The sequence below is a fragment of the Miscanthus floridulus genome, chromosome 16, assembly GCF_019320115.1.
Source record: "Miscanthus floridulus cultivar M001 chromosome 16, ASM1932011v1, whole genome shotgun sequence".
Lineage (NCBI taxonomy): Eukaryota > Viridiplantae > Streptophyta > Magnoliopsida > Poales > Poaceae > Miscanthus > Miscanthus floridulus.
Window position 1 is genome coordinate 101899205 of NC_089595.1, and position 72089 is coordinate 101971293.

General features: G+C 47.1%; 2 protein-coding genes across 2 annotated transcripts; one reads left to right on the forward strand and one right to left on the reverse strand.

Annotated features, from left to right (window-relative positions):
* The first annotated feature begins 31261 nt into the window (after positions 1–31261).
* LOC136512991 (structural maintenance of chromosomes protein 4-like) lies at positions 31262–42661 on the forward strand. Its single transcript, XM_066506992.1, has 28 exons — positions 31262–31619; positions 32765–32854; positions 33553–33654; positions 33741–33917; positions 34121–34251; positions 34351–34429; positions 34509–34666; positions 34743–34818; positions 34996–35124; positions 35207–35351; positions 35581–35711; positions 36018–36170; positions 36292–36481; positions 37760–37899; positions 37984–38142; positions 38250–38555; positions 38656–38832; positions 39071–39154; positions 39235–39444; positions 39532–39621; positions 39711–39832; positions 39923–40078; positions 40155–40262; positions 40356–40416; positions 40647–40781; positions 41961–42048; positions 42125–42197; positions 42338–42661. The coding sequence occupies exons 1-28, from the start codon at positions 31479–31481 to the stop codon at positions 42456–42458; spliced, it is 3732 nt and encodes a 1243-aa protein (XP_066363089.1). The 5' UTR covers positions 31262–31478; the 3' UTR covers positions 42459–42661.
* A 2842-nt stretch (positions 42662–45503) lies between these two features.
* On the reverse strand, positions 45504–46733 carry LOC136514441 (ethylene-responsive transcription factor 12-like). The gene has a single exon (XM_066508396.1). The coding sequence runs from the start codon at positions 46352–46354 to the stop codon at positions 45704–45706; it is 651 nt and encodes a 216-aa protein (XP_066364493.1). The 5' UTR covers positions 46355–46733; the 3' UTR covers positions 45504–45703.
* Positions 46734–72089: the final 25356 nt, after the last annotated feature.

Here is a 72089-nt window from a genome sequence, read left to right on the forward strand (position 1 = left end):
TCTCGTCGTTCACCGGAAGGAGACCAGAGAGGTGGGAGAGCTAGTCGTGGGGCCCCTCTAGCCAATAGAACAAGCTAGAGATCATCGTGGTGGAGCTCCAGAAGCTATTGTAGCATGGCCTTGACGGGCTACGGGTGTTTGACACCTTCTTCCACCATCGGGTTGCCCCACTGGTGGAAAGGACATGACTGATGTGGCTATACTCTGACCCGACAAACCCCGATCGGGCTTCGCTGGTGGAGCTGGCGAAGGATGAAGTCTGGAGCCTACTCGACCGGGTGCTACAACTGAAGGCCTGGGAGACCGTCGAAGGAAAGCCTAGACCTCTCCATGTCGGGAAGCTGCCCAATCTGGTATGTCCTCCTCTCCTTATTCCATGTCCCTTTTGATCTCGCTCTCCTGTAGTTCATCACGGAGGTACTAGGATCGAAGCCCCCAAGATCTGGGTTGGCATCGGGGTGTGTCTAGATCGAACCCTCTAGGATGTGGGCAGACGGTTCATGAAGGTCATTGATGAAGACCCCATCCGGAGATGGAACCCGCCTAGCAGCCAATTTTGCAAGAAAATCGGTGGCATCGTTGTCCTTTTGGGGACATGGTGTAGCTCAATCCCCTAGAATTTGTCCTCGAGCTTGTGCACCTCCTAGAAGTATGCTGCCATGAGGCAGCTTTTGTAGGAGGACTCTTTCATGACTTGGTCGACGACTAACTCCGAGTCACCACGAACATAGAGTTGTGTAGCGCCGAGCTCGATGGTGATGCACAGTCCGTTGATGAGGGCCTCGTATTCTGCGGCGTTGTTTGAGGGCAGAAAATGGAGGCGGATGCGTAGAGGAGCCTGCTCCCATCCTAAGAGATTAGAACCACTCTAGCCCCTGAGCCGAGTGCCATTATGGAACCATTGAAGTACATCATCCAGTACTCGTGGGTGACATCCGGGGTCGGAAGCTGGACCTCCATCCATTCGATGAGAAAGTCCACGAGAGCCTGAGATTTAATAGTGGTATGGGGAATGTACCTAATGTTGTGGCCCATTAGTTCGAGTGCCCACTTGGAGATTCACCCCGTGGCATTGCGGTTGCGGATGATGTCTCTGAGCGAGTATGAAGTGACGACCGAGACTTCGTGGTCGGTGAAGTAGTGCAGGAGCTTTTGGGTCACCATCAGCACAGCGTATAGGAGTTTTTGCAACTAGGGGTATCGGACCTTAGGGTCGGTGAGTACCTCCCCAACAAAGTATATGGGTCGTTGGACCTTAAGGTGGTGTCCCGGCTCCTCCCTTTCAATGACTAGGGCGGCGCTCACCACGTGGTTGCTTGCTGCGATGTAAAGGAGGAGGGGTTCTCCCTATTTGAGAGCGATGAGGATTGGGGCCGACGTCAATGATGTTTTGAGGCTCTCCAAAGCCTATTGTGCTTCCTCAGTCCAAACAAAGGTGTCCGTCTTTTTGAGGAGCTTGTAGAGGGACATCCCCCGCTCGCTGAGCTGGGAGATGAATTGGGTCAGGACAACCAAATAGTCGGTGAGCCTCTATACGCCCTTGACGTTGCGTATAGGGCTCATGTTGGAGATGGCCGTGATTTTTTCAGGGTTGGCCTCGATGCCACATTTGAACACGATGTATCCAAGCAGCTTCTCCTTCGAAACCCCAAAAACATATTTTTTGGGATTCAGTTTGATGTTGAACATTCGGAGGTTCATGAATGTTGTGGCCAAGTTTGCAATCAGATTGCAAGCTTGAGCCGTTTTGACTACTATGTCATCAACATAGACGATGATTGTTGGTTTTGGCCGCTCAACTTGGTTAGGCTGATCAAGCGGGTCGATTTGATCAGCGAAGCATTGCTGCATGCACTGTTGGTAGGTGGCGCCAGCGTTCTTCAAATCAAAAGGCATGGTTACATAGTAGTACGAACCATACATGGTGATGAATGAAGTCGTGAGCTGGTCGGACTCTTTCATCGCGATCTGGTGATAGCCTGAGTTGGCATCCAAAAAGGAGAGGATTTCATATCCTAAGGTGGAGTCGACTATCTAGTCTATGCGTGGTAAAGGAAAATGGTCCTTCGGACATGCCTTGTTTAGGCCAGTATAATCAACACACATTCTCCATTTCCCAGTCTTCTTTTTAACAAGAACAGGATTGGCAAGTCAGTTGGAGTGGTATACCTCTTTGATGGAACTGGCTGCCAGGAGCTTGGTGATCTCCTCGCCTATGGCCCTGCGCCTCTCATCGTCAAAGCGACGCAGGTGTTGCTTGGCAGGCTTCAAGCTTGGGATGAGGCGTAGTGCGTGCTCGGTGACCTCCCGTGGTATGCCTGGCATGTCGAAAGGTTTCTATGCGAAGATATCGTGATTGGCGCATAGAAAGTCAGCGAGCTCGCGTTCCTATTTAGACTATAGCTGGGTCCCAATCTGCACCGTCTTGGTAGGGTCAGTGGGGTCGATCCCCACTGCCTTAGTTTCCTCAAGTGGGTAGAAGGCAGTCCACAAGGTTGGTTTGTTGCAGTCTGAGACTGCTGGGGTCAATAACTCCCAAGCCATGGGAGCTCGGATGAGTTGATGACGGCAGTGGCGAGATTGAAAAGCTCGCGGTCGCACGTGTAGGCATGCGAAAAGGTGCTACCCACAGTGATGACGTCGTTCGGTCTTGGCATCTTCAGCTTTAGGTAGGTTTAGTTGGGGACTGCCATTAACTTGGCGTAGCATGGCTGCCCCAAGATGGTGTGGTAAGACCTCAGGAAGTCCACCGCCTCGAAGGTAAGCACCTCTGAGCAGAAGTTGGTTCAGTCACCAAATGTGATAGGCTGGTTGATCTACCCGAGCGGGTACGCTTACATCCCCGGGACCACGCTGTGGAAGGGAGAGCTCACTTTGCGGAGCTCCGACTAGGGGATGCGCATGGCATCGAGGGTGTCGACATAGAGGATGTTGAGGCCACTGCCTCCATCCATTAGCACCTTGGTGAGGTGCTTCTTGTGGACGATGGGGTCGATGATGAGCGGGTAGCGACCTGGTCTGGCGATGTGAGAAGGGTGGTCCCTCTGATCAAAGGTGATCTGAGATTTCGACCAGCGAAGGAAGGTGGGGACGGCCATCTCGGCGACGCATGCCTCTTTGTAGCGCACTTTGTGTTGGCGCTTAGAGTAGATAGCATCGGATCCCCCAAAGATCATGATGCATTCCTTAGGGTCAAGGAAGCCGTCCCCATCCTTGTCCACCATGCCTCCTTTCTTGGCTGTTGCCTCCTTGCCCTTTCCTTCTTTTAGCCCACCGACCTATCGCATGAAGCGCTTGAGGAGCTCGCAGTCCTTGTAGAGGTGCTTGATGGGGTAGGCATGATTGGTGCATGGGCTATCCGTGAGCTTGTCGAAGTGGTCAGGCGGGCCCTACTAGGGCTGCTTGCCTACGCGATCAGCCGTGGTGACCAACGCGGAGTTGGCCAGTCGGTGTCGATCCTTCTTGTTTTTTTGCCCCTCTGTGTGGAAGGGCCCTCGTCTTGGTCCTTGTGCTTGGCCTTGCCCTTGCCCTTGTCTCGGCCTCCATTGAAGACTGCTCCGACCGCCTCCTCACCGGAGGCATGGTTCATGGCGACGTCGAGCAGGTCGTGGGTGGTCCGGGGCTTCAGACAGCCAAGCTTGTGAATCAAAGACTCACAGGTTGTCCCAGAGAGGAACACGCTGATGACGTCTGCATCGACGACGTCAGGAAGGGAGTTGCACCGCTTTGAGAACCTATGGATGTAATCTCGTAGGGACTCATTGGGCTCTTGGTGGCAGCTCTTGAGGTCCTAGGAGTTCCTAGGGCAGACATACATCCCCTGGAAATTTTCGATGAATATCCTCTTGAGGTCTGCCTAGTTGCGGATGATGTCGTGTGGGAGGAATTCAAGCCATACTTGAACATGTCCCCCCATGCAGATGGGGAGGTATTGAATGATGAAGTGATCATCATCCACTACTCTAGCTCAACAGGCGAGCTGGAAGTCCTTGAGCCATATACCGGGGTTCATCTCCCCGATATACTTGGCGATGTTGGTAGGCGGTCGGAAGCACTGTGGGAATGACGCTCTCTAGATGCATTGGCCAAAGGCCCATGGTCCCAGGCCATCCGGGCTAGGACTTCGGTCATCGGGTCGGTGACCACGCCTATGGTGCATCTCATCGGTTGCCTCAATGATCTGGCTGGAGCCCATGCTACCTGCTCTCACTACCACTCGATGGATGTCATCATCATACCAGGCCTCTTGGTTTGGCCTGAGGCGTTCGCGCACAGGCAGTCGGTGTGGAGCAGGCGATAGGTCAGGTCAGGACGCAGTTGTGGCCTCCTGTTCCATGCCCTGTGGCTGTAGCGACGAGCGAATGGAGCGATGCATCTGGTGCATCCCCGCCCCCTAGTGGGGAGAGAGGCCATGAGCTAGTGTCGCGATGTGGAGCTCTCTGCCTGTTGAACAGCGGTGGTCTCCACTAGCGCTCGGAGGTTCCGGTGGACCGCCTGCTCCTATGAGTCGACAGGCTCGAGAAGGCCATGCAGAAGCATCACCACCGCTATGATGTTCTGACCAGCCTGAGCTAACTGTGGGGGATCATTCCCCTGTCGATGATGTTGTGCTGAACCTAGCGGGTGTGACCCCGGGCGCCGCTCACCGGGTTACTCGCACGGGGCGCATCGTGGTGTGCCGAGTGCGTCGGCATAGGTGGCGGCTGGTTCTACTGTCTTTGTCGTAGCTCCTCGCTGTGCTCCTAGGCACATGCGAGGGCATCCGCGCAAGGGTCCGGAGGGGTGTGGGTCTGAAGAGACTCCACCACCACCGGTGGCTGTCCCAGAGCGGCCGCCATAGTGCACTCACGGGACAGAGGGTGGCTTGGTGCCATGACGTCACCGATGCTAGAGCCATTGCTCTCAACATCATCATCCATGAGGGCATGAAAAGAGGTGGGAGCCTAGCTCGCCATCCCTACAAATTTGGATGTGAGAGGGGATGATGCCAGCAACCTTCGGAGCCCCTGGGCGTACGCGTCTGCAGGGGATGCGAGGCCATAGGGGAACCGGTCTTATGGCGGTCATGGTAGGGACAACGGGGTCCCTCCGAAGAGTCAGCGGAATGTATGAAAAAGCAAGTAAATAACAGTATGTACGTTACTCATAGTGGGGTTTGAGCCCAGCGTGGGCTCGGAGCAAAGCGCAGGCGCCTTGTCGGAGAGGTCACCGGGTGGCCTGAAGCTGACGAAGGGCGCTCCTCCTCCGATGGGCACCGGGATGAGTGCCTCCTCATCGAGGCAAAGCACGCTAGTCGGTCGCCGACGAAGTCCAGGCTTCCGAAGAGGAAGGCCTGGGACGGCTCAAAGACAGGAGGAACCCACATCCCAACAGGTGGGAGTGCAGGATACTCCAGTGAGCCAAAGCGAGTCATATCGCTTGAGCCTGCCATGCCAAAGATGGCGGAAAGGTGGGCCATCGGATGACCAAAAGCGTTAATGTACGACGTTCTCCCCACGGACGGCGCCAACTATCGGTGCGAAAAGTGACCAACACGTAAATATTTGTAGTTTTGTTGTACATTGTGATCGAATGTGGCCTAGCACTCAATGACGCAGGGTTTATACCGGTTTAGGCAACATGCCCTACGTCCAGTTTGAGTCGGTCGGTGACTTTATTCCCGAGCCCAGGTGCTCGAAGTTTGCTATGGGGTTACAAATGACAGGGAGTAAGATGGGGGTTGCAAGAGGTCTGGTTGAACTCTGGACCGAAGGGTCGAGAGAGATGGGAGCTCCTACGTGCGCTAAATATTTGTGCATGTGCTCTGTTGGAATCATTCGAATCGTAGGTTGTTTGAATCGTTCGTGAATCTATCTCGGTGGTTGAATCGTTCATTAATCGATCGATCACTTTTGGAGAGAGCGCATCCCCTTTTATAGATGAAGGGGACGGCTTTACAAGAGAGAGTGTGAGAGAAAGAATGTGTGTGTGTGTGCCGCCTAGTCTTGTTGCCCATGCCGTCGGGTACAAGACGGTTTGTCGGTGCCCATAATAGTGTTGATGTTCAGATGCATGTGGTAGGTTCCATTGTCTTCTTTTGGTATGGCAGATGTCGGCGCCTACCATACTGTAGGATAAATGTCGGCGCCCACAATATTGTTTATGTTCTAACATGTCTAGAAGGTTGCGGTGCATCCTCCTGACATGGCCTGATAGTACTATCCCGTAGGTGTGCAAGGTATGGCCCTTGATATTGCGGTTGACTAGAGCGCCATGCCTTACTTGCTCTGTCTTTTTCCTAGGTCTTCACCGAGCGGGCGTCCCTGGTCGATTGTTTCCTAGTCGACTCCGTCCTCCCGGTAGAAGAAGAGCTGTAAGTAGAGGTTCGATGTACTCCTGGTCGAAGAAGTGAGTCGGAGTCGGAGGCGAGCGTCGTCCCTTCTCGGCTAGGCCTTCCGGTCGGAGAGACGGGCCAGAGTCGGAAGCGAGTGTGGTTCCTCCTTGGCCAGGCCTTTCGGTTGGTGAGACGGGCCGGAGTTGGAAGCGAGCGTGGTTTCTCCTTGGTTGGGCCTTTGGGTCGGAGAGGCGGGCCAGAGTCGGAAGCGAGCGTTGCCCTTCTTGGTCGGGCCTTTCGGTCGGAGAGGCGGGCTGGAGTCGGAGGTGAGCGCCGGTCCTCTTTTGACCAGGCCTTCCGGTCGTAGACTGAATCGCCCTTCTGGCCTATCATTAGGTTTTTGGGCCGGCCCAGGAGTTGTGCGTCGTTCGCAACGTCGTCTGCTGGCCGAGCTTTTGCTGGAAAGCAGGTCCATGAGGGACCCCGGATTTATGAACCCGACAGATAGATTTATGGGTACTTTATGTTGTTTTTATAATGGCAAAGGTGAGTGTTTTTTAGAAAACAAAATAGACCCATGTCTCTTATCATTAATGGTGATCAAATCCTACATAACTAATGAACAAATCTCTTTTATTTTTGTAATAATTTCTATGATTTATCTTTTTATAATACGTCATGTGAGAATTAACGAGTGGAGCCACAGTTAGTTGAAATTTTCAATTAGTAATAGTAAGATAAAATGCAGAAGCGTAGGTGTTAATATTAATATCAACTAATCGGTATTCTACAATAACATTAGGGGTGTTTGGGACTGCTCCACTCTACGTTTTTCAGTTCTGCTCCACATTTTTAGCCAAACGATTTTAGCTCCACACACTCTTTTCGAGGAAAAATGGTGGAGTTATGAGAGCACCTAAAAAGGTACTCCACAAACTTTAGGTTTTTATAAAGCTGCTCCACGATAGAGTTTGTGAAGCAGTTCTAAACACCCTCTAGCACCCTAACTTGTTGAAAGTGAAATGTTCCATGGTGTCCCCGAACAAATGCTTATTGACAAACTTTACATAACAATTTTACTTGAGATCATTATGCAGCGTCTATTCTGGTCCGGACAAGTCGTTCTTCAACATATAGCGCTACTGAATCGTTGTATGACCAGCCAATAATTGTTTACGACATTGACGAGCAATGGGTTGGTCTTTGGATAGGACGATGGAACTTAATCTACGCCCTATTCGTTTGGGCTTTTTTAGCTGATAAGCCATGACTAAAAATGTTGTTGGCTGATTTGATGTGAGAGAAAAATAATATTCGTTGGTTGAAAAAATACGGTTTATAAGTTAAACAAGCCTAAATGAATAGGGCACTAATCTAGAAGATAGCTGGGTATTAGGACCTGTTTAGTTCCTAAAAATTTTCACCCCAAAGTGTCACATCGAATCTTGCGGCACATGCATGGAGTACTAAATGTAGACGAAAAAAAAAATAATTGCACAGTTGGGTGAGAAATCGCAAGACGAAACTTTCGAATCTAATTAGTCTATAATTAGATACTAATTACCAAATATAAATGAAAGTGCTACAATAGCCAAATAGTAACAAACCTAAAAAATTTTGGGAACTAAACGCGCCCTTATCGGTGACTCACTCCTTGTTATCAGCTGGATGCACTTCTCTGCCGGCTCCTTTGCTTTGGTGGCATGTGGCTTACGCGCGTGCGGCTATATAGACGTTGCTAACTGTAGCTAGCTCGGAATACTTTTATTGTATACGAAGCAATCGCTATACATACTGTGTTGTCTTGTGTGTGGCTCCTGTAAAACATTTTGCCTCTAGCAGTACAACCTGCCTTTTTTTTGTCCCCATGTTTGACGTAAGATTCTGAAAAAAACATTCGTAGATTATGAATTTTCAAAAACTGTTTATATAAATAAAAAAGTAGGGCATGCTAAGGTACACTACACCCTTTACGTACTAGGTATCTCAGATAAATATGAGCTGTTGAATTTTCAGATATTATGAATTACTTAATAAATTAAAAAAATCTAGAAAAACAAAAATACTTCCTCGGCATTCCCCTAGTTACCGGAGGGGAAATCCTTTAATCACGGGAGAAACAAAAATACCGGCGGTCGAACGGACCTGTCCATCCTGATTCCCCTAATCGTGCGAGAAATAGAAGCGCTTATTCCTTTCTCTCTTCGTGCGCACAGCAACGCGGAAATCCCAACAACATGTGCACGGTCGGGCAAGCGAGCTGGCGTTGGGTGCACGCCAGTCGTCCTCGCGTGGTGCCGCAGACCGGCCATCCTCACTCCCTTCCAACTAGTTGCGCACCTCTTCTTCCAACCAACTACAATAAAACGGCCAACAAAACAACCACAGGTTGCATTGCATATGTCTAACCAAAAGCCACCTAGGCTTACCCCTCTTACCTAGGTAAGAAGCCTCCTAACCAAACACACTCAGTTTGGTTGCATGGGCTATCGTAGCCAGCCTTGGTTTTCTAAGCCTGGCCCGTCAAAGCCTGGCTAGTGCTATGCAACACGCACTTGTTTGGTTAGACGGATTATCTAAGCCTGCATTAGAGTATGTGTGTTCGGTTGTCCGACTTGGCTTGCATAGAAGCACCTTAACCTTGTGAAGGTCAATTTACCCCCTCTCACACATTCTACCGAACACCTGGTGGGCATCATCCTACCATTACGATGCACCACCAGAGCGGGTGCATGTGCACCACGGTCAGCAAGGCGGCCAACGCCACCGTGCACGCGACAGACACGAAGAAGACGACGATCACCTGTGGCTGCATCGAGAACGCCAGGGCACTCGCGGTGTCCATGGCCAGCAATGGTGTCCTCGGCAACGCGCACGCAGGGGCTGTGGAAGCTCGCACAGGGGTCGACAGAGGCTGGTGGCGTCCATGGTCGGTAGCGGCAAGCGCGGAGGGCGCCATAGCTCGCGTGGTGGCTGGCAGCGGCATGCGTGGAACCGGCGGTGCTCGCATGGTGGCCGGAGGTTGTGCGCGGAGACCGACGGAGACGCGAAGCTTGGTCGTAGATGGGGAAGACGGGGACGACGACGCTCGCATGGTGGCCAGCGACGGGAAAGACGGTTGTCGGTGTTTCAAATCACCGACTAGTAAATTTGTGATTTGCGCGTCTGGCCTAGATGGTGTGCTCGGAGGACACAAGGATTTATACTGGTTTGGGCAGAATGTCCCTACGTCCAGTCTACTGCTGCTCGTGTTACTGGCACTAGTTTGTAGTAGGGGTTACAAACGGGCGAGAGAGGAAGCAGGTCCCAAGGCTCTGGTAAAAGGGTCGAACGGAGTTGAGTCTCCTTGAGCTCGTTCAGCCGTTCCACGTGCCCTTCGTAGAGCATCCTGCTTCCCCTTTTATAGATGAAGGGAAAGGCGTAGGTTACATGAGAGAAAGAGAGAGGGGGGAAGAGAAAAGTGAGGAGGAAGAAGGCCTTCGGGGTCACGGCACCCTTCATCTTCTTTACGTCGGTCCCATCGGTCCTATAGATGATGACGAGGACGGCTCCACATCACAACCCTGTTCATCACTGACGCTATATGCGGGCGTCGTTAGCCGGTCGTGGCACTCCATTCCGTCCCAGTGGGTGGCATAGTTAGCAGATACCCCCGTCGGAAGTCGTACGGGGATTAGGTAGCATAGCGTCAGCACGCCCGACACTGTTGGCGATGTGAGTCCTCAGGTATGGCCTATCGTGGCCGCGGGTCATGTCAAGATGCGCATACTCCCTTTTTTGGTGTTAGAAGTTTGACCCTGGGTATGTACTCTTAGACCCGTAGTGGTTGAATGTGGCAGAACCACCCGAAATAGCGTACTTACGAAGGCGCTTGTCTTCCATCAGACACTAAGCACCCTGAAAGTAACTACAGCGAGCGGTGTCCGTCGGGCACACCCCAAGGGAGAACCCGAAAGATCCACATTTTTCCCAAGGATCCAATAATGAAAATGAGTTACAACACAAGTCTATCTCATACATTAGAGTTTCTTGAAAAGTACATTATTACAATACCAAATACAGAGTGCGGAATGATAAACAGTGGACTATTAAAAGATAACATCTAGCGATAAGATAACGAGGATTCCATCTGAGCCCACCAGATGGATCCTCCACACAAGGAACTCCTCAAGTGTCACCTGCAATAGGGGTAAATAAACCCTGAGTACACAATGTACTCGCAAGACTTATCCGATAGTGGGAATACTTTCCCGACTCCAAGGAATATGCTAGGCTTTATGGTTTGCTGGTTCTCTTTTAGCAAAAAGCAATACTAATAGTGAGTCCTTATTGATACATTATTATCATCAGCCGTATTAAGTTTTCATCTAGTCAATTTATATAAGCACCTGTTCTACTTTCAAGCAAGAGTTGAGCAATCGATACTGTTCCTTCTCTTTTTCCACTTCCAGTTCTTACTACGGTGCTAAACCGCAGACAAGCTGTACCGGATAACCCGGCGATTCGCGAATCAATGTGCCCAACTGGGTGCCCCGAAGACACACGCCCCGCTTGTACCCCAGGCACAAGCAGGACTAACCCACCACTCTCCTGTCCCGGGTGTCCAGGTCCCCGTCCAAACTTGGACTCCAAGCCCCCGCCTCTGAGTCCCGGACTCAGTGCAGTGCAAGGACCTCCACCACCTCCTCTTCCCATCAGTCGGTCCGGAAAGAGCCGGATCCACGACAAGCGAGCAGCAAGCCTTCCCTACGCCCATACCCAAGTATGTGCTCGGGACAATAATCTGTGACTTGCCTAGAGTCATATGCAACGACCGGTCCTTAATCGACACAGACAGGGAAAAAGTGTAACCGGGCTATGCCCTGTTGGCCGCAGGACACAACCCCTCACACCCACCAGTACCAAATCCACACCCCTATCCGGTCACCATTTTCCTTTCCATTATTTCATCATGATATCATAGTTTAATCACCTATTTGCGAGTAACGACAGGTTACTCACGCTACCGACATCCTGAGCATAGCAGCTACTCGACCTGTACTAGTAGGACTCATGGTGGATATATTTATGCATGTAGCTTCCATAAAATGCCTATAACGTAAATGCATATCATATAAATATATTCAGTGATCATTTAAAAATAGGGGTTATGCACCGGGGCTTGCCTTGGGCAGGCGCGGTGTCAGCAAAGTCAGTGACGGGTGGCTCCAGAATGTCCTCCTGTACGAGGATCTCCTCATACTCTTCGATGACTTCGTTGTACTCCTGCTCGCCGAAGGTCACGATCTCCAGTGGCTCGTCCTCTATATGCATGTAGTGATGATGATGCAATAATTAATATATAGGCAACCGCAACTCTTAAAATAAGAATACATCTACCAAGCTACTAAGCTAACTCTAATGACTAATACGCAAAGTTACCTATTATTCCCACTAAACAAGTATGAAACATTTCATGTATTATCTTAGCAACTAAAGGCATCCTTATTGTTAATATCAATTTACTATATAAATAATAAAACAAGGTGCACTAGCTACCATGCATCATAAAAAATCATTCTCTAAATAACCATAATAAGCATTTCAAAATAATAAAGTAACCCTAAAGGTATCACTGAACTATATGAACTAATTACACTAACAGATAGATCATGAATTTAGGAATCTAACAAAATTTATTTCACAATCAATAAATAAATTCAAATGAGCTCTAGAGATGAAGAAAATGATATTATTGGAGAAGAATAATCATGCTATTGGACTTGTTGACTTGCACATGACTGTGGTCTAGAAATACTAGATGAGACCACGGGTCAAGAAAATAAGAAGAAGAATGAAGGAATTCTTGTAGGCTAACTACCTCGGAATTGAATGAAGTGCCTCCTACGGTGATCGATGTGCGGAGGCAATGCAAGATGAGAGACACCAGGGAGCTTAGCAATTGCTTGCCCTACGTGGAGCGGAGCAGAACCATATATAGCACTGGTTGTGGGTGGTCATGACAAGCTAGGTAGTCTGGAAGCACGAAACGAGTTGGCAGGGTTGTCCTCTGGCTTCGTGCCGTGTGCGGTGGTGTGGTCTTTGGTCATGAGAGAATTAATTCAAGGATGAACTTTGAGTGGTCTTGGACTTACGAGCACGTCAGGACTGGAGTGGGCTTTGGGCTGAACATGCTTGGCGGTGGGGTGCTGGTTCATTTATGCAGGTCAAGGAATTAATTGAGGAGGAGACCACAGGTCAAGGAAACATTAGAGAATAAGAAGATCAATTGTAAACTAGCTACCTCAGATGATTATAGCTCGGGGAGAAATCGATAGACGCAGCTCTCTCGGGCAAGAACAGAAGAACTTGATTTGAGAGGAAGAAACAAGTGAGCAGCGGAGCGAGATAGCTCGGCGTATCCTTTTAAAGACAGGAGACGCAGGAATGGAGAAGCAAAGACGCGACAGCGATGCGTCGTAAGGTTAGTGGCTAAACTAGCTTGCTTAAAGGTAATAAAGCGCCGCGAGAACGACATGCTGCCGCGAATGAACAGTGTTTTTCTGCGAAGATACAGTGTTTCCACGTGTGAACAGTGGTTTCCATGTGTGAACAATGATTCCTGCGCTGCTACAGTACTGCAGTTGGAAAAATGTCCTGACGTGTGGAAAATCTTCACTGCTGCATTGCTGCGTGAGGAAATTCTTCACAGCTACAGTGCGCGTGAGGAAAGGGTGCGTGCACTGCGTTTGCAGAGCAGTGAGCGAGCGGCGTGCTCAGCGGCCGAACTTGTGATTGAGATTAATGCGTAGCGTGTGCGACACACTATGGCCGTGGCAGCGCGTCGTACACTGATAATTTTGTAAGGTGATTAGCAAGCGAAGTAAAGGCGGGATAATTAGAACAACGAGAGATGACAGTGGCGCGTCGCGAGATTGATGGAGATAAAAAATTTTGCCAAGTGGTATGCTAATAATTAGTGAATGACAATAATTTATCATTTGACTTTGTGGCTATAGAGCTCTCACGTGGAGAGAGATGACATGCTGGAAGGACAACTTGGACAAGGAATAAATTAGAGCTCAATTTGAGAATTAGTGCAATAAAATTTAATTTCTCATTTACCACATGCAATAATACATAAACATGATGCTCATGACATGGTTTAATATTTTGATTAAGGCGTAACACCGAGGGTGTTATAAATCTACCCCCCCTAAAACAAAATCTCGACCCGAGATTTCATGTGCCTAGTGTGAGAAGAAGGTAGGAAATACATTTCGATGCAGCAACTAACTATCAGAACCAGAGAGGAGATAGGGGTAATGCTTTTATAAGTAGCTCTCTTGCTCCCAGGTGGCTTCGTCCTCTGAATGGTTTTGCCATTGTACCTTGTAAAACTTTATCACCCTGTTCCTGGTCACTCTCTCCTTCTCATCCAAAATTTTTATAGGATGCTCCACATAAGACAGATCAGGTTGGAGCAGGAGTCCTTCTATTTCTACAGATTCTTTAGGAACTCGTAGGCATTTCTTCAGTTGCAAGACATGAAATACATTGTGAACTGCCAAGAGAATTTTAGGGAGTTAGAGATGATAAGCAACGGAACCACACTGCTGCAACACCTTGTATGGACCCACATACCGAGGGGCTAACTTGCCATGGACACCAAACCGATGTACCCCTCTCAAAGGAGATACCTTGAGATACACATAATCTCCAGCTGCAAATTCCAAAGGTCTTCTTCGTTTGTCTGCGTAAGCCTTCTGTCGACTCTAAGCTGACTTCAAGTGTTCACGAATTATATTTACTTTCTCTCGAGCCTCCTTTATGAAATCCGGCCTGAAGTACCCACGGTCTCCTACCTCAACCCAATTTAGTGGCATCCTACACTTCTGTCCATATAAAGCTTCAAATGGTGCCATACGGATACTCTCCTGATAGCTGTTATTATAAGAAAATTCGGCCAACTTCAAACACTGATCCCACTTCTCAGGAAAAGAGATGGTACAAGCCCGCAGCATATCCTCGAGCACCTGGTTCACCCTTTTAGTTTGACCATCAGTCTAGGGATGGTATGCCGAGCTTCTGAGAAGACGAGTACCCAAACACTCCTGGAGTTTCTCCCAGAAACGAGAGACAAAAACTGACCCTCTATCAGAGATGATGGTGAGAGGAACTCCATGTAGGGTCACAATCCGATCAAAGTATAACTCTGCATACTTCTTGGCATTGTATCTAGTGTCCACCGGAAGGAAGTGGGCAGACTTGGTGAGACGGTCCACAATGACCCAAATAGAATCAAAGCCCGAGGAGGTGCGGGGTAAACCCACAATGAAATCTAGGGAAATATCCTCCCATTTCCAAACAGGAATGGGCAAGGGCTACAGATATCCAGGAGTACGCATATGATCTGCCTTGACTCTACCATAAGTGTCACACTCTGCAACGAACTGGGTGATATCTTGCTTCATGTAAGACCACCAGTACAGTTGACGTAGATCATGGTACATCTTGTTGCTACCAGGGTGAATAGACAGCTTGGAATGATGGGCTTCTTTTAAAATCTTTCTTTTCAGCTCTTCATTGAATGGAACCACCAGCCTATCCTTGTATCTCACAACTCCCAGCTCATCAATGCTAAAATGAGGTCCACGTCCTTCAGCTAGCAACTTCTTGATGTGAGGAATCTCTTCGGGGTCTTCCTTTTGTTCCTGAATAATTTGCTCCGGCAGCTCTGAGGTCAAAGCAATCTGAGCTAGCACCTCTGTGTGGTGAAGTGACAAGGGTATATCCTCAACCTGATGCGACTTACGACTTAAGGCATCAGCTACCACATTGGCTTTTTCTGGATGATAGTGGACTTCCAAATTATAATCCTTGATCAACTCTAACCATCTCTTTTGCCTCATGTTTAACTCAGACTGAGTGAAAATATACTTAAGGCTCTTGTGGTCAGTGAAGATATGCACTTTGTTGCCCAACAAATAATGCCTCCAAATCTTCAGAGAGTGAACTACAGCAGCTAGCTCTAAATCATGGGTAGGGTAGTTCACCTCGTGCTTCTTCAGTTGGCGAGAAGCATAAGCTATCACACGCCCCTCTTGCATAAGCACACACCCCAATCCTGTCTTCGAGGCATCACAGTAAACATCAAAGGGCCTCTCAATATCAGGTTGAGCCAATACAGGAGCAGTGGTCAGAAAAGTCTTCAGGGACTAAAAAGCTTCTTCACAAGCTGGACCCCAAACAAACTTAGCTTCTTTCTAGAGCAGCTTAGTCATGGGCTGGGCTATCTTGGAGAAATCGGGGATGAAACGTCGATAGTATCTAGCTAGCCCAAGGAACTGATGGATCTGGTGCATAGACCTAGGAGACTTCCAATCTAACACATCTTGCACCTTGCTGGGATCTACAGAAACGCCCTCAGGTGTCAACACATGTCCCAAAAACTACACTCGATCTAGCCAAAACTCGCACTTGCTAAATTTAGCATACAGCTGGTGCTCTCTGAGTCGAGTCAGGACTATCCGGAGGTGACAGGTATGCTCTTCATCATTCTTGGAGTAGATCAAAATGTCATCAATGAACACTACCACAAACTTATCCAACTCCGGCATGAAGACTGAGTTCATCAGGTACATGAAGAAAGTCGGGGCATTGGTGAGACCGAAAGACATCACTAGGTACTCATACAACCCATACCTAGTAGAGAAAGCTATCCTTGGTATATCCTGTGGCTTGATCTTGATTTGATGGTAGCCTGATCGGAGATCTATCTTCGAGAACACCTTGGCACCAGCTAACTGATCAAACAAAGTATCTATGCGGGGCAAAGGATACTTGTTCCTAACTGTTACCGCATTGAGGGGGCGGTAATCCACACACATCCACAGAGTACCATCCTTCTTCTTCACGAAAATCGCTGGACAACCCCATGGTGAAAAACTTGGGTGGATGAAACCCTTGTCCATCAACTCCTCCAGTTGCTTCTTCATTTCTGCTAGTTCTCTCGGAGCCATGCGGTACGGACGCCTGGAGATAGGAGCAGTACCAGGCTCAAGCTCAATGGAGAATTCTACCTCACGGTCTGGTGGCAATCTAGGAAGATCTTCAGGGAAAACATCTAGAAAATCACATACTACTGGAATGGAGGTAAGATCAGGAACGGCTTCAGCATGGGCAGCAACAGGTAAGACCGGTTCTAAGGGTATGATGAGAGACATCCTATCCTTAGAAAACGGAAGCCGTAACTCTACACTTCTTCTCTTCATATCCAATACTACCCCATACACCCGCAACCAGTTCATTCCAAGAATAGCATCAATGCCTTGCCCAGGCATTATCATAAACTATAGACGGTAAGTATGGGTGGCGAATACCAAACTTACTGTATCCGTGCGGGTATTGATGAACATCTGAGAACCCGCAGTATGGATCTTATAGGCATACGGTATAGCCAATAGTGATAAGTTGTGCTGCTCTACAAACCCCATGCTCATAAAGGAATGCGATGCACCCGAATCAAACAACACCAAAGCTAGATGGGATTTGATGGTAAACATACTAGCCATAACTGTCTCTTGCTGCACAGCTTGCTGAGCATCCGTGAAGTGCACCTGACCAGATCTGCTAGGCACCTTCCTCTTGATGAAAGTCCTCTTAATCAGCTTGGAATTTGTAGACGGCTGAGATGGCTGAGATGTCTGCTGTTGAGGACACTCCCTAGCATAGTGGCCATCCTTGCCACACTTGAAACAAGCACCAGGCTTGTTCCTGAATCCCTGACGAGGTGGGACCTGCTGTCCCTGAGTCTGCTGGGGCTGCACCTGCTGCTGAGGTGCCTTGTACTGAGTAGCAGAAGTCTGTGATGTCTGCTGGGGTGACCGGTACAGAGGCCTGCCGGATGGTTGATAGGGCCCCTGCCTAACAATCTGCACCTTCTGAGTATGGGGATGGCTGGAGGATCCAGCTGCCACCCGCTTCCGCTTCCAATCCACCTAGGATGCCTGCTGGAAACTCTCAAGAGCAATGGCGGCGTTCATCAGAGCCCCAAAGGTCTAATAGTTCCCCAGGTACAGTTTCTCCTAAAGAGCAGGGGTGAGACCGCGAAAGAAGCGATCCCTCTTCTTGTCATCTGTGTCCACCTGACTACCAGCATACTGAGCCAAGTGGTTAAACTAGGTCACATACTCCATTATTGTCCTGCTCCCCTGACGCAGCTCCATGAACTCGGTCACCTTCTGGTGGATAACACCAGTAGGTATGAAGAACTCGCGGAAAGTGGTGGAGAACTCCTGCCACATCGCCGGGTGATCCGGCAGCTCCGCGGCCTAGAAAGTCTCCCACCAGGCACCTGCAGACCCCAAAAGCTGCTGGGACGCAAAGTGCATCTTCTACTCGTTGGCCACTCTGAGCAGCCGAAACTTCTGCTCCAGCGTGCGAAGCCAGTGCTCCGCCTCCAACGGATCGTCTGATGGTGTGAATGTGGGCGGGTGGGTCTTGAGGAAGTCCTGGTAAGAGGACTATCCCTCAGGACGATGAGCACCACCCCCATTCCCACCGTTGCCACGCTCAAAGGCCCGAGCACTGTCACCATGGCCCTCGTTGGCCGCTCCCGAACTGGTGCTCCCACGTCCGGACCTTAGATTCATCTATAAGAGAGACGAACCATCCATTAGAGCACCCTCTTGATCAGAATCAAGGGATTAAAGAAATGACAGCACATTTATTAAGGCATTCATTAAGTTAGTCCTACCAATTTACTACTTTCATTATACGTGAAGGGGATTCCTAGTTCAAGTAAGATGCTATTATATGATGCATGCTTCGACCTATACGTCCACTCAAGCCAGAATATAGCAGCGTTCGTAAAATTTTCGGCACATCGCACACTCACTTTCCGTATACTAAGCGATTTCGTACGTCATGTAAGTCAGTGTACCTGCAAAATCTTCACTGCTGCATTGCTGCATGAGGAAATTCTTCATAGCTACAGTGCGCGTGAGGAAAGGGTGCGTGCACTGCGTTTGTAGAGCAGTGAGCGAGCGGCGTGCTCAGCGGCCGAACTTGTGATTGAGATTAATGCGTAGCGTGTGCGACACACTATGGCCGTGGCAGCGCGTCGTACACTGATAATTTTGTAAGGTGATTAGCAAGCGAAGTAAAGGTGGGATAATTAGAACAACGAGAGATGACAGTGGCGCATCACGAGATTGATGGAGATAAAAAATCTTGCCAAGTGGTATGCTAATAATTAGTGAATGACAATAATTTATCATTTGACTTTATGGCTATGGAGCTCTCACATGGAGAGAGATGACGTGCTGGAAGGACAACTTGGACAAGGAATAAATTAGAGCTCAATTTGAGAATTAGTGCAATAAAATTTAATTTCTCATTTACCACATGCAATAATACATAAACATGATGCTCATGACATGGTTTAATATTTTGATTAAGGCGTAACACTGAGGGTGTTACATTGAAGGCGGTATGGACACCCATCAGGCGAGCACGAAATCCCCCTTCGAGGGGTCTGGTAAGGCGAAGTCTGTGCCCGAGGTGTCAGATGAGACGAAGCCCGCACCCTTAGGGTTATACGTGATGGAGCCTACGCCCTTGGGGTTAGACATGATGGAGCCCGCGCCCTCGGCGTCAGACATGACAAAGCTTGTGCCCGAGGGGTCTGGCGAGACGGAGTCCATGCCCTCGGGGTTAGGCTAGACAGAGCCCGTACCTATAGGATCTCTGGTACACCTAGAGGGGGTGAATAGGCCTGTAACAATTCAACTCAAACCGAAGTCAAATTCACCAGCGGCACTACCGCACCTGCAGGAGAGATTAGTTCATAGTTTAAAATCTACCCAACAAAATTTAGATCGGGTAAATTTCTTAGCTTCCTATAGGGTGGTAGATCACAAATCGATAGCTAAAAGTGGTGGGAATATCACACAAGTAGATCGGCCTCAATCCTAGAAATCACCTCAACAACAACAAGAACACAAGTGTAGCAACACAAGCATAGGATAACACAAGGATTTATCCCATGGTTTAGCTCGCCACCAAGGCTTGCCTAAGTCCACGTTGTTGTGGTATACCACTAAGGGTTAGGGATTTGCAACCCTACCTCGTTCTCAAGTCAAGAGAGTGAACTCTTAATATAAGGGGTGATTTTACTTGCTACAAGAGGTGGTTACAAACCTCCCGGGGCTAACACAAGTTGGCAAACTCATCGGGCGATGCTCTAGCTAGCTAAGAGCTAAGCTCCAAGAGTAACAAACACAGCCGCTGGCCAAAACGTGAACCAAGTACTCTTTAGAGTTTGGAATCAATGGAGATGCTCTCTTATCAAGTTTTGGACCCTTATCCCTTAAGGATCGATGGGAAAATCGATGGATTTGCTTGGGGACTTGAGGTCGATAATGGAGTGAGAGAGAGAGAGAGAGAGCTCCTGCTCTGTTTTGAGTGTGCTAAAGTGAGGAAGAAGGGAGCAGGTTGGATTTTTTTGGAAGGAAAGGGAAAGGTATATATACCCCCCAGGCCCCAACGGTCACTTAAAATCACAGATTGCCGTTGGCGAGGAAAGGGAAAGGTATATATACCCCTAGCCCTCAAAGGACACTGCACCAAAGAGCTCGGGGGAGATGAGGCCACGACCAAAGGGTTGGGTGAGCCGAAGCCTACGACCTTGGGGTCGGGCGAGCCAGAGCCCATGGCCTTAGGGTCGGGCGAGATGGAGCCCATGACTAAAGGGTCGGGCGAGACAGAGCCTACGACCAAAGGGTTGGGCGAGCCGAAGCTCGCACCCAAGGGGTCAGGCGAGTCGGAGCTCACGTCTAAGGGGTCGGGCAAGACGGAGCCTGTGACCAAAGGGTCAGGTGAGGCGGAGCCTGTGACCTTGGGGTCGGTCAAGACGGAGCCCGCGACCAAAGGGTCAAGCGAACCGAAGCCCACACCCAAGGGGTCGGGCGAACCAGAGCCCGCACCCAAGGGTCGGGTGAGTCGGAGCTTGCACCCCACAAGATAGTAAGGATAATAGTGAAGTGTAGACAGTCTTGGCTATGAATTTGAGGATGCATGTGGTTGTTTGAGCACTTGGTAGCATAGATTAGCTTAAGCATTGTGCCCCCTTTATAGTACAACTTTTCCTATACTCAAATTCAATATATAAAAGAATTTAAACCTCCTTTGAGTTTGAAGCCATCTATATTTGTAGTTGGGGGCTCCTCCGTTTTGTGTAGCATCCTCGAATATAAATTCCCTGCTTGTCATCTCGATAAATCTCATTAGTTCTCTAATTGCGAGATCATTATCACCAAAACCCACAATTAAGGCTTGATTGCACTTTCAGTACCTTCGAGGTCAGGCGAGACCAAAATACGCTCTTGACCATCCGGGCGAGTTAGCATTCATAGCCATCAGCTTCCTTCTTCTAGGTATCCCTAACACTGATACCTGACAGTAGCCCCCAAGCTTGCGGAGGAGTAGGATACTCCTTTGAAGGCTTTTCAGACGAAAGGATTCTAAGAGTCTTGATCTCCCTTTGAGGGCCGCGTGATATCTTGGTAGGGTCGCGATTCCTTTCCATCATGTTCGGACTCTTCAGGAGTATGCGGCTACAGGATTCGGGGGGTTGAAAAAGATCTCTCTTGATTCCGATCCCACCCTAGGATCCAATCGATCTGCCATTATCATGCGACCACGTATTCGGTCTCCTTGTGAGTCCAACTTTCCCTGAGCCCCCACATGTAGCAAGGGTCTGGTCGAGGGGTTAGCTCATCTTGTGGTTGTCCTCCCTCAAGCATTTTTTTGATAAAACAGAGGGGTTGAGCCATGCCATATCTTCCTTTATGGACGAATCATGGTGCTCGATGAACTATTAATGGGCTAGTTCGAGTGGGGCCCCGGCTTCCCATTCGTGGGGGTCCAACATGGGTTAGTTGGTGATCGACTCTAGATTCTTGGGGGTCAATCCATATAGTTCTTGGCCCGTTCGACCGGTCCCAAGGGCTCATTGCCTTTCTTCGAAGAAAAACCATGGACCGTGCTCCGACCAAGACCCGAACGTGGGCCGGGATGCCCGTGGCACTCGTGCGCCCGGGTACCAGCCGCTAGCGGGCCCATCCCGTACCACCCCTCACTCCAAAGGTTCCTTAGAGTGGTTGTGAACTTCTGGGCCTTAATGGGCCATGGGAGAGTTTTTAGCTTCATATCCCTTCTTACCTATGACAATTTTTGGCCCATCAAGGGGGCGAACCGTTGTCTGGCGCGCCCTTCGAGGAGCGCCTAGTTACTCCAAGGCTGAGCTGGAGGAGACCGAGGAGTTGGTGGCCCCCTAGCATAGGACCTATCTGTCAAGATTGAGGATGAGGTCATCCCCCCGAGGGGTTAGTTAGTTAGGCGAGGCGACGAACTTGTAATAAGTAGACAAGTTTTAAACTTTTGTTATGGCCAAACAGACTTTTGGTTCCTCCCTTTTTGTGTATAAAAAGGTTAATGCGTTCCGACCCTTTCCATAGTTAAGGCTATAAAGCTCGAGGTGCGGGCAAAAAAACTCTAATCATGCTGGTGAGCAAAAGCGTCGTAGCCGCTAGGGCATAGGTTTCTGGCGACCCAACTAATTTTACTCAGCGTTTGTTTTTGTAGCCCTTGCTTCTAGATCTTAACATAAGAGAGGATCGGGCGTAGAGAATGTTTTTGGGTAGATATACTCCTATCAGCCCCCGAGTGAGGCCCGACCCCTTGCCGTTGCTGGGATCGAGTGTCACTGAAGATCGAGGAGACAAATAGCGAAACTGATAACAAAAAATGTTTTCGCATTTCATAAACATTATTCTTAATTTCTGCAAGTGTATGTATAGGCTAGGGGTAAAAGCGACATAGTTGTTCGATGTTCCAAGCATTGATGAAGACTTTGTCATCGATGGTCTTGAGCTTGTAGGTGCCCGGTCGGAGCACCTCCGCAATGACGCACGATCCCTCCCATGGCGGAGAGAGCTTGTGGTGGTTCTTATTGCTCTGGATGAGGCGAAGCACCAAGTCCCCGATGTTGAAGGCCCGACCCTACACCCGATGGCCATGGTACCGGCACAACGCTTTGCTGGTACTTGGCCGAGCGGAGAACAGCAACATCGCGCGCTTGATCGAGCTTATGCAAGGCGTCCTTAAGGGACGCCTCAGCTCCCTGCTCGTCGGATGCCTAACCCTCAGCGCCCTATAGTCGAGGTCAGTTGGGAGGACTGCCTTGGAACCATAGGCCATGAATAAAGGTGTGTAGCCAGTCGCCCGGCTAGGGGTCGTCCTCAAGCTCTAGAGTACCACGGGAAGCTCCGCAACCCATCGTCCATCAAATTTGTTCAGCCGGTTGAAGATCTTATGCTTAAGGCCTTGTAAGACCATGGCATTCATGCGCTCAACCTGTCCATTCATACGGGGGTGCACCACGGTGGCCCAATCGACGCGGATGTTGTAGTCATCATAGAATCAGAGGAATTTTTCTCGGTGAACCGTGTGCCATTGTCTGTGATGACGGAGTTCGGGACTCTAAAGCAGTGGATGATGTTGAGGAAAAATTGCATGACTTGCTCGGATTTGATCATGGAGATCGGCCGAGCCTCTATCCATTTTATGAACTTGTCCACGGCAATAAGCAAGTGTGTATAGCCCTCAGGCGCTCTTTTGAGAGGTCCGACCAGATCAAGCCCCTAGACCATGAATGACCACGTGATAGGGATCGTCTAGAGTGTTTGGTCTGGTAGGTGGATTTGATGAGCATAGTACGGACACCATTCGCAGGTGTGCACAATTTGCTCGGTGTCGGCCACCACGGTTGGCCAGTAGAAGCCCTATCGAAGCGTGTTTCCAACCAAGGTTCTAGGTGCAGCATGATGTCCGTAGACCCCACCATGGATGTCCTTCAGCAGTAGCCTCCCTTGTTCGATAGGGATACAATGTTGTAGGATCTTGGTGTGGCTTCGCTTGTAGAGCTCCCCCTCAATAATGATGAAGGACTTGGCACGGCATGTGGGCCACCGGACCTCCATTTTGTCCATCAGGAGCACCTCGCGGAGGAGGTAATCAAGGTAAGGTGTCCTCTAGTTAGCTAGAGGGTTAGGCTCTGCCATTGGATCTTCATCAAGCTCCATGACTTTGGGATCAAAAGGAGCCAATGGTCGGTCAGCCCCAGAGCCTAGGGTAGGCGGCCTATCACCGGTCTGTTCCTGCTCCTTGTAGCAGACCGAGGGCTTGTACTGATCGCTGGTGAAGACACCCGTCAGCACCGACCCTCGGCCAGACGCCATTTTCGCTAGCGTGTCGGCCGCCTCGTTGAGCTGCCTCGGGATGTGGTTGAGTTTGAGGCCATCGAACTTGTCCTCCAGCTAGCGGACTTCTTGGTAGTGCGCAACCATCTTGGTGATGTGGTAGCTTGACTCCTTCATGACTTGATCGATGACTAGCTATGAGTCGCCTTGGACATCGAGCCATCGGATGCCCAACTCAACAACGACACGTAGGCTGTTGATGAGCGCCTCATATTCGGCCACATTGTTGGAGGCGGGAAAGTGGATGCAAACCATGTACCTCATGTGTACCTCAAGGGTCAAAACAAATACTAGTCCCACGCCAGCGCCTTTCTTCATCAGTGATCCATTGAAGTACATCGTCTAGTACTCTTGGTCAATGGCTGCTTGTGGCATCTGGATCTCGGTCCATTCTGCAACGAAATCGGCCAGCGCTTGGGACTTGACGGCCGTCTGAGGGGCATACGAAATGCCCTAACCCATCAGCTAGAGTGCCCACTTTGCGATTCTTCCTATGGCATCCTAGGTTTGGACAACTTCGCTGAGAGGGAAGGATGTCATGCCCATCACCGGGTGTGACTCTAAGTAGTGACGCAACTTCCTTCTAGCGATTAGGACAGCGTACAAGAGCTTCTAGATTTGGGGTAGCGAGTCTTGGAATTGGACAAGACTTTGCTAATGAAGTATATGGGATGCTGCACCTTCAGGGTGTGTCCCTCTTGTTCCTGTTCTACCACTAGGGTAGCACTGACCACTTGCGTGGTGGCCGCAATGTAAAGCAAGAGTGGTTCCCCATCGGTTGGTAGGACCAGAATCAGGCTTTCATGAGAATTTCCTTGACCTTGTCAAGTGCCTCTTGAGTGTTGGGTGTCCATGCAAATCGGTTGGTTTTCTTCAGAAGCTGGTATAGGGGGAGGCCTCATTCATCAAGGCATGAGATAAAATGGCTAAGCGCGGTGAGGCACCTCATAACTCGCTGTACTCCCTTTAGATTCTAAATCGGGCCCATCCTCATGATGGCTGAGATCTTCTCTAGGTTGGCTTTGATGCCACGCTCGAAGATGATGAACCCAAGAAGCATACCCCTTGGGACCCCAAAAAACATATTTCTTAGGGTTGAGTTTGATGTCGTTTGCCTGGAGTTTTGCAAATGTTTGCTCTAGGTCTGCCACGAGCTGGTCAGCCAATTTGGACTTGACCACGATGTCATCTACGTAAGCCTCAATGGTTCGCCTGATGAGGTCCTTGAAACACTTGAGCATACAACACTAGTATATAGCCCCTACGTTTTTCAGACCGAATAGCATTGTGACATAGCAGAACGATCCGAATGGGGTGATGAAAGAAGTCGTGAGCTGGTCAAATTCTTTCATCATGATCTGATGGTACCCGAAGTACGCATCAAGAAAGCAGAGGGTTTCGCCCCCCCAACGTCGAGTCAACTACTTGATCTATACGTGGCAAAGGAAACGAATCCTTTGGACACGCCTTGTTGAGATTCATATAGTCAACACATATTCTCCATTTCCCATTCTTTTTTTATACAAGGACAGGATTGGCTAACCACTTGGGATGATACACTTCCTTGATGAATCTGGCCGCCAAAAGCTTCGCGATCTCCTCACCGATGGCCCTGCGCTTCTTCTCGTCGAAGCGACGCAGGCACTGCTTTATCGGTTTGGAGCCTGGCTTGATCTTCAAGATATGCTCGACGACTTCCCTCAGAATGTCTGGCATGTCCGAGGGTTTCCACGTGAAGATATCTTTGTTGGCACGGAGGAAGTCGACAAGCACGCTTTCCTATTTGGAGGAAAGCATGGTGCCGATGCGCACTACTTTGTCCTTAGAGTTGTTGGGATCTATGAGGACCTCCTTGATGCCCTCCGTGGACTCAAAAGATCTAGGTGACCGCTTGGAGTCAGGTGCTTCCTCGGTGGTCCCCTCCTTGATGACCGCAAGCTCCTCAGAGGTGATAATCACCGAGGCATGCTCACAACACTTAACTTCACACTCAAGCACGCTAGAATGAGGTGCCGACAATGATGACCCCACGTGGGCCTGGCATCTTGAGCTTTAGGTAAGTGTAGTTGGGGACGGCCATGAACTTCGTGTAGCACGGTCATCCTAGGATGGCGTGGTAGGTTCCATGGAACCTGACCACCTCGAAGGTGAGGGTCTCCATCCTATAGTTGGCTAGATCCCCGAAGGTGTCGAGCAGGTTGACCTGCCCAAGTGGTATGACTTGTTTCCCTGGCATGACATCGGGAAAAGGCACCCTGATCGGTTGGACACGCGATCGATCGATGCCCATGGCATCAAGCATCTTGGCATACATGATGTTGAGGCTGTTGCCTCCATCCATCAGCACCTTGGTGAGCCGCTTCATGCTGATGATCGGGTCGACCATGAGTGGGTACCTTCTCGGCTGTGGGACACTCTCTGGGTGGTCGGATCGGTCAAAGGTGATGGTGGACTTCGACATCGGAGGAAAGATGGCATGGCTGGCTCGCCCATGTAGACCTCGCGACACGTGAACTTTCGACGACACTTGGAGTCGTAAGCCACCGCCCCACCAAAGATCTTGAGGCAACCATCTAGCGTCGAAAAGCCACCATCCTTCCCCTCGGCGTCGTCCGTCACCGGCTCAGGCTTCTTCCTCTAGTCTCCCTTTTTGGAGCCGCTGGACAACAAACGCTTCATGAGGGCACAACACTTGTATAGGTGCTTGACGGGGAAGGCGTGGGTCGGGCATGGCCCCTTGAGTAGGTTATCGATGTGGTCAGGAGCACCCTCAATGGCGTCCGACCAACTTTCCACTTGATAGCAGCCATGAGCGATCCCCCATGTCACTGCTTGTTCTTCTTCTTGTTTGGGCGGTTGGAGGTGCCCTCACTAACGTCCTCGTCCTACTTCGCTTTGCGCTTAGGGCGGTCAAAAATCGCTCTGATAGCCTCCTCGCCTGAGGCATGGCTAGTTGTGATGTCGAGGAGCTCCTTGGTGGTTTGAGGGCCCTTGCATCCTAGCTTGTGGACCAGGGACTCACTGGTGGTCCTAGATAGGAAGGCTCTAATGATGTCGGCGTTGGCGACATCGAGCAACTCATTGCTTTGCCTAGAGAAGCATCGGATGTACTCGTGAAGAGTTTCCCCGGACTTCTATCAGTAATTCTTTAGATCCCAAGGGTTTCCAGGGCATGCGTAGGTGCCTTGGAAATTTCCCACAAAGATCTCCTTTAGGTCCGCCCTGCTTTGAATCTGGTTGGGCGGAAGGTGCTCCAGCCATGTTAGTGCCGAATCGGTCAGGAACAAGGGGAGGTTGTGGATAATGAAGTAATGACTATTCGCACCACCGGCTTGATAAGCAAGCCAATAATCCTCGAGCCACAGACCAGGGTTTGTTTCCCTAGAGTATTTTGTGATGTTGGTTGGTGGTCGATATCGCAGCGGGAAAACCACGTTGAGGATGTGCCGGCCGAAAGCCTAGAGCCCCGGTAGATTGGGGCTCGGGCTCTGGTCCTCGCCGCTGTTGTAGCATCTGCCATGATGAGGGTGATAGCTGTAGCCGGCCTTCTCTCCCTTGTCCCCCCATCCTTGCCTATGGGCGTCTAGGGTGTTACATGCATCATGGTTGGGGCCAAGACGCTCATGCACTGGGACCATGGTAAGCCCCCCGCCATCGCGCGACGCCTGGTGGACGGATACATCCTGGCCATGTTGTTCTGAAGACACGCGCTGACTGGCATCGAGCTCGCGTCACCGAGATAGCAAGCTTTTCGCCTACTACACCACCACACGCTCAAGCAGCGTGCGGATCTCATGATGGGCCCGATGATTTTCGGGTGTCATGGCTCTAGGAGTCCTCGGAGCAAGGCCACCACGGTAGCTATGTTCTGGCTTGCTCAAGCAAAGTGCGGGAGGCCTCCATCATCCTCGATGATCCTTTAGCTTAGATTGCAGGCGATGGCACGTGCACGGCCACCATCTTCGCGATGTTCGATCTCACGCTCGAGCTACACACTCTCCTGCTCTAGCTAGAGTCACGCATCCTTGATCTTCTTGTGCCATGCCCTCAACTGCTCCACCTGTAGGCGAGGCGGGGCCCTATATCTCCCTCGACTTTATCGTAGGGTCATCCGTAGGAATAGCCCCTCCCTCGTGGATGCTTTCAACGTGTCCCTTGGGGTGCCTACCATGAAGCATTCTCGCGAGGGGTGATGGCTTCTCCTGCTGGAGTCAGAGTCGAAGATCGTATCTGAATCTCCCACGAGAAGATCATGGAAGGATTCCACAACGTAGTTCGTCATACCCATGGATTCATCATCCATGGGGGACAGATGCATGTGTTGTGCCATGAGGTGACCAATGGTCCTTGCGGCATTGCGAAGACCGAACGGGAATACTGTCGGGGCGCTTCGGGTGAGGTATTCTGGGGAGAGCGGTTCCCCTCTAGCAAGCTACGACATGGCATTGGCGAACGAGAAGGTGAGGCAATGTAGGTCCTCCTAGGACGGTCGGGGTCCTAGGAAGGCATCGAGCTGGTGCTCTAGCCTCCCGTAATCAAAGCTGAGGAGCTGGTCGCTCCCGGGGCACAGGCCTCCATGGCGTGCAGCTGCAGCTCTTTGAGGGCATCAATGGTTGCGTCAAGGCCGGTGGAGCAAAGAAGTTGGACAGGGGCGGGAGCCCATGCCAGCTCTCCCTCCACGGTGACTAGGCCTGGGCGTTTGGTTTTATCGAATTGAACTGATCGGTTCTTTGGTTTTTGAGGAAGTTTAGTTCTCAGGAAACTCAGTACCGATCGGTTCTTCAAAAAACTCGGTACCGACCAAGTTCGGTTTCGGTTAGTTCGGTTCGGTTCTTGGTCCCAACCGAACTAACCGACCAATTATTGAACAGGTTACAATAGAAAAATTCAGCAGCATTTTGGCTATTTTCAAGGCATAAATGACATGGCAACATATGCAAATCAATAAGTCACAACCAAATAACCACAACCAACACATTAGCACATTCACAAATCACAAGTTCACAACCCAATTACTGATCTCTTGGTATCGATTTACATGTTCCTCCCATAGGTTTTGGTTCTTTGGTTATTTCGGTTAACCAAGGTTTGGAACCGATTTAACCAAACAAAGTTCAGTTCCTAAGAACTAAAAACCGAACAAGTAACCTAAATTTCGGTTCTCGGTTAGTTCGGTTTGGTTCTCGGTTAGTTCGGTTCAGTTCTCGGTTCTTGGTAGAATTTGCCCAGGGCTAGCGGTGACGAAAAAATCTAGGCTCCCGAAGCGCATGTGTGCGCTCAGGACCCAGCTAACATCGTGGGTAGCCATCCATGGCCTATTGTAGACGATGAGATGCGCAAAAGGCCCCTACCTGGCGCGCCAACTGTCAGTGTTTCAAATCATCGACTAGTAAATTTGTGATTTGCGCGTCTGGCCCGGATGGTGTGCTCATAAGACACAAGAATTTATACTGGTTCGGGCGGAATGTCCCTACATCCAGTCTGCTGCTGCTCGTGTTATCATCACTAGTTTGTAGTAGGGGTTACAAATGGGCGAGAGAGGGAGCAGGTCCCAAGTCTCTGGTGAAAGGGTCGAACGGAGTTGAGTCTCCTTGAGCTCGTTCAAGCATTTTGCGTGCCCTTTGTGGAGCGTCCTATTTTCCCTTCTATAGATGAAGGGGAAGGCGCATGTTACACGAGAGAGAGAGAGAGAGGGAGAGAGAAAAGCGAGGAGGAAGAAGGCCTCTGGGGTTGCGACGCCCTTCATCTCCTTTACGCGGGTCCCATCGGTCCTATAGATGATGACAGGTACGGCTCCATGTCGTGACTCTATTAATCACTGGCGCTATACGCGGGCGTCGTTAGCCGGTCGTGGTGCTCCATTCCATTTCGGCAGGGGCCATGGTTAGCAGATACCCCCGTCGGAAGTCGTACAGGGATTAGGTAGCTTAGCGCCGGCACATCCGACACTATTGGCGACGTGAGTCCTCAGGTATGGTCTGTCGTGGCCGCAGGTCACGTCAAGACGCGCCTACTCCCTTTCTGGTGTTAGAAGTTTGACCCTGGGTTCGTACTCTTAGACCCGTAGTGGTTGGAGGTGGTACGGACCCCCGTCGGGCAAGGCAGAATCCCCCTTCGAGGGGTCTGGCGAGGTGAAGTCCATGCTCGAGGGGTTGGACGAGATGGAGCCCGCGCCCACAGGGTCAGACATGACGGAGCCCGCGCCCTCGGGGTCAGACGTGATAGAGCCAATGCCCGAGGGGTTTGACGAGACGGAGCCTGTGCCCTCGGGGTCGGGCGAGATAGAGCCCGTACCTTCAGGGTCGGGCGAGACCAAAATACGCTCTTGACCATCCGGGCGAGTTAGCGTTCACGGCCATCAGCTTCCTTCTTTTAGGTATCCCTAATACTGATACCCAAGAACGGTGCTCATGCGGAGGAAGGAGACGGCGCTTGCGCAGAGGTGACTTGAACCCGTGTCTGTGGCTAGCGTCGCTTGTACAAGCCAGGCTTGCTGGGAACAGCGGGTTGGAGCGTTCCTAGCAAGCCAGGCAAGCCCCCCTCTTTTGCATTAGTTGGGCCAGGCAACCAAACACGAGAAAACTGCATTGAGGAAGCCTAGCTAGGCCCTTAGCCAGACAACCAAACACACTCATAATTTCCACGTTCCTAAGGGGGTGATTGGTTGCCCGAACCAGGACGTCCGAAAGGCATCCTGCATCTCTCCGTGCACTTGTGTCGTGTTTGGTTGCACTGCTCGCATCTTTTGTCTGCATCTTTTCATTCGTTTACCCTCCTCCATCCCGCACGCCTCCGTCTTCTGGATTTCTCCTTCCCTCGTGGTGCAGGGTGACTTGATTCACCTAGGATGTAGAAACTCATACGTCAGACACCAAAAACACTAATACATACATGCAACCAAACACAATCCCGTCTTGTACTAGACCAACAGCAAAGACAACCAAACACGACCACTTGCACAAGCTCAACCTAGCTTTTTTTTGGTCCTGCATAGCCTGACCATCTTGGTTCAAGTCTTGGTCTACAACCAATCACGCCCTAAGAGCCTAGCTTGAGTAAGCGCACGAGGGTGGGCGAATAGAGGCCATGGATTCTCTGGTGAGCAGAAGTAGACAGTCCAAGCGAGGAACCAATCATGCATGGTGGCTAGGTTGCATGAGGCAAAACGGACTAACAAACAAGCAGCCTGTTCGCTTGTTGGTTTCAGCCAGCCCAAACCAGCCAGCCAACAGTATTTTCCTCTCACAACAAACCAGCACCAGCCAGTCCAAACCAGCCCAGAATCCAACCAGCGAACAGGCCGAAGACGATGTTGCACGGTACAAGCCAGGATAACTCTAGCCTAGTTCCTCCTGCGAGCTTGATCTGGGGTTGTGCACCCTACCGATCACGCCCTAAACCAACAACGCATTACGCATCACATCTAGGATTTGCGTACGGGCCTGGAATCAGAGCATACCTAGAAACAGCCCAATATTTGGTGCGCATGCATGGGCTAACGCACAAGACCATACCCAACCAGCCCAACAAGTTAGCGAAAAAACCCAGTCCAACTAAATGATACCTCATTTCATTTTTTTTTGGCCTGAAACACCTTCGAATTCCGCAGCGCGAGGACGAAACCCTCGCACCGTTTCAGTTTTCCCTCCCAAACTTCCCCCAAATATCCAAATCCACGCTCCCTCGCAGGCGCTTCAACTTTCCCCTTCCCCGCAACCACCCTGTGCCCTTCTCGCCGCCTCCATTCCGCTTCTGTGCTCGGCTAGGGAGAGCGGCGGAGTATCGGGCTGGTGACCTCTACCTCGCCGCGGCGGGGCGCTGACGCTCGCAGTCCGCTTGCTGCTGCATTTTCGAATACTGAGATGGCCATGGAGATCTCCCCGACGCAGTCGCCACCGCGGACGCCGCGTAGGGCGGCAAAGCCGCGGCTGTTCATCAAGGAGATGGTCCTCCGCAACTTCAAGTCCTACGCCGGGGAGCAGCGCATCGGCCCTTTCCACAAGGTCTCCTCTCTCTCTCTCTCTCTCTCTCTCTCTCTCTCTCTCTCTCTCATTCACACACGCCCACTCTCGTGGGTGCTAACAATTTGTTTAGATTTAGAAATCCTAGGAGCGAAGTTTGCAATGTTGTAATACATTTACATCAACCTGTGCCTATGGAAACTTAATCTACTTGTGCACTATGTCATAGCTTCAATTTTGCTGTTCTGCCCCACTTCCAATTCATGTCATTGTTCCACGATGAAGAAACGGTAATATGGTAGTTATTCGTGGTTGCTAGTGGCAGTCAAGCCGTGATACCAGAAATCTCAGTGGAACTTCTGTAGCTAGTATTGGCTTACATGTGAGTGTGGGGATGGCTTTAATTCCAAACCCTAGGGTACAGTTTACAGTGTAGTGTTGTCATTTACAAACTCTGTTTTACTGGTACAATTGTTAACACAGATCACTTTTGATTTGTGATACATAAACATACAACACAAATGGAATTTGTACTTGCCAGAAGAGAGGTCTTCCATTCAGTTCTATAGATTTTGTCATGATTATGCTTGCATATCTAAGGAAGTAACAGTGTTACAACCAAACTCATGGTGTAGCTTGCACTTCCCATTTCGTTAAAGCTATGCTCCTAAAGTAACTGATCCTTCATCTCTGCAGAAAGTATTACAATTCATATAAAAAAGTAAAGCTGCATCTAAACATAGATTCGGGCATGTTTGGGAGGGCTTCTTAGGGCTTTGGCTCCTTGCTATAGTACCCAAAAGAGCCGGAGCCGGAGCTGGTGAAGACAGTTTTTCTGGCTTCACTGACTTCTAGTTCATTTTGGAAAGAGAGAAAAATGGCTCCCTGCTAAACTGCACAACATTCCCTAGTAGCCGGAGAGAAGCCCTCCTAAACGGGTCATAGATAACATACCAGGATTTCTGAGGACACATATCGTTTTCGTTATCAATCTAATCCTAGAAACATCGTTATAATCAAACACAAACAAACAATAGTTCTTCAGGATACAGAAATTACACACCAAGGTCATGTAATAGTGCTCATGTTCAATAGGATGGAAATAATTCCATTATTTTTTCTCCAAATGTATCCATTGAACAATGATTGAAGACCAATAGAAATATAACTTCTTATCTTGGTTGCAGAGCTTCTCGGCTGTTGTTGGGCCAAATGGCAGTGGAAAGAGTAATGTCATTGATGCAATGCTTTTTGTGTTTGGGAAGCGTGCAAAGCAGGTTGGTATTGTTGCTTAATGTTGATTTCTTTTTTAGTGGTTATCACTATATTCATTTAGTTCATCTCACTGGCGGATTTTATGTTATTTGTTCTATGTCAGCAAATCATTTGATTTGTTTATAGCCTATCCAATGGTAGATTTTAGCATGTCACTCTAAGTTCCACAATAATTTAAATGGTTGAGAGTAATATCCTGGCATTTAAGTATGTAAACATATAAATTATCCTCCTAAGTATTATTTGAAAGGATTATTCTAGAACCTAGCACATTGATGCTTCAATCGTATTAATCCTCTTATTTTGGACAATAATCATTTTAATCCTCTGGTTGCCAAGTAGTCTGTGTTTTGAAGTTGACACTTTAGAGTTCTTGTCTGCTAGTACACTGGTTTCTCATCATTGTTCCCTGTTTTCCCTTTGAACTTTACATGGACAATGCAAATTTTCACAAATTTGTTCATACAGGCGATCCAATTCATTTTTTTTTTCTTATCAATATCCCGGCGTTTAAAGAAAGTAAAAAATGTTTGAGATACAAACCCCACTGGGATTACCAGTTCACAAGGAACACATACTTATACGGAAATAACATTGATCCAATCCATTTTTAGTTGCTATCATTACTTAGGATAATTTTTGTATTCCTTTTGTTCCAGCTATATATTCTGTTCATGATTAGTTCTTCCATTAACTGCAGATGCGCCTAAACAAGGTCTCCGAGCTCATACACAATTCTTCCAATCATCAGAACCTAGACAGTGCTGGTGTTTCTGTTCATTTTCAAGAAATCATTGACATGGTATTATTTGAGGCTTGAGTTGAGTATTAGACATTTCTTATTTGTACTGCCAATAATCATTTTACTTTCTCTGTGGCTGTAAGCAGGATGATGGGAACTACAGTGCTGTTGAGGGTAGTGACTTTGTCATCTCAAGGGTTGCTTTCCGTGACAACACTTCTAAATACTACATAAATGAGCGTGGAAGCAATTTTACTGAAGTAACTAAACTGCTGAAGGGCAAGGGAGTTGACCTTGATAATAATCGCTTTCTCATCCTCCAGGTTTTGTGTGTTCTTCACATATTACACATGAATAAGACACAATTCAAGTGTAATTTGTAGGTCCTTGAGATTTGGTTTCATCACTCACATTTCCAGTTCTCTCACATAGCTTCTTTGTTTAAGCCTGCATGAATTTTTTGTGCAATTCCAATTATGTTTTCTGCTTTTACAATTGCATAACTTCTGAAGTGGGCACTATACAGGGTGAGGTTGAGCAAATCTCCCTAATGAAACCAAAGGCTCAAGGTCCACATGATGAAGGTTTTCTAGAATATCTTGAAGACATAATAGGGACAAACCAGTATGTTGAAAAAATTGAAGAAGCGTACAAGCAGTGAGTTTCTGACAGAATTTTTGATGCATGCTGTTATAACTAGTGCTTTATATCTATTTTGCAACGATTTAGTTTCTTACCTTGTTATGGATCTGTTAGACTCGAAGTGCTCAATGAAAAGCGAACAGCATCAGTGCAGATGCTAAAATTAGCTGAGAAGGAAAGAGACAGTTTAGAGGTGCTGATCTAAGTGTTTATGATTTCACTATTCACTATTTGGCCATCTAACCCCTACTAATGGAGTTATTTTCCTGTAGAGTGCAAAAAATGAAGCTGAAACATACATGCTGAAGGAACTTTCGCTTCTGAAATGGCAAGAAAAGGCAACAAAGCTGGCTTCTGATGATGCTATCTCACGTGTTAATCAGTGTCAAGAGAATGTGGCAGACCTGGAAAAGAATCTTGCCTCCGAAAGGTTATTTGTTACAGATGGACAGTTTTCCCCCTCCCCTTTACATGTTTCCTGAGTAGGCACATTGGCTATAATCCAGGGAGAAGATACAGCAGAATTCTCAAACTCTGAAGGAAATGGAGTCTATTTACAATAAACATGTCAAAAGGCAAGAGGTATTGTCTCAACTTACCATTTCTTTAACCTAATCAGTCATTGAGTTAAAGTCATTTATTTCTTATATTTGAAGGTTAGAAAGACACGTTATTTTCTGTCACAAGGTTAGTGCGAATGGGCCTTTTACAGCCAACTAATAGCATCCCTATTTTTATTTGCTTCTTTTATATCTTTAGGACCTTGAAAATAACATGAAGAGCTGCAAGGACCAGTTTAAAGAGTTTGAGAGGAAAGATGTAAAATACAGGGAAGATTTAAAGCATCTTAAGCAGAATATCAAGAAGCTGGATGACAAAGCTGAAAAGGTAATACTGATGGTTTCAATTGTAACACTGAAATTATAGTTGAAGCAAGACTGGCTATTGTTTCACCTACATTCTAACACAGGATACATCAAAACGTGATGAAAAAACAAAAGAGATGGAGGAGTCATCCAATCTCATTCCACAGCTGGAGGCAGAAATACCCAAATTGCAAGAGCGATTTAATGAAGAAGAGAAAGTCTTAGAGCAGATCAAAGCATCCTCTCGAGGTGATGTTAGCTTACAGTATCCATGTTCATTGAATTATTCTGTCTGATAACCATAGTTTTTAAGGCGGTTAGGCGTCCAGGCGAGTGCTTGGTACGCCTAGGCGGCGCCTAGGCGACGCCTAGGGGGCAAGGCGCCATTGTTTCCACGGCGAGGTGGGCACGCCTGGACGCCTAGGCGACGCCTTAAGAACTATGCTGATAACCAAACTTTTCCCTTTTGTAATTACAGAAGAAACTGAGAGGCTTCGTGCTGAACTTACTCAAGTACGAACTGAACTTGAACCATGGGAAAATCAAATTATTGAGCATAAAGGAAGGTTAGATGTTGCATCTGCTGAGAAAAAGTTAATGAAAGAAAAGGTAGGCCTTATATGCACCCCACCCCCTTCTTTTTGGGAAACAAGAAGACTGCTATCAAGTACTTCAATTCGCTTTGAGTCCTTCAGTTGGAGATATATGATGCACTAATCACAAGCAAAAAATCTTCGATTTCTTATGTGCAATAATTTTTGCCATCCTAACCTGGGCTTACCAAGCCTGACACTGACACTGCAAGCTTTGTCTAACTAAATCCACTTACCCTTTTAGTTTGTTTGAGAAACATCAATTTGATATTTTTTTTTTCAATTTTGTCCATTGCATTTGAACTTAGTTCCCTGTTTTCAGCATGATGGAGCTCAAGCAGAATTAACTGAAGCACAAAACCAGATGGAAAGTATAAAGGAGAAAGTTAAAACAAAGGATTCATACATTGTGGAGCTTCAAGAAAAAATAGAGAAACACCAGAATGAAGCATCTGAAGCTCGCAAAATTGAACAGGTAAATTACTTCCAGCTTAATTTTGAACCAAACCCACGCGCTGAGTTTCCTTAAGTTTAGTCATTATTTACGTGGAGTATGCTGAGTCTCCTGAATGTATTGCTCGCAAAAATTGTTGCAGGAATGCCAAAAACAGGAGGATTCACTGATCCCTCTGGAACAAGCAGCAAGGCAGAAAGTTGCAGAGATGAAAACCACTAGGGATTCTGAGAAGAACCAAAGTACTGCTCTGAAAGCAATTTTGCAATCCAAGGAATCAAATGAAATACAAGGCATTTATGGTAGGCTTGGTGATCTTGGTGCAATTGATGGTAAGATATATTCCCTCTGCCAACAAAATAAAATGTCCTATGATGTGTGTTGCCTGACTGTTATGTCTTTGACAGCACATATTAGGTTCAATATGTGGATTTAACGGTTATAAACTGTTATGTATAAATTTTCTATATATAGTAATTTCTGTAACACTAAACTTCCTTTTCATACATGTTACAGTAAAATGTAACGTCTTCCTCTTCAGTTTTGACAATCTCCATGCTTCATTTTACAGAAACTGTGAATGACATTTGTTTATCCTTTATTTAAATGAGAGGGAAGGACTTGACCTATGCCTCGCATCGAATCTGACCGCTAAAATGCATTGGTTTTGCCCTGAGATGAATGCATATGGTTGTGGATCCCACTGCCACAGTATGGTAGAGATGCTTAGAATAGCATTTATTATATTTTAGGTTCTACTCCCTCCTTTTCAAAACAAAGTTGGTCGTTGTAGTTTTGCCCTATGTCAAACTTATATTAACATCTACAATACAAAATGAATGCACTATGAAGACTATTGCATGGTGTATTTTATGAAAGAATTTTATACTGTAGATGTTGGTGCATTTTTCTATGAACTTGGTCATACTCCCTACGTTCCGTTTTATGAGGCGCGTTTGGAATGACATGGTCTCCTAAATTACACTTTGACCATTCATTTACTTTATATTATATTGTTTATCTTATAAACTCATGATTATTGGATAGTACAATTGCTTACAAATCTAACTGTATCAAGTTCGTATTACAAAAGTTTAATATTGTTAGCCAAATTATTGGTCAAAGATTTTAAAGTTTGAATCTTGATATAAATGTGCCTTATAAAAGAGCACGGAGGTAGTAGTTAGGGAAGTTTGACTTATGGCAAAACCAAGCCGACCTACATCTTGGAATGTAGGCAATAAATTTAGCAGTTGTCCAACCGTAGTTGCTATGTTTCAGGTGAGTTTACATTTTCCCCAGTATGACCTTTTTACATGATATATAAATGTTAAGGACAAATATCTGCATTTTGTTTTTACCATGCCAATGTTTGTTTCTTGATATCAGTGGACTAATCCCCTCACGGATTAGTATTTATGTAGTTTAAGTCTCCCATCTTAGTATGTTCGATTAGGGAGATCTTGTTTGTAAAGGCATGGTCACCAAGATCTAGGAAATTGTTATATTTGCTAGAATCCGTGAATGTCATTATGCAATCATACAGTGTTGATTGAAAGCTTGTTTGAAGCATTTCTGGATCTTAATTTTTTAGAAACTCTGGTCTGCAGCAAAATATGATGTGGCCATATCAACAGCAGCTTCATCTGGGCTTAATTATATTGTGGTTGAAACAATAAATTCGGCCCAAGCTTGTATTGAGTTGTTACGTAGAAGGAACCGTGAGGAAACTGTAACTTGTTTGATCCTGGTAACACTCCTTTTTTTTTCTGTGCTTATGTATTTTCAATTTTTTACCTGTTAATTTCATTGTTGTAATTGGAAACTGTCACAGGAAAAACAAACGCACCTCCTTCACAAAATTAAAGAGAGAGTAAGAACACCTGAAGGAGTTCCACGCCTTTTTGATCTGGTAAAGGTTAAAGATGAGAAGCTGAAGTTAGCCTTCTTCCATGTCTTGGGGAATACTGTTGTTGCAAATGATCTTGATCAGGTTGGTCCTTGATTTTTTTTGGTCTACTACTTTTTCCTCCTCACATAGTTGCATGTAATTGTAATGTGTGCTGTGATTAATGGTATCCCAACACCTGTCTTTGTCAGGCTTCGCGAATTGCATATACTGCGGCAAAGGAGTTCCGTCGGGTAGTTACCCTAGGCGGTGAACTGTTTGAGAAATCTGGTACCATGAGTGGTGGTGGTAAAAGGGTACAACGAGGCATGATGGGAACAGCTATCCGAGAAAGCTTTTCAGAAGAGGCTATTAAAACTGCTGAAAATGAACTTACAAAGCTTGTTGACGAACTCAACAAGCTGCGCGAAAAAATGAATGATGCTAAAAAACACTATCGATCCATGGAAGATGCTAAATCCCGTCTTGAAATGGAATTGGCAAAAGCTAAAAAGGAGGTACATAAAAAAGCAGTGTTCTGCCTACCTTCAAGTCGGTTGTTTCTGGTGCCTTGGTCTGACTACTTTTTTATCATCTTTTTTTTTCATCTCGAAATAGGTTGAGAGTATGAATGCACAGTATATTTACAATGAAAAGCGACTAGAGTCTCTGAAAGCCGCATCACAACCCAAAGGTGATGAGATTCGCAGAATGAAAGAGCTGGATGGCATCATATCTAGTGAGCAAGCTGAACTAGATAGACTCACAAAGTGTTCCAGCAAACTTAAAGATCTGGCAAGTGTCTATACACTAAGTCTCATTTCCATTTCCAGGCCATATTCATCTACCTTGTCTTTTTCCCTGTCATTTGCATTCACTTTGCTTTAGAGTGGTCACACGATAAAAGGGGCCAGCTCTCCAAGTTCAGGACTCTTCTGTTTGAAATATTTTTGAATGCATCTCCTGATATTTTTGTCATTGTTGCTATCAGAATCTTGCTTTGCCACCTTAACCTATTTGTAATGTATACCAGGCTTCAGAACTTCAACAGAAAATTGAAAATGCTGGAGGGAAGATGCTGAAGGACCAGAAGGCAAAAGTTGGCAACATCCAATCTGTAAGCATGTGGCCTTTTGCTTGTTTTGGTTTCCTTTCTTTGTGTCAATCTGTTTTCTGATTTGATTTTCGTAATGTCAGGAACTTGACAAAACAAGTTCAGAAATCAACAGACACAAAGTTAACATAACTTCAGGTGAGAAGTTGGTGAAAAGGTTAACCAAGGGCATTGAGGAGTCCAAGAAAGATAGAGAAAAACTTTTTGCTGAAAAGGAGAATATGATGTCTATGTTCAAAGAGATTGAGAAGAAAGCATTTATTGTTCAGGAAGAGTATAAGAAAACACAGGAGGTATTTGTTCCATTGCATTGCACTCCTGGCTGGCCCCCAATTTATTTGCGCTTTCTGATCAGGATTTCTTTATTTGTTTTTACTTAGATGATAGACAACCATAAGGTTGAGCTTGACAAAACTAAGGAAGAATACACCAAACTAAAAAAAGCAATGGATGAACTGAGAGCCTCTGAGGTATGTAATTTAGATCCTGTTAAGTGGTGGTGTCATAATTCTGCTGTATTGTTTCTTTCCACAACCTTGTGTGTTTGGCCAAAAAACAGGTTGACGCTGAGTACAAATTGCAAGATACAAAAAGGCTTGCCAAGGAGTGGGAAATGAAGGTGAAAACACTCAAGAAAAGGCTTGATGAAATTCAGACAAATGTTGTTAAACACATGGATCAGTATGTTTAAATGTTTCAATTTTTGCTGTAACTTTGTGACTTGTTTTCTGTGGTTTCTTTTAATATTAGTATGCATTTTTGTTTTTTCAGAATCCAAAAGGATGCTGTTGATCCTGAGAAACTCAAAGCGACTCTAGGTGATGAGCAACTAAATGACACGTGTGACATGAAAAGGGCAATGGAGATGGTGGCATTGTTGGAGGCTCAGATTAAAGATTTGAGCCCAAACCTGGATTCCATAGCAGAGTATGAATGCATGAGATGCCCATTGACAAAACATTTTTTGTATCAATGATTTCATTATTTCTCCTGATTGAACCAGGTACCGCACAAAGGCTCGCTTGTATGGTGAGCGTGTTGATGAGCTAAATGCTACCACTCAGGAACGTGATGATCTTAAAAAGTTGTACGATGGGTTAAGGAAGAGAAGGTATGTCTTTCTAAATAACCTTAGAGGATCCTTAAACTTTAGCAGTTGTGTTGGTCAGTTTTCATCTCTTACCTGCATTGTATATTATTTCAGGCTAGATGAATTCATGGCTGGGTTCAACATAATATCTTTGAAACTGAAGGAGATGTACCAGGTACTGAATACATACAGCATCCTGTAGTGTAGCTCCTTTGGTTTACTTGATGTACACAGACACAGACCAGATGACAGAAAGTCGACATAGTAAGAAAACGAGATTAAGCTTTGCTCAACCCTTATTGCAACAATGTTTGTGCCAACTGAAGTGGTTTTATCTTCTACTCGTGTGGCATTTCGCACTTGTTCAAATGAATTTTTGTATTAACTAACGATATATGGTTTCAGATGATTACTCTTGGAGGTGATGCCGAACTGGAACTTGTTGATTCCTTGGACCCATTTTCAGAAGGTGTTGTTTTCAGTGTGAGGCCTCCAAAGAAAAGCTGGAAAAACATTGCCAATTTATCTGGTGGTGAGAAGGTATGTTCCATTCATGTAGTGTTGTGTTAGTCTTGTTTATTTAATGGACAGGGATGTTACCCTCAAAGTTATTGCCTAAGTTGCTGTTTTCACATGATTTTACACTTTCAGGATGAGTCAACTTGATACATAAGTTTGTTTTGGTTGTTTAAAATGAGTTCTGTAAATGATGTTCCAATCAGAATCGGTTACTATATATTGTAAAATATCAAAAATATTGTCAACATATTTATAGATCTGTGCCGTTTCTGTGATAAAGGCACTATCAGATATAAGCCAATAAACATCATCATTGCTACAGCTAGGAGCCTAGAAGGAATATTAATATGTAATTTGATGTTGATCTGTGCTACCGTAACTACTATCGGTAAATACTACCAGCTATGCACTGAATTGGGATTGACTAACACTTAAAATGGCCGTACCATTCCTTTTTAGATAATGCAAACATTTGGCTTCATCCTCAGAGGAATTAGAGCAACTTATTACAACCAAATGACCGGACTGAGTTTAACATCACAAAGCCAACTCAAAACTCAATTCTAGTCTAGAAATAAAAGGCCATATGAAGATGCAAAGAAACACATAGCCGCATACCTGCATTCTCCAAGTTGCGGCACGTGTCCAAAACCATCTTTATATTGGAAATATCATTGTGCATAAAAGTAGAGACTGTTTATTACTTAATTATAGGAAATTCACTACCTGTACATCAGCTATTTTGCATACAATACATCAGCTAGATGAGTGCAACTTGCAACAGGCAAGGCCGTGCCCAGATGTTGAATATCCCATCCCTGACTGTCTTGCCAGCACTGATGAATGCCTTGCCGACAGTTATTCATGTTAGCTGGATGCGATTCGAATTTGTATGCATACTTTATTTAGTGTATAAAAAGTTAATCTTTTGCAGGTACTCTTTTCATTCCATTGCCTCTTTTGGAAGAACTAATTTCCTTTTTAATTTAGCACTTGATATGTTGATGGGTTGGCTGATCCCTGTTGCTTTCCAAACTGCTTACCGTCGGTTTTAGCTACATAAATTACTTCAAAATTGCAACACCAATGTCTGCTATCCAAACTCCTTGCCTTCTGTTTTAGCTACATAGATTGCTTCAAAATTGTAACACCAATGTCTCTGGAATACTTACCATTTCTGACGAACCTTTCGTCTTGCAGACGCTTAGTTCGCTAGCTTTGGTGTTTGCTCTTCACCACTATAAACCTACTCCCTTATATGTTATGGATGAGATTGATGCTGCGTTGGGTAAGTCTTGCGACCCTTCTTTTTATTAATACTGGCTGTGATTTCAAGAGATTGATGCATTTATCTCTTATTATAGACTTTAAGAATGTATCAATTGTGGGACACTATGTGAAAGATAGGACCAAAGATGCACAATTCATCATTATAAGGTATTTACTATCAGCTCAGTTTCAATATTTTCTTTGCCAATACTTCACACCATCTCTAGAAAGGTGTAGTACTAGAACAAAGATGCATCCATATCTAAGATGGCCATGGGTATAATGTAATCTCACGTGTTATTTTGCAGTCTGAGGAACAACATGTTTGAACTAGCCGACAGGTTGGTTGGTATTTACAAGACGGACAACTGCACCAAGAGTATAACAATCAACCCAGGAAGCTTCGCCGAGAGCATGAAATTAGTGTAGTGTACCCAGCTACGGGTCCTGCTGCTAAATGTAACCACCCTAGTGTCCTTCGCTAGATTAATAACCACTCTAAATGTAACCCTTGTAGTGTCCTCGTGGAACCGAGGTTCCTCGGGCATTGTGGTTTTCCGTGCACTCTGCAAAGCAGTATGCTATGTAAAGTAATTGGCAAAAGCAGTATGCTCAACCATTTCATTTCTCAAACCTTAGGGCTTGTTTTTATGCACATATATTCATCTTGATCCATATGTGTTGAAGTGGATTGGAGTGGAATTAAACTAAATTTCATTCCATTTTGTTACAACACATATGGATTGAGGTGGATACACATGCATTCAAACAAGGCCTTATCGAAGTCCAGCTTGACACATTGGTATTTCACTTAGAAGCAGACAGACACATGAGGTGGAGCTCTGGAGCTCTGGTTTGGATGTCTTGCTTTGCTTCTAAACCTAGGTACAACGCACTAAGGGCACTTTTAATGCTACGACCAGGACAATTTGCATATCAATTAATATGATACTGTGTAGGATATTTTGTTGAAGTAAAAATAACATTACATTGGAGACATGAAAACTAAAACTAGGTCTCGCACAAAAGCCAAAGTTGGAAAGTAGATGAAATTCATTGGAATAGGCATCATAGATAGTATAAGACAGAATAAGAGTGGATAGAATAGAGTAGGGAAGAAGATGATTGGTTGATTGGGGAGAGGACAAAGATGATGTCTATATTAGATGACTTCCCACACCCTGCTCTGCCATGATTGGTTGACGGAGGTAGTTCATTTGACATTGTGCATTTTGAGTTATAGTTAAACCCTAATAATGTCTATATGACATGGCATGTTATAGAAACTATTAATTAGCTTCTTCATTAAGACTACCCTAAGAGTTATGCGAGAGAGTTGAAGCGCATTGGTAGACTTCCCACCCCTTGCTCTGCCTGGATAGACAAGAACTCCTTGAATTTCTAAGCTTTCATGGTTTTTACTTTCAGAAATACACCACGGTCATTAAAATATTCATTTATAGCTTAAAATGAGAGAGAACTAGATAAAAAATAGTAATATTTTTGTCCTTTTGATCCTTTCTTCTTCCTCCCTCCCCGTCCTTTTTTCTCTTTCCTCCTTCCATTTCTCTCTCACACGCAACCTGATCTCCCTGCCATGATTCTCTCTCACCAATGGAGGTCATGCTATGCAGCTTCTAGCTCCCATCTGACCTCCACAAGCACCCGCGCTACGTGTGCCATCGGGAGATGGTTTCTAAGACAACTGCTCCCCTGTGGAGGCTTCGCCTCCTCTACTTCACCGCACAAGAGGTCCCCGCTTTCGTCACCACGACGCTACCCCACGCCCACGGCCAATGTGCGTGGCGGGCACTACCCTTGTCTCTGCAGACCCGTTCCACGCCTTCTCGTTGAGCCACCTCTCGGCGTCACTCTGGCTCCAGCTCTCTACGTCGGTCGTTGAGCCACCTCTCGGCGTCACTCTGGCTCCAGCTCTCTACGTCGGTCCCGCTCCCTGCCGCTATCCACGCCAAGGTGTGTCCACGAGTCTATGCCTAGGAATCTTTTGGATTCACTTTTAGTCCATGTATTCAAACACCACTTATCTAAAAGTGACCCACACAAACTTTAGCTCAACTACAATTTATGCCTTGTTTAGTTTACTCCCTGCCCTATTCAATATTTGGACACATGCATAGAGTATTAAATATAGACTAAAAAATAACTAATTGCATAGTTTGCAACTAATTTGCGAGACGAATCTTTTAAGCCTAATTAGGTCATGATTTGACAATGTGGTTCTACAGTAACACATGTGCTAATGACAGATTAATTAGGCTTAATAAATTTGTCTCGTGGATTACCGACGGATTCTATAATTTATTTTTTTATTAGTACCCGAACACCTCATGCGACAACTCGATGTGACACCCCAAATTTTTATATCCTGGATTTAAATAAGACCTTAGTCCATGTCCACCTAAACTTTAGGTATAGGTCAGCGAAACAGGGCACCGTCACCAACAAGGCCCCACGTTGGATCAAGCGGCGTGTTCGCTGGTTGGTTTCTGGGCTGGTTTGAACTGATTGGTGCTGGTTTGTTATAAGAGAAAAATATTATTGACTGATTAAATAAGCCCGACTGAAACCAACAAACGAACCAATAATATTTTAATGGATATGATGTCTTCCAGCAAATGAAAGCCCTCTTGCCACAGCCGTGTTGTGTTGTATCACCCGCACATGCCACATGCCACCTCAATGAAGACCGAAGAGCAGTTGCAGCCGCTACACTGAACATAGTCACAAACTAGAGCGTTCACTAGCTAATTAAACATTTTTCGGTCGATATTACTCGTGTTCCATAGTAAATTTCCCCATGTTTTCATTGTAGTAGTAATACTTCTCGTACGGTGTCTAGTAGTATTCTCATGCCCTATTGTCTTGTTTCCGTGTCATGGCCTCGTGGGAACAACTTTATACGGCCGGGAAAGATTTGGACCATCTCTGGGCCGCTTTGTCTACGTCATGGGTGTTTTTCATTGATCGTTCGAAAGTATCAAAGTTTTGCAGCAAAATTGTTCTAAAGCTTTTGTCGTGAAAAATACTACCGATGAATTGGAAAACGCATAGCTGGTGCAGTAATAATATCCGTCGGTTTGAGTAACTGATGCCATAATTATTTTTTTAGAGTTAACCGATTTCCTAATAGCTGTATTCTTTTTCTATAAAAAAATTGATCAATTATGAACTAGTTTAATTTAAGATAACTTTAAAAAATAATTTATTCAGAGATCGAGAGTATTTTTTTAAATCAATTAATCTTAGATTTTAACAGGGGAGTAGTTAATTAACGTTAATCATGAAAGCGATATCTCCCTCTCAACTAAACAGCGACATGTTTCGAAGGAAAAGGAAAATGGCTCACAACAACAATATGTACCAAACAAAACAACCAGCAAAAGCGCGCTGCCTGTTTCAAAAAAAAAAAACGCTGCCGACGGGACACCAAACGAGTACGAAAAGGAGATGGAGCACAAGACCACGAACGAAGACGAGAAAGGCAAGATTTTTCCTTAAATAGATACTACTAGTATATATACAACCGGACCCATGATCTCCACTCCCACCTGTTGATTACCCTCACTACCCAATCCCTACCACTGCGTTCAATGGTCCATGATCCCTACTCGATACTACTACTGACCTACCATCACCTCCGTCTCCATGTGCGTTCATGGAGATCGCGAGCCGAACAGCAGCGACGGCGGCTCGTTGAGGTCGAACGGGAGGGCCTTGGGCCCCGTCCGGAGCTCCAGCGCCGTGGACGGCAGCGACGAGGCGACGTCCCCCGCCACTGCTGCCACAAGGGGCATCGGCGGCGCCACCACGGCCTGGTGCAGCCTGGGCGGGAGATAGACGACGTGCCAGGGCGAGGAGTGGGTGACATCGAGCCCGCCGAAGTGGCCGCCGGGCGCCGCCAGCGCCTGGTGCGATAGCGGGAGCGGGCGAGCCTGGACGGGCGTGGCGCCGGCGCGGGCGCAGGCGGCGCCGCGCCCGGGGGTGAAGTTGGTCCTGGCCTTGGTGCCGCGCAGCGCGAGCGCGGCGCGGTCGTAGGCCATGGCGGCCTCGACGGGGGTGTCGTAGGTGCCCAGCCACACGCGCGTCTTCCTCCAGGGGTCGCGGATCTCCGCCGCGTACCGGCCCCACGGCCGCTTCCGCACGCCGCGGTAGTGCGCCGCCTCCACGCGCTGCTGGTGCTGGTCCCCGCCCCCGACAGCAACGCCTCCGACAGTGAGGCCGCGTCCTCCCGGCCCACCACCGTCTCCAACAGCGCCACCGTGCCCTCCTCCTCCCCCTCTCATGTCCCACTCCATCTGTTGCATCCCCACCGCCCGCACCGACGCTGTCACCCTCTGCCTCCGACTCTCCGAGGTTGGACGGGCAGGGGGCAGCTGCTTGGTTGGTCTCGGCAGCGGCAACGGCAAGGCAGCGGTGGGAGTAGTTAACTGCTCTCTTTATACTGCTGGCCTGGCTGCCTGGGCACCTCCCCGCTCCGCTCTCGCACGGTGGCTGCTGTGGCTGCACTCCCACTAATGGCCGCGCCTCGTGAAACGGGGAAGTAGGTTTCAGGGCCTGGGGTTTTGTGGCTGTCGCTGACCGGGCATGGCCGCATGGGCGTGGGCGCGAGAGCGAGCGCACGGCGTCATGAATCAGCCGCCGCGCGATTTGACGCCTTGCGGGTCCTGGGTGATGGGTCCTCGTCCTGGACAGCGTGCGACTGGTCTCGTCCGGCGCGACGCGCGACTGGCGCCGTGACGCCAGCCCTACCACACTGGGCACTGGCTGGCTGCCACTGCCAGAGCACGGACGCCTCGTCCAGTCGTCCTGTCACCCCACTGCCCTGCCGTACCGCGCCTGCGGCACGCGCGGCCGCACGACTCTTCTCGCTCTTCACCGAGCCGCACGAACACTGTCCAACGGACCCACCGATCAGCCGGTTGAGACGTACAGAGCATGTTCACTGGGTGCTCGTTTAGTGCGCGAAATTTGGAAATTTGGCTACTATAGTATTTTTATTTTTATTTGATATTTAGTGTTTAATTATAGACTAATTAGGTTCAAAACGTTCGAATCGTGATTTTCAACCAAACTGTATAATTAGTTTTTTTTCGTCTACATTTAATGCTCCATGTACGTATTGCAAAATTTGATGTGATGACTACTGTAGCATTTTTTGAGAATTTTTTTGGAAACTAAACACAGCCTTAGTTCCTAACCAAATTCCAAAAAGTGCTACGGTAGCCATCACATTGAATCTTACGATACGTGCATAGAGCATTAAATGTAGACGAAAAAAACTAATTGCACAGTTTGGTTGAAAATTACGAGACGAACATTTTGAGCCTAATTAATCTATGAATAAATATTAATTATCAAATAAAAACAAAAATACTACGATAATCAAATTCCCAAAATTCACGGACTAAACAAAGGCTAGGTCGTAAACGTGAGTAATAATCCACCATCGTTTCTGCTCCGGCTGAACAGGCTAACAGTACGAGTATTCATGCGGGGTACGTGAACGGGTGAGTGCGCGCTGCACCCACGTCCCCTTCGGCGGCTGGTGCCAACGAAACCCACCCGTGCATGACGGGTGGGGCCTGCTGAGAGCTGGTCCCAATCCCCAAGTCAGGACTGCCAGCCAGTGCCCAGCGGAGGGTAGGGACGCCGCCGCGCCGCGCCGCATTCCCCGGGAGCGGGAGGCGACGTGCCGGGGCACGATTCGGCTGGGCGCGGTTCACGTGGGGGCCGGACCAGGGAGGGCGTGTCGTGTGGTGGGGGGCAGCACGGCTCGCGGTGGGTGGAGCGGAGGGACGTACGCGTACACGCGTGTGCAGCAGCGCACTGCAGCGGCGCCGCTCATCAACGGGCGGTAGGGCCCTCCCACGCGGGCCCTCGGGCGCCATGAAATCGGCACCCACGCACGGCCTGTCCGGTGACCGGTGGGTGGGTGGGGCGTTTGGTACCCTGCGGCCGCCTGCGGCAGCGGCAGCCAGCGCCGAGCGGGCGGCACACGCACGGCAGCCCAGAGCCGCAGCGCTCGTCGGGCGCGGCGTTGCTTTCTTCGAGTCTGCCCGGGCGGGGGCGGCCGGTCGATGCCGATGCCGATCCGTCCAAATCTCGGGGGCAGAGGGCATTGATAGCGAGAAATATTTTCGGGAACCGGCATGGCGACCTGCGCCGCGGCAGCAGGAACAGGAGGGCCGGGGCGGCCTTGGGAATGCGCGAGGCCTTGACTGCCATCCTGCCTCCCTGCATCGGGAAGAGTCGTGCCGTTCAATGGCTCAAGAGGCGTCGCCAGAACTTGCTACTAGGCCATGCTGTGCAGCACTGCAGCCCCGAGCGATCATCGAGGATGTAGGGTTACATGAGACGTTCGGATGCTATTTAAAAAAACTAAATATGAGTTAATTATAAAACTAATTACACAGATGGAGACTAATTTATGAGACGAATTTATTAAGCCTAATTAATCCACTATTAGCATATATTTACTGTAGCACAACATTGTCAAATCATACACTAATTAGGTTTAAAAAATTCGTCTCGCAAATTAGCCACAATCTGTGCAATTAATTATTTTTTTCGTCTATATTTAATACTTCATGCATGTGTCCAAACATCCAATGGGACAGGGACTAAAATTTTCCTGTAACCAAACACCCCCGTAGCCCTCTGTCGGTGATATGCGTGCTGATAAATTTAGCTCCATTTAGAGGACAAATATGTGTAATATTTTTATCCCTAAATAAATTTATTAAAAAACGAGATTAAATACCTATCAATGATACTAATTATGTATCATAAATATTAATATTTTTAAATAGATATTTTATTAAAGTTGTTTCTCGAGAAACAAAAACGATAGGCTTTTAAAAATAGAGGGAATACCACCTCTACGTGGTTAAAAGAATTTCTTAAGTCATTAATTTCTATAATCATTTTTTAAAAACTTTAACGAAGCAAAATTGTAATATGATATTGTGATTAACAAAAAATCTTATATAAGAAATTCACGAATCAACATGCAATGAAATGTATTTCTTTTGTTTCAAAATAACCTCACATCTAATTTTTTAGTAGTCATTTTTTAAGTTTGACAAAATATTTACACAAAAATATACTACTCCCTCCGTCTCTAAATAACTATCGTCATTGGTGTGTATGCAGCAAAGAAATGCAACATTTGTATCTCCAAATAAATTTATTAAAAAACTAGATTCAAAGATCTTTCCAATAATACTAATTATGTATCATATATATTAATATTTTTAATATATATTTAGTCAAAATTGTTCCTCGGGAAACGAAAACGACAAATATTTTTAGGGATAGAGGGAGTAATAAGTACCATTAAATTAATAGTGAAATATATTTTTATAACATCTGTCCTAAAATAAACTCACATCTTATTTCTAAGGAGCCAAACTTTTTAAGTTTGGTTATAAATTAAAAAATACTATCAATATTTATATCTCTAACTAAGTTTATATGCTCAATCTAATGATACTTATTGTACATTATAATGTTAGTACATTTTTATATGTACATGGTCAAACTTTAAAAATTTTGATTTATTGGGGGGCCGAGATGCGTGCTTATTTTAGGATGGGTGTAGTATTAGGAGATATAAATATTGGCAATATTACATAAATATAGTTAGACTTACAAAAAGCTTGATTTCTTGAAAAATAAGATGTATAGTCATTTTAGAACATATGCATTAATGTATAGATGCTGTTAGCAGAGAGAAAACACATAATTGGACAACAAAAATTATTGTGAATGAATGCTTTTATTTTTTTAAAAGTTAATGCTTTTTATTTGTAGTGTCTATATGAAGTAACAAATATAATATGAAAACTATCTCATAGTTTTTTCGATTGGGATCGTCCTAGCTAAGAAATAAACCATTTCTAAGCTTAAATGGATTTATCAAAACAGTATCATGTAACATATTTTTAAAGCTCCTAGATATAAGCTTCTTAAAACATGCTCTCTCATATCCATATCGGAGCCTACCAGAGCGAGTTGAAGCTGGAAGAAACATGTATTTTCGGCTTTGTGGGACTATGTTCTAATGAGCTTTGCATATGAAGCTATTTAACAAATACTCGTTTGGCACACAAAGCAACTTCAAATAACTTGTGAAACTGTTGGAGAAGTTGTGTCAAATAGGTCCGTGAACTAAACTTCGCCAATGAATCAAGGAACATACTTAGCGGGAAAGATTGTTCAGTTTAGGAGACACCTGTCTTTAGTAACATGCACTATGGTTTGGGAAAGATTTAGTATAACATGGAGCAGGTACTTGACTTCATCTCTACGTAACAATGACAACGTATCGGTTTTTTTAGTCCAAAGAAGAATTATATTAAATTATAGTTGAGTACATTATCACATCATAAACACTCATACGAGTGCACTTCTTATTTTTAGTGTTTTATTATATTAGTTAGAGAGAGTAATTGGGTTGGTTAGAAGTTATAACAAAATTACAGTGTACATGATTGATTGTGATAATCTTGAGCAACTAAGAGCATCTCCAGCAGTCCCCCAATACAACTTTCCCCAATAAAATGGTATTGGGGTAGCCCAATATCACTTTTTAGATTTATTGGAGGAGATGCTGCAGCACTACACCAATATATCTCCCCCAATATCCATATCGTCGGGGACCAATACTATCGTACCTGAAGAGGAGGAGCTAATTGTCATCAATATTGACTCATCCGAATAGTCAAGAGCACGATTACGGCTCCAACCGGCCCCCAGGTGCGTGGGCTCCGCCTCGCCCGACCCCTTGGGTGCGGGCTCCGCCTCGCTGAAAGGTCCTAATGGCTAGAGGGGGTGAATAGCCTAATAAAATTTCTACAACAATACTTAACAAAATAGTTAGACAATTATGAGGCGAAGCAAGTGTTGCGCTAGCCTACTCAAAATACAAGCCACCTACCATAAATTCTAGTTTAGATAGTGTCGATTCACACAAGAGCTATGACACTACCCTATGTTAGTGTGCTCTCAAAGGCTAACTAAAGAGCCACACCAACTAAGCAAGCAAGCTCTCACAACTAGCTACACTAAAGAGCTTGTCAACTAGTTTGCGGAAAAGTAAAGAGAGTGATCAAGAAGGTTATACCGCTGTGTAGATGAAATAACCAATCAATCACAAGGATGAATAACAATGAAGACCAATCACCTCGGAATCAATGATGAACACAAAGATTTTTATCAAGGTTCACTTGCTTGCCAGCAAGCTAGTCCTCGTTGCGGCGATTCACTCACTTGAAGGTTCACGCGCTAATTGGCTTCACACGCCAAACCCTCAATAGGGTGCCGCACAACCAACACAAGATGAGGATCACACAAGCCATGAGCAATCCACTAAAGTACCTTTTGGCTCTCCACCGGGGAAAGGTCAAGAACCCCTCACAATCACCACGATCGGAGCCAGAGACAATCACCACCGTCCGCTCAATGATCCTCGCTGCTCCAAGCCGTCTAGGTGGTGGCAACCATCAAGAGTAACAAGCGAATATCGCAGCGAAACACGAACAACAAGTGCCTCTAGATGCAAACACTCAAGCAATGCACTTGGATTCTCTCCTAATCTCACAAAGATGATGAATCAATGATGGAGATGAGTGGGAGGGCTTTGACTAAGCTCACAAGGTTGCTATGTCAATGAAAATGGCCAAGAGAGTGAGCTTGAGTCGGCCATGGGGCTTTAAATATAAGCCCCCATGAAATAGAGCCGTTGGCTCAATTATCGGGCTGACTGCGCGTCGACCGGACACTCCAGCCTAATCGACCGGACGCAGCACTGGACGCTCCGTTCATGAAAACCGGACATGTCCGGTAGGTCGACCGGACGCGTCTAGTCTCTCCTAGACCGCCACGTGTCTAGTTCAAGACAAGGTAGCCGTTGCAGCCCACACTTTCATGCGATCGGACGCTCAGACCGGACGCGAAACTACAAATGACCGGACACTGAGCCGCCGAGTCCGGTCGAGTCCAGTAAGCCACCAGGGCCGACCGGGCGCGTCTGTTAGAAACTGATCGGACGTTGAGCCTCAGCGTCCGGCGGAGTACAGTAAGTATCCACGCTTGACCAGACGCGTCCGGTCACACCAGACCGGACGCTGCCAGCGTCCGATCAACTGCTCTGCCGAACATTGCGTTTGCTGATTCACACCGGACACGTCCGGTCGTGGAGTTCGTCGCCAAATACCGAACGTGTCTGATCACCATACCAGACGCGTCCGGTCACTCTGTAACCAGCGTGGCTAACTCCTCTTCGACTCTATCTTCTTCACCCTTTCTCAAATGTGCCAACCACCAAGTGTATCACCTTGTGCACATGTATTAGCATATTTTTACAAACATTTTTCAAGGGTGTTAGCACTCCACTAGATCCTAAATGCATATGCAATGAGTTAGAGCATCTAATGGCACTTTGATAACCGCATTCCAATACGAGTTTCACCCCTCTTAATAGTACGGCTATCAATCCTAAATATGATCACACTCTCTAAGTGTCTTGATCACCAAAACAAAATAGCTCCTATAGTTTATACCTTTGCCTTGAGCTTTTTGTTTTTCTCTTTCTTCTTTCCAAGTCCAAGCACTTGATCATCATCATGGTATCATCATCATCATGCTATGATCTTCATTTGCTTCATCGCTTGGAGTGTGCTACCTATCTCATGATCACTTGATAAACTAGGTTAGCACTTAGGGTTTCATCAATTCACCAAAATAAAATTAGAGCTTTTAATCTCCCCCTTTTTGGTAATTGATGACAACCCTTTCACAAAGATATGAATTGAAATTTAATTGAATCCATGTTGCTTGCCCAAGCATATTTACCATGTGTAAAAGGATATGGACAAGTTTCATGAACCCCAAATGCTAGCAATTGCTCCCCCTACATATGTGCTAAGAGTTTGGATTATAGCTTGCACATATGCTTAGATAGAAAATATAGGAGTCAATGTCTACCACATGATGCTAAGGTATAAAAGATGGATCTTTGAAGCGTGATACCAATCGGAGTGCACCAATATAACATCCTTAGCACCATGGTTAGCTCAATACCACTTAGAAATATTTAGAAGTGAAATCACTAGATATCCTATGCATGCTAGTTTTCATTTCATCATTCAAACCAACAACTAGCATACACCACCCAAGCATGGATATTGAATTTTAAAACTTGTGCCATGCAAGCAAACATATGAAATGCAAATTCAAATGCCTCATACAAGTTCATGAGCTTGCTCCCCCTACTTGTGTGCTCAAAATTTTACTTGTGTGCCAGTGTTGTTCTGCTTAACCCTCATACGAATGATGACGGGCGCATCAGTTCACCACGACATCCATCAGGATAGAATGGAGAGCCATGACCGGTAGATGACACCTACGCATGGCGCAAGTGATGAACAGGGCCGCGACGTGGAGTCGTCCTTGTTGGCATCTACAGGATCAGTAGAACCCGCATGAAGGAGAAGAAGGACCCTGCGATCCTGGAAGCCTCCCTGACTCTTGTTCTTTTCCTTGTCCTCCACTGTAACCTGCGTTTTTTCTTGGCCTATAAAAGGAAAGCAGGGCGCCCCTAAAGGGGATCGACCCATCGAGACCCGATCGGATCTAGATCCACACAAGAGCATGACACAAACACATGGCTGAACAACGATCGAGCTCACAGCACCCGTTCACTCCTTCCACCAGAGACTTGGGATCATTTCCCTCTCTCGTTTATTTATAACCTCTACTACAAACTTTCAGTGCTAGTAACACGAGCAGCAGTGACGAACTAGACATAGGAACTTTCTGTTCGAACCAGTATAAACCTCGTGTCCTCTAAGCACATCATCCAAGCCAGACGCGTAATACTAGAAATTTATGTGCGCGCCAGGTAGGGGCCTTTTGCGCGTCTCGACGTCCACACCAGATCTCGAATGGCTAGTCACGGTTAGCTAGGTCCTGGGCGCGCACGTGCGCTTTGGGAACCTGGACTTCATCATCATAATGGAGGGAGAGTAGGCATAGGCTCCCACCACCACCCAACCTCTCCACTTTGCCAACCTCGACACAATCGCAGAGGTGCTTGAGGAGCTACAACTGCATGCACTGGAGGCTCGCGCCCTTGGGAGCGACCAGCTCCTCTACTTTGACTATGTGAGGTTATAGCGCTAGCTTGGTGCTTTCCTAGGACCCCGACCGTCCCGAGAGGACTTAGGCCGCCTCACCTTCTCGTTCACCAATGTTATGACATAGCTTGCTGGAGGAGAGCCGCTCTCCCCAAAATACCTTATTCGAAGCGCCCCGATAGCGCTCCCATTTATTCTACGCAACGCTGCAGAAACTGCTAGCCACCTTGTGGCATAGCCCACACCCCCATCCTCTACGGACGGCGAGTTCGTGGGGATGACCGAATATGTAACATAATCTTTTCACAACCTCCTCGTGGAAGAATTAGAGTCACCCTCCATCTTTGACTCCTACAGAGGGAGCCATCACCCCTCTCGTGAATGTTTCATGGTAGGTATCCCTGAGGAACACGTCGAAAGCATCCATGAGGGAGAGGCTCCCCCAACGAACAACTTCGACGATGAGGTCGAGAGGGATGCAAGGACCCACCTCGCCTGTGGCAAGAACAACTGAAGGCCTGACACCAAGAGCTCTAGGAAGCACGACTCTAGCTTGAGCAGGAACGCGTGGAGCTCGAGCGAGAGATCTAGCGCCACGAAGACGGTGGTCGTGCGTGCACCGTGGCCTGTGACATGAACCAGAGGATCATTGAGGACGATGAAGCCCTCCCACAGTTCACCCGGGCAAGTCAGAACATTGCTGTTGTGGTGGCCTTGCTCCGAGGGCTTCTAGGGCCCGCGACACCCGAGGATAGTTGGGCCCATCGCAAGATTTGCACGCTACTCGAGCGTGCGGTGGCGCAACAGGCCAAGAGCTTGCTATCCCGACGACATGAGCTTGATGCCAGCTAGCGCACGCCCTTAGAGCAACCAAGCAGGGACATGTCTGACCACCAGGCGCAGCAAGGCGGTAGGACATGCACCGTGGCCCTGGTGCATGAGCGTCTTGGCATCCACCGTGTCGTCGAGACACCCATGACGCACGCTGTGAGGGAGGAGGCTAGCTGTGGTTACCACCCTCATCATGGTAGACATTAAAACAATGATGAGGACCGAAGCCCAAGCATCGACTTACCGAGACCTCAGGCTTGTGGCTGACACATCCTCAACACTGCCTTCCCACCGCGGTACCGACCGCCGACCCACATCCCAAAATACTCTAGGGAAATGAACCCCAAACTGTGGCTTGAGGATTATCGGCTTGCTTGCCAAGCCGGTGGAGCGGATAATGATAATTTCATTATCTGCAACCTTCCATTGTTCCTGGCTGATTCGGTGTGAACGTGGTTGGAACACCTTCTGCCCAACAGAATCCAAAGTTGGGAGAACCTAAAAAAGATCTTCGTGGAAAACTTTCAGGGCACATACGCGCATCCTGGGAACCCATGGGATCTCAAAAACCACCGACAGAAGGTTGGGGAAGACTTCATGGGTACATCTGGCGCTTCTCTCAGCAGTTCAAGGAGCTGCCCAACGTCGCCGACGCCGACGTCATAGGAGCCTTCCTGTCTGGGACCACCTGTGAGTCCCTGGTTCACAAGTTGGAATGTAAGGGCCCACGAACCACCAAGGAGCTCCTTGACATCGCCACCAGCCATGCCTCGGGCAATCAGCCTGGGCGTTCGGTTTTAACCGACGGTTTGGTTCGGTTTCTTTGGTTTTCCAAAATTTCGATTTCTAGAAAATGACCCCCGATCGGTTTGCTAAAATTCCAAAAACCAACCAATTTTGGTTCGGTTTTTTAGTTTGGTTTTTCGGTTAAAACCGAATAAACCACTGCAAGAAAATATCAGACAAGATTTAGAACTAATAGCACAACACAGTACAAACTTGCACAGCACAGTATATTATTTGAAGACTCAATACTGTTACAAACTTAACAATTCAATGCTCAAATCAAATATTACAAATTTGCAGTTCATTCTTGATAATAAACCACAATACTCCATCAGTTTTGATAAACAACAGGAAAAATAGGGTTCGGTTTGGTTTCTCGGTACTTTGGTTCAATATGGCATAGAAGCCGAAGCCAAACATCGAACTTCATAGAACTAGAAACTGAAACCGAACCAAAAAATTGAAGTACCGACTATTTAATTCGGTTTCGGTTCGGTTCGGTTCGGCGTTTGGTTTTCGGTAAAAAACACCTAGGGTGATCGGGCAAGGAGGCGGTCAGGGCGATTTTTGATCGTCTCAAAGGCAAGGCAAAGCGGGACGAGGACGCTAGTGAAGGCGCCTCTAACCATCCTAGCAAGAAGAAGAATAAGCAGTGGCGCGAGGGCTCGCTCATGGCCACCATCGACCACAAGGAGGGTCAGAATCCTGACGAGGGAACCCCGGACCACTTTGAGAAGCTACTCGAAGAGCCATGCCCGAACCATGCTTTCCCCATCAAGCACCTATACAAGGATTGCGTCCTTATGAAGCGGTTCTTGTCCGGACACTCCAAGAAGGAAGGGTGTAAGGGACCATGACGCCTAAGACGGGGGGGGGGTGAATTATGCAACTTAAAACTCTAACTCTAAACTATGACCTCTTTTTCTATCCTTAACAAAAAACTATGCAAAAGATAAACTTTCTAAATATGCAACTACAGTTTTGCTAGTGTGTTGCTATCTCTACAGCAAAAAGGAGTTATGCAATCTAGATTCCAAACCTATCAGCTAGCCTATCACTAAGCTAGGAAAGTAAAACACAAACCAAGATTGCAATGTATATGCAGAAGCTAAAGAATAAGGTAGAGATATGCAAACTCCCGTCGATGACTCTGATATTTTTATGGAGATGTCGAGATACGCGCAATCCTCCCCCCAGTCCTTGTTAGAGCCCCTCGCAAGGAATCCCTCGCAAGGGCCAACCTCCTGATCGGGTAACTCCGTGGATAGCCCCGGGACTTCCCCACACGCAAGTGGCTCTCTGATGTACCTTTCGGCAAGCCTCTCCTGGACTGCTCCACGCTGTCTTCACTATCAAGCTTCCTGTCGAACCGTTGCGTGCCTTGTTCTCTTTAGTACACGGTAGTGGCCACAACACAAATGCGGTTGGTGTAATCTCGCAAGACTACAAGCCCCTACGATGTACGACAATGGTGCGCGCAAGCATCAAGTGGTAAGAGGTGTGCAAATCTCACTAAACACTAGGCTTAAACCTAGAGCAAGCGCATAAGCGGTGGTCTAATCAACCTAAGTATTTCGCAAAGCACCTACGCTAATCATCTAATGAATCACTGAGCACTATGCAAGTGGAGATCACTAAAATAGTGTCTCAACACACATGGTATGTTTCCTCAGCTCTTTATATCTCTGATGGCTGGTTGGGATGTCTATTTATAAGCCCCATGAAGAAAGTAGTCATTGGAGGCGAAACCCAGCTATCTGCTACTGATTGGATGCTACTGTCGTTTTGACCGGACATGTCCGGTCGTCCCGACCGTTAGAGCGCGCGCGTTGATTGGACTCTGGGCCGAATCTGGTCTCACTCGATCGGACATGTCCTACCGCTCTAGAACCTCTTTGGACTTGATCGGACATTATACTTTGTGCATCTGGACGTCCAGTGCCGCTGCGTCCGGTCACACTGAAAACATTGCCGTGACGAAGAATAGTGTCATCGGTGCATCCGGTCACTGCTTTGCTCAGCGTCCGGTCATAGCTGCTGACGCCTGCTGTTGCCGAGCAACTGATCGGACATGTCCGGTCCCTATAAGGGTCGCGTCCGGTCACCTCTGCTGAGCTTGTTTCTTCGCGATCTTGCGTCCGGCTTGGTTCCCATCTTGGTGCTTGGACTAAGCTTGATATCTTAGGTCTTCTCTTGTGCTTCTAGGATCTTTCTTATGGTGTTGATCATGGGATCATCATGTCGCCTTCGTCCAAGTCACGTCTTGCACCCTATTAAACTACAAAATAATTCATTAGTCCAATTTTGTTGTATTGGTCATCAAACACCAAAATCCAAAGTAAATAGGCCTAGGGTCCATTTCCTTATAATCTCTCATTTTTTGGTGATTGATGACAACACGACCAAAGCAAGCAAGTAATAAAAATTTTAGAATTTAAATACTATTTACTTGCTAGGATGCAATGCAAAGGGCAAGGTTATATGATGCTAAAAGATACCACATGTAAATATCTTTGGAAACTTATCTTACCCTTGCAAATGTCCCCATGTGGCATTATGGATTTAAGCCTCCCCCTAACTCCATAATCCACTATCCTCCCTTTCTCGGACCATTACCACTTGTAAATTATTATGATCGGGCTTGCTTTTGATCCTACAAATTCTCCCCCTTTGGAATCAAACACAGAAAAGGAAGACATTAGTAGCATAAGAGAGGGCCAAACTTTGTGATCCATTGTATGTGGAGTGGAATAGGTCTCAAAATTTGACTCTCACATTACATAGACTAAGCTCCCCATAAATATATGCATACATATGATGGAGAATGCAGTTTATGCATAATTAGAAATTAATGCTCAACGGAGTTTAATCTATATAATGCATTGAGAAAGCATATATATACCAAACTGAAATCAAAATGATGATATCGGTTTAGAAATACTATATGTGGAAACCAATTTGATTTATACCACTTGCAATAGGTGGTGGATATTTGAAGTATGATGCTTAACTCCGGGGACTTCATTTTCCTTGCAATGAGACTACTACACACATGAGAAGTTTGAAAAGGTGTTAGTCTCAAAGCATCCAACTTGTAGAGTAACCTTCCCCTAAATTTGTGCACACAAGTATGGAATACTTGTAGGAGACATGCACATTGATTTTGGAATAAAAAATACCACTTGAAAGATGACATCACATGAATGTGAGAATCATTTTCGAAAGTGATATTCGGGAGAAATTATCTACAATTTGGACTTTAGCATATATTAGATAAACAATTATAAAACAAGCTATGTGTCGTGCTCCTAAATAATTTAAACCATATAGGTTTTCTCCAAGGGTTAAGAGTGAGACCGTGCAAGACTTCTCACTTTCCTTTCGGGATCCAAACCGTCTTGGTACTCTTTATGTTGAAAATGATCTCCTTTAGCACCCAAATGCGTTTGGCTCCATTGTTGGCTTGCTTGTTCACCTTGATGGCCACCACCTTGTCATTTTTTTCTTCTTCTAGAGATAATGTGTGGAGGCATTTTTGTCCACCTTGTTAATGTAGGTGTTAGAGAGCTTGCTTGTATCCTTTTTGTTTTTTTCTCTTTCTTTTTAGCTCCTCCCCCATTCTTCACCTTGCATTCATAGGACTTGTGGCCTTCCTTGTGGCACACGTAGCACACCATAGTTTGTCCTTCATCAACCTTCTTTACTCCCTTAACGGTGTTATCTTAATGATGTTAGGCTTGCTCCATTTTGCCTTTTACTTGAGTCAAGTCCTTGGTAAGACGAGCCACTTCTTGCTTGAGTTGCTCATTCTCCATTACGACCTCTTGTATGCATGTATCTACAACAACTTTCTCAACATAAACTTGGTTGCACAAGGGTGAGTCTAAACATAAATCATTGCAAGAAGTAGAAGCATCCCTTTTAGGCATGTCAAAGATATAACTTTTCTTTTTAGGTGCCTTAGTGAGGGTTGTACCGACGGCTTTAAGATTAGCAACTTTATTAGTTAGCTCATCACAATGTTTGCACATGGTTTCTATTTTAGCAAGCAAACTTTTATAAGCATCTTATGAGCTAGCTAACTTTTCTTTTAATTTTTCATTTTTCTTTACAAGTTGCTCGTCATTATTTGTGCATGCATTTGTTGTTGCTCTAGCCTCAAGCTGCTCAATTTTAGTAGATAGTTCAATATTGAGATTAGCAAATGTCTCATATTGTTCAAGCAAGGTTTTATATGCTTCTTGTGAACTATCTAGTTTTTCTTGCAACATTTTTAGCTTTATTTGTCGGCTAGTGCAAGTCTTAGCATACTTAAGATTTTCTTACACAAGTTCATTAAGAGAAGACATTTTATCATCACTATCACTCTCACTAGACGATGAGCTTTTGTTACCTCATGCCATAAGGCACACACAAGAAGAGCTTGATGATGAGTGCTTGTGGCCTCGCCTCTTGTAATGATCTTCTTCTTCACTTGAAGAATCATCCCATGACCTTATTGATGTGAGGGCTTTGTCCTTGCATGCCTTCTTCTTTGTCTTAGGTGTGGGCTTGTTTAGACAAACTTCCACAAAGTGCCCCCACTCGCCGCATCCATAGCATCCTTTCTTTCTTTGCTCATTTCTTTGATTGGTGAAGATGAAATCTTGAATTTGGATGGGCACACCCTTGACATTGAGCCTTTGAATCATCTTCTCTACCTTGTTGATAAGTTTGATTGATTTTTCATCAAGGCCAAAGGTGGAGGAGGAAGGTTGATCATCATCACTTGAATCTACATCATCATCATCATCATCATCATCATCATCATTATCATCATCTTCTTCATCATCATCTTCACTTGAGGAGCTTGAGCTTGAGCTTGTCTCAACTTGCTTGCCCTTCATCTTCTTTTTCTCACTACATGCGAGAGCTTTGCCTTTGTTTGATGACAAGGCTTCTTCTTGACCCATCTTCCATGATATTTCAAATGCCACTATCTTACCAATGACTATGCCCGGGGTCATGGTGCTCAAGTCCTCTATGTTATGAAGGATAGTGATGATGCTTGCATATTTCTTTTGTGGTAGCATGGAGACGATCTTCCTCATGATGTCTGCATCATCTAGCTTTGTTAATCATATTGAATGGAGCTCATTGATAATTAGATTCAAACGAGAATACATATCATGAACAAGCTCATCATCATTTATTTTAAAGGAATCATAATTTTGTTTAGCTAGACAATGTTTTTGCTCACGGACATTAGCTGTGCCATCATGGAGCTCTTGGAGTTTTAACCAAATTTCATGTGCCATATTTAAAGTGAACACTTGGTTAAACACATCCATGCTAAAAGATTCAAATAAACAATTTTTAGCTCTAGCATTGAAATGAATTTCTTTTTTCTTCACTCTTTGTGGGTTTATCGGGATTCTTAATGGGTTTCATCCCATCACGAGTGACTCTCCAAACACCAAAATTTACCACCTTAAGGTGACAAGTCATTCTAGCTTTATAGTAGGAAAAGTTAGTGCCATCAAAGTGCAGAGGCCTAGAGGTATCCATCCCAACCACTCAAAATAGCGTTGGCTAAACAGCGATGAAGCTAAAGGTCCAAATTGAGCTAATCGGCTCTGATACCACTTGTAAGGGACCGTGACGCCTAAGAGGGGGGAGGTGAATTAGGCAACTTAAAATTCTAACTCTAAACTATGGCCTCTTTTTCTATCCTTAGCAAAACCCTATGCAAAAGATAAACTATCTAAATATGCAACTATGATTTTGCTAGTGTATTGCTATCTCTACCGTAAAAACGAGTTATGCAACCTAGGTTCCAAACATATCAACTAGGCTATCACCAAGCTAGAAAAGTAAAGCACAAACCAAGATTACAATGTATATGTGGCCGCTAAAGAGTAAGGTAGAGATATGCAAACTCCCATCGACGACTCTGATATTTTTACCGAGGTATCAAAAAGCGCGCAAGCTTCCCCCTAGTCCTTGTTGGAGCCCCTCACAAGGGCCAAGCTCCTGGTAGGGTAATTTCATGGATAGCCTCGGGTCTTCCCCACGCGCAAGTGGTTCTCCGGTGCACCTTCTGAAAAGCCTCTCCTGGACCGCTCCCCGCCGTCTTCACTATCAAGCTTTTGGCCAAACCGCCGGGGGCCTTGTTCCCTTCGGTACACGGTAGCGGCCACACCACAAACACGGTTGGTCTGATCTCGCAAGACTACAAGCCCCTCTGATGTACAACAATGGTGTGCGCAAGCACCAAGTGATAAAAGGTGTGCAAACCTCACTAAACACTAGGCCTAAACCTAGAGCAAGCGCATAAGCGGTGATCTAATCAATCTAAGCACTTCGCAAAGCACCTACGCTAATCACCTAATGAATCACTATGCACTATGCATGTGGAGATCACTAAAATGATCTATCAATACCCTTGGTATGTTTTCTCAGCTCTCCACATCTAATTGTGTTGGTCATCAAACACCAAAATCCAAAGTAAATAGACCTATGGTTCATTTTCCTTACAGGGAGCATAGGGGGGACCCTGAGCCGACCATAGACAACATCGAGGGGAAGTTGTATGGCTGCATGGCTGCCTCATGATCTTAGAAGGGTCAGCAGCCTTCCACTCCAAGCGACGTCAGAAGCTTGCACGCCGCGAGATCTATACAGCCTAGCCAGCCGCGCCTACCTTCCACTGATGGTAGGAGTCCGCTATAACCTTTGATCAGACCGACTACCTAGAAAGCATCCCACAGCCAGGAAGGTATCCGCTCGTGGTCCACCCGATCATCGGCATGAAGCGGCTTACCAAGGTACTGATGGATGGAGGCAGCGACCTCAACACCATGTATGCTAAAACGCTTGACACCATGGGCATCGATCGAGCGCGCATCCAGCCAACCGGGGCACTTTTCCATGACATTGTGCCTAGAAAGCAGGCCATGCCACTCGGGTAGATCAATCTGCCCATCACCTTCGGGGATCCAACCAATTATAGGATGGAGACCCTTACCTTCAAGATGGTCGGGTTACATTGAACCTACCATGCCATCCTAGGACGTTCATGCTACGCGAAGTTCACGACCGTCTCCAACTACACCTACCTAAAGTTGAAGATGCTAGGTCCATGTAGGGTCATCACCATCGGCACCTCCTTCCTGTGTGCCTACGAGTGCGAGGTCGAGTGGTGTAAACACACCGCGGCAATTGTCGCCTCCAAGAAGCTTGCGGCCATCAGGAGGAGAGCACTGAGGAAGCTGAAGGGTCAAGATGGCGACTAGAGGGGGGGTGAATAGTCCTTTTTAAAACTTAATCACGTTGGCTAACAGAAATAAGTGCGGAATTAAAACTATTGGTCTAGCTAAGACTACACCCCTCTATCTATGTTCACTAGCATCTTGCAAAGATACTAATCAAGCAACAAAGGTGTCGGGCTAGCTAGAGCTCTCCTAACCAATTCTAGAAGTAAGGTCACACAAACCTATGCCACTAGAACTTTAAGCTACAAGGGAGCTCCTACACATGCTAGTAAGCAAAAGCACAAAGCCAACTAAACTCATTAGCAATGATCAATAACAAGGCAACCAATGCCAAATTAGAGAGTGCAATTACTTAGCTACATAAACTAAGTAATATGACTAATAAGGTTACACAAACCAAATTAGCCAAGCAAGGGAGCTACTTCTATGCTACACAAGCATGAAGATAACTAGCAAGCTACACAAGCTAACTAATTACAAAAGCAACAACACAAGCTTAATGTATATGAAAGTAAACGCAAGCTTGTGTAACGGGAATGCAAACCAACAGGAAGAACAAGGTTGACACGATGATTTTTCTCTCGAGGTTCACGTGTTTGCCAACACGCTAGTCCCCGTTGTGTCCACCGCTCACTTGGTGGTTTGGCGGCTAATTAGCATCACTCGCTAAGCCCGCACGTCGCTCGCCGCAAGAACCTACCCCTTGAGTGAGGGTAGCTCAATGACACGCTTTACTAGAGTTGCTCTTCGCGGCTCCCGCGGGGCGAGCACAATGCCCCTCACAAGCACTTCTCTGGAGCGCCGCACAAGCTTCCTGCGCGCTTCGACGGAGACCACCACCAAGCCATCTAGGAGGTGGCAACCTCCAAGAGTAACAAGCACCACCGGCTTGCAACTCAATCACCTAGTGCCACTCGATGCAATCTCATGATGCAACCACACTAAAATCGCTCACTCACACAATCGAATGATCACTATCAAGTATGTGGAGATGAAGGGCTCTTAAGCACTCTTAAGCATGGACACAAAATCTCCCAAGGTGCTCTACACTAGCCATGGCCAAAGGCCACTTCTATTTATAGCCCCAAGGGCAAAACTAGCCGTTACCCCTTCACTAGGCAAAAATCGGGCCGACTAGACGCTCTGGTCGTGTTGACCGGACGCTGGACCACAGCGTCCGGTCGCCCGTAGACGGCCACGTGTCCCGATTCCAATGGTCACTTGACCTGACCGGACACAGCAGCTTCAACTGACTGGACATAGAAACCTCAGCATTCGGTCGTTTCCAGTAAGCTCCCCGAGGCCTATTTCTTCGACCAGACGCGTCCACTCTAGCTTCTGTGTCACCATACGTCAGCCTGACCGGACGCACCCTGCCAGCGTCTAGTGCTTTTAGACCCAGCGTCTGGTCAGTTGACCGATGCCAGCGTCTTCACGATCAACTCGTTTTCACTTCTAACTTCTTCACCCTTGCTCCAATGAGCCAACCACAAGAACTTGCATTCGGCGCAATAGAAAATAGGCATTCCATTTTCCCGAAAGACCCAAACCCATCTCAACCCTGCAAACACCACCTCCTTTATAGATGTGCCAACACCACCAAGTGTACACCACTATGTGTATGTGTGTTAGCTTTTCACAATCATTTTCCAAAGGATGTTAGCCACTCAACTTGCCACGCCACTCGATCCTAGCGACGATGCAAAGTTAGATCACTCGAGTGACACTAGATGACTGATATGCAAACAAGTTTGCCCCTCTTGATAGTATGGCCTTCTATCCTAAACCCGGTCATAAACTTCTCTACACACCTATGACTGGTGAAATGAAATACCCTAGGTTATACCTTTGCCTTGCGCATTCCATTCCATCTCCTCTAATGTCGATGCAACACATGCACCAACACAATCAATAATGATATGATCCACTTCATATCATCACATGATCATATTGGTTCATCGATCTTGACTTTACTTGCTCTTCACTGTTGCTATCGTCCATCGGCGCCAAGTCTTGCTCAAGCTTCACCGCCACACGGTCCATTACTCCAAAGCCTTCGACTTGCCCTTCACGCTTGCAACCGGTCCATCAAGCCAAGTCTTGTCTTGATCTTCTCCACCTTGATCACATGACTCAATGTCATGTCTCATGTGCATTTAAGCTCCTTCATCATCACATGTCTGAGCTTTGTAACATCTCTAAGCCATTTTCACCTTCACGGCATATGTTGCTTACACACATATACCTATGGACTAATCACCTGTGTATCTCACATAAACACAATTAGTCCACCTAGGTTGTCACTCAATTACCAAAACCAAACAAGGACCTTTTAGAAGCGCCCGACCCCAAGTGGTCGACCAGGTCTTTTGAGCATGTAGAAGGCGCCAAAGAGGTCTTCATAGACCCCAGCGGCTCCGAGGGCAAAGTGGTGCACATTGGCACCATGCTTTGCTCCGAATAGGAAACCATGCTCATCGACTTCCTCTGTGCCAACAAAGACATCTTTGCATGGAGACCCTCGGATATGTCAGGCATTCCAAGAGAAGTCACTGAGCATGCCTTGAAGATCAGGCCAGGCTCCAAGCCAGTGAAGCAGAGCCTGCATCGCTTCAATGAGGAGAAACACAGGGCCATCGGTGAGGAGATTGCGAAGCTTTTGGTGGTCGGGTTCATCAAGGAAGTATACCACCATGAGTGGTTAGCCAATTTCGTTCTTGTACGAAAGAAGAGTGGGAAATGGAGAATGTGTCTTGACTACACAGGTCTCAACAAAGCGTGTCCAAAGGATTCGTTCCCCTTGCCATGCATAGACCAAGTAGTCGACTCGACCTCAGGGTGCGAAACCCTTTGCTTCCTTGACGCTTAATCTGGGTACCATCAAATCATGATGAAAGAGACTAACCAGTTCGCGACATCTATCATCACCCCATTAGGACCGTTCTGCTACGTCACAATGCCGTTTGGTTTAAAAAACACGAGGGCTACGTACCAGCATTGTATGCTCAAGTGTTTCGGGGACCTCATTGGGTGAACCATTGAGTCCTACGTGGATGACATCATGGTTAAGTCCAAACAGGCTAACCAGGTCGTAGCCAACCTAGAGCAGATCTTCGTGAAACTCTGAACAAACGGCATTAAGCTCAACCCCGAAAAGTGCAATTTTGGGGTCCCATGGGATATGCTACTGGGTTTTATCGTCTCTGAGCGTGGCATCGAAGCCAACCCAAAGAAGATCTCAGCCATTAGGAGGATATGACCGATTTAGAACATAAAGGGGGTACAACGAGTTACAGGGTGCCTCGCTGTGCTCAGTCGTTTTATCTCGTGCCTCAGCGAACGAGGTCTCCCCCTCTATCAGCTTCTGAAAACGGTCGACCCCAGCAACAACAGGGGATCGAGCCTCACTTGGGGGTTGATAAGAGCATATGTATCCGATAGACATTCTCTACGTTCGACCCTTTCTCATGTTAAGACCCAGAAGTGAGGGTTGCCGAAATAGACGCTGAGTAAAACTAGTCGGACTGCAAAAAACCTATGCCCCAGTGGCTACGGTGTTTTCACTGACCAGCGTGATCAGAGTTTTTTCCACACCCGGAGCTTTTAGCCTTAACTACGGAAAAAAGTCGGTACACGTCTAAGAGTATATCCGCCTGACAAACATTCTCTATGCCTGGCACTCTCTCTTGTTAAGACCTAGAAGCGAGGGTTGTGGAAACAGACGCTGAGTAAAACTGGTCGGACTGCAAGAAACCTACGCCCTAGTTGCTATGATGTTTTTGCTCACCAATGTGATCAGAGTTTGTTCACCCGCACCCCGAGCTTTACGGCCTTAACAATGGAAAGGGTCAAAACGTATTAAACTTTTTTTACAAAAAGGAGAGAAGGGCTAAAAATCTGTTTGACCATAACGAAATTTAAGAACTTGTCCACCTATTACGAACTCACCGCCTGGCTTATTTGCCTAACTAATTTCTTGGGGAGGGCAATCTCATCCTCTATCTTCGCATGAAAGTCCTGTGCCAGCGGGTCACCCAAGACGGTTGGACGGCTCAGGCCGTTGATGAGAGATGGGTAAGGAGCAGTAGGATGCCCCATGCGGGTAATGCTGACTCCGTCATGAATGACGGATCCGGATTCCACTCTGACATATCCGGTAAGAACTCTCTGAACCCATCACTAGAGCCATCAAGGTAAGTCCTATGCCAGCAGGTCACCCAAGTCGATTGGACGGCACGGGCCGCTGCTGAGAGACAGATCGCCCTTAATTTATACATGTTGTCTCTTATTAGTTTTGCTATTGACCCCTTGATCTTTAAACGATGCCCAACCCCAGTAAAGGCAACGGGTCAGGCCTCACCCAAGGGCTGGTAAGAGTATGTCTATTTGGTGGACATTCTCTATGCCCGACCCTTTCTTACGTTAAGAGCTAGAAGCGAGGGTCGTGGAAACAAATGCTGAGTAAAACTAGGCGGACCGCAAGAAATCTACGCCTTAGCGGCTATTGGCGTTTTTGCTCACCAGCGTGATCAGAGTTTGTTGCCCACAACCTGAGCTTTAGCCTCCACCTTCCCAAGAAGGGTTTGGAAGGGCCCACTGGCAGAATCTGCATCGAGGAGAGGCCAACAGGTCACCCAAGTTGATCGAACAGTTCGGGCCGCTACCGAGAGATGGGTAAGGAGCAGCAGGATGCCCTATGCGGGTTAAGACAAATCTATCATGAATGATTGACCCAGATTACACTCAAACATATCTGGTAAGAGCTCCCTGAATCCGTCACTCGAGCCATCAAGGTAACTTTACCAACCCCCACTTTACTTTTCTAGTGCATGAGCATTCATTCATTCATTCTCATATATCCAAGCATCGCATATGCCATTATTACATCACAACGCTTCATGTTGCATCATGAAGTGGTAGTCGTCTCATTCGATATGAGCGGCGACCGACCGAGGTTCGAAGGCCGACCCACGAAGGGCTCGAGAATGCCTCGCCTCAAATAGAGCTAAGGGAGAAAAAACAGATGAGCCCCAGCGGCCTTCGCCCGACCCGCTCAGAAGCGGATAGGGTCATATCAACCTTCTTATTTGATCCTAACCTCGAGTCATGCCCATAGAATCTCCATCAAGGAGAGGCTAGCAGGCCACCAGAATTGGTCTTTAGAATGACTCGTGCATCTATCAGGGGCGGGTTAAGGAGCAGTGGAATGCCACATGAGGGCTATGCTGACCCTGTTATGAACGATGGACCCGAATTCTACTCGGATATGCCCGTTAACAAGCTCACCGAGCGTGTCACTCGAGCCATCGAGGCAAGTGACGTTAGCTCAACCCCTCCGATTAGGGAAACCACAGATGGGGAGACAATCACCAAAGATGAGCCGACCCTCGATTGGACCCCAGCTACGCATGGGGGCTCGAGGAAAGTTGGACTCACAAGGAGACCGAATGCCCAAAACTAGCATGACACCAACCGATGGCCACGGCCCTAATTGGAGGGCGATGCTCTTCTTCGACGCTAGCACCAAAGGATTCTGCTGCTTGTCGATGCCGCAAGGGACGAAAAACATAAGTCATAATGAAATCCGACTAAAACAGGAAAAACAGAGGAATTGATAACCCACCTCAGGGCTGTCGAGCGACAGATGCATTTAGGGGGATGAACCCCTTGACCCTTGCTCTGCCTCGTTGAAATGAGGCCATTTTGAGCCCGCCCCCTACTCCTAGGCAGAGTGACTTGCCCCAGGCAGCTCCTGGGGCACATTGGCAGAACGCCCCACTCCCCTTGGCTCTTGTGGCACGACGATGGAGCGACCCGCCTCCGCTAGCACCTCGGGCGCGATGGTAGAGACATCCACCTCTGTTGTCTCCTATTGTAGGCCAATGGTACGTCCTGCCTCGGTCGACTCCATAGACGTGCGCTCCCCTCCATGGAACGGGAAGGGTCCCGACGCCTGCAAGGACGAACCGATGCCTGTGAGTGCATTCTCGTTCTCTAGGTTGTCCCACTCGATATCAATGGCTATTGTTTCTTCTTCCTCCATCACCCCATCATCGTAATCATTGTTGTCTGTGTCCTCCCCTCATTCCCATGCCCATAGCTTCTGCTACTTCTTCCTCTTCTTGTCCTCCTTCGCCTCCCTCAGCGCGATTCGTTGCTCTCACGGCCAAATCCCTTGGCAGCAAAGCCGAGTGATCCATGAGGATGAGGTCCCTCGGCTAGTCCCATCCCTCTCAAAGTTAGTCTCATGGGGTCGGCAAATCAATTAAAGAGAAGACAAGAGAAAGGTAAACTTACAAAGACAACGTAGCCAGGCTCTGACCGCATCGAAGGATGCCCTAGCAGCAGGTAGATGAAGTTGAGGGCGGCACCCATGTTGTCCTGCAAAGGCTCCATCGCCTCCTTGATGCATTGCGCAATCTCAGAGTTGGGGAGCATTCCCTCGGAGAGCATCGTTCTATCGAACGATGCCTCAGGCGCCATCGCGTATAGCGGGAGTGCACGCATCATCAACGACGCCACCTTCCTCATGTGGTAAGCTCCGATGACGCTCGACCCTTTCAGGTCATTCTATTTCAAGATGTGGATGGCGGCGATGTGGTCTTGGATCTTCTTCTTGTCCTTCTCTGGGATGCCCCACTGCCTCCACTGCTCTAGGGCCTCTTCGATCAGGCGCCCGGTGAACTCTGGTAGAAGAGCGGCATCGTCATTCTTGACGTAGGACCACTTTGAGTGTCACCCCTTGTTGGACGTCGAGAGCCGCATGGACGGGTACTCGTCAACCCGATTGTTCCAAAGTTGAATGCCAACGCACCCCATCGGCATGTGCAGCTCCTGTTTGCCGCCCTTCTCCCTCTTCTTCTTGAGGTTGACGGCGAAGAAATACCTCCATAAGTCAAAGTGGGGGCTAATCCCCAGAAATCCTTCGCACAGCGCGACGCACATCACCATGTGCTGGATCCTATTGGGATTGAGATGTTGTAGCTCGATCTTGTTGAAGTGCAGTAGCTCTCGAAGCAATTTGTGGGCGGTGGTCACGAGCCCATGCTCGTGGAAGTGGGCAAACGACACCACGTAGCCATCGGGTGGCGACGGCGAATCCTCATTGCCGGGCAGCAACCACTCCTCGCCCGAGGTCCACATGCGGAGAAGACCACGACAGACAAGGCCCTCCATGCACTAGAAGGTAATGTCAGAACAGCACCACAGATCCATTGGAGGTGGGGGTGGATGGATGCAAGCTCAACGGCGACGGAGATGCGGAGGTAGGAAACCTAAGCGTTGGCGGCGACGACGTGGCTATAGAGGTAAGGATGCAGGTGCGCGTATGAAACACAGAGGGCTAACCCTTTGGTTTCATAGGGGCGACGGGTGTAAGGAAACACACCGCTCACCTAGATCTCTGCGTCTACCATGACCTGTCACCACATCACATCGTGGGGCGTATGGACGCAACCTATGGTCGTCCCCTCGGAAAACATGCCAGACGTTTTGCCTCCCCAAACGGGCCACGACCCATCACAGGTAAGAGGGATACGGAGCTAAAAACACTCCTAAACCCAGGAGTTCACAGGTTAGCCCACCGACGGGTTCGATAACTGTTCCGGGCACCTTTAAAGTGAGGGTGGAAAGGGATGGGCCCGCTAGCAGCCAGTACCTGGGCGCATGAGCGTCGCGGGCATCTCAACCCACATTCGAGTCTCAACTGGATATGATCCATGGTTTTTTCTCGAAGAAAGGCTGAGAGTCCTCGGGACCGGTCGAACGGACCCAAGAACTATATGGATTGACCGCTGAGAATCTAGAGTCGGTCACCAGCTTGGACTAGCCCATTAATAGCTCACTGAGAGCCATGGTTCGTCCATAGAGAAAAATCGTGGCACTGCTCAGCCCCTCAATTTTTATCGAAAAAAACGTTTGAGGGAAGACGATCATAAAAACGACCCGACCTTCGACCGGACCCCTGCTTCGGGCGCGGGCTCGAGGAAAGTTGGACTCACAAGGAGACCGAACGCGCGATCACAGAACGACAAACCCCGTAGGGGTCAAAATCAGGAAAGACATTTTCTAACCCACCAAATCTCACGGCTATACACCCGAGGGGTCCGATCACGACGAAAGGGAATTGCCGTCCCCAGGTTACGCCGTGGGTGACAAAAAAAGGCCAAGGCCCACAGAGTCCTCCTGTTCGGAAAAAGCCTCTGAAGGAGTATTGTACTCCTCCATAGGCTCAGGGGCTATTGTCGGGAACCAATACTATGGTATCTGAAGAGAAGGAGCTAATGGTCATCAACATTGACTCATCCGAGCTATCAAGAGCATGACTACGGCTCCAATCGGGCCCCAGGTGCGCGAGCTCCGCCTTGCCTGACCTCGAGGCCGTGATCTCCGTCTCGTCCGACCTTGAGACCGCGATCTCTGCCTCATCAATCCTCGAGGCCACGATCTCCGTCTCGCCTGACCCATTGGGTTCATGCTCTGTCTCTCCCGACGGAGACCCATACCGCTGCCAACCACTCCAGGTCCAAGCGTATGGGCCTAGGTCAAAGCTCTGACACCGAAAAAGAGACTGGCACGACTCGATGTAACTCGTGGCCATGACGGGCCATACCTGAGGAATCAAATCAAGAACAGTGTCGGTCGTGCCGGTGCTGTTCTACCTAACCCTCGTATGAATGATGACAGGCGCGTCAGTTCACGACGACGTCAGCCAGGACGGAATGGAGTGACATGACCGGCAGATGACGCCTGTGCATGGCGCTAGTGACGAACAGGGCCGCGACATGGAGCCATCCCTGTTGACATCTACAGGATCGGCGGGATCCGCATGAAGAAGAATAAGGACCCGACGATCCTGGAAGCCTTCCTACCTCTCATTAATTTTCTTTTTCTCTGCTGTAACCTGCGCTTTTCCTTGGCCTATAAAAGAGAAAGCTGGGAGCCCCATAAAGGGGATCGATCCATCGAGACCCGATCGGATTCAGATCCGCACAAGAGCGCGACACGAACATACGGTCGAGCAACGATCGAGC

Excerpts from the sequence above, each read along its gene's own strand:
- LOC136512991 (XM_066506992.1), top strand. The coding sequence starts at position 31,479 with ATGGCCATGGAGATCTCCCCGACGCAGTCGCCACCGCGGACGCCGCGT. Across the intron at positions 34,819-34,995 it reads AACATGTCAAAAGGCAAGAG|GACCTTGAAAATAACATGAA; the intron begins GTATTGTCTCAA and ends TTATATCTTTAG. Across the intron at positions 39,833-39,922 it reads GTTGTTAAACACATGGATCA|AATCCAAAAGGATGCTGTTG; the intron begins GTATGTTTAAAT and ends TTGTTTTTTCAG.
- LOC136514441 (XM_066508396.1), bottom strand. The coding sequence starts at position 46,354 with ATGCAACAGATGGAGTGGGACATGAGAGGGGGAGGAGGAGGGCACGGT.